Genomic DNA, 60332 nt, shown 5'->3' on the forward strand with positions numbered 1-60332 from the left:
CATTGTATTAAATAGGTTTTAGTTGACTGGTGTGGCATGCATTTATCATTAATATCTTTTGTTTTCCATATCAGTTAGGGATTGGATTCTACCACTAGTAACATTGACTGCAGTAGCTTAAGAAAATTAGAGGTTTATTTTCCCATGTAAAAGAAGTACAGGCTGAGTGCGGTGCCTCACGCCTGTAATCCCAGCACTTTGGGAGGCCGAGGCAGGTGGATCACGAGGTCAGGAGTTTGGGACCAGCCTGGCCAATATGGTGAAACCCCGTCTCTACTAAAAATATAAAAAATTAGCCAGGTGGAGTGGCATGCACCTGTAGTCCTAGCTACTCAGGAGGGTGAGGCAGGAGAACCACTTGAACCTGGGAGGCAGAGGTTGCAGTGAGCCAATATCAGGCTACTGCACTCCAGCCTGGGCAACAGAATGAGACTCCATCTCAAAAAAAAAAAAAAAAAAAGAAGTTCAAAGTTCAGAGGTAGGTTGCTCAGGGTTAGTATGGAAACTACAGAAGGCATCAGGGATCCAGGCTACATCTACCTCTCCACTCCGTCTTCCTAAGCACCTGGATTTCATTTTAAATTGCCACTGTGATGGCAGAGAACTGTTGGAGCTTCAGCTATCAGGTCTTAGTATAAGCAAGGAAGAAGGGGAAGGGCAATGACAAAAGGCAAAAGAGGCCTTGTGGGAGTTGTCTCTCCCCTCATTATTAATGAGACAGAATCTCTGTCTACCAGGCTAGAGTGCAGTGGCCCAGTCATGGCTCACTGGCAGCCTTGCCCTCCCTGGCTCAAGCAATCCTTCCACCTTGGCCTTCCAAGTAACTGGGACTACAGGCACAAACTACCATGCCCAGCTAATTTTTTACTCTTTTGTAGAAACGGGGTATCCCTATGTTGCCCAGCCTGGTCTTGAACTCCTGGGCCCAAGTGATCCTCCTGTCTTGGCCTCTCAAAGTGCTGGGATTACAGGTGTGGGCCATCACACCCAGCTCTGTCCTCTTCATCCCCTTTTTCTTTTCTTTCTTTCTTTCTTTTTTTTTTTTTTGAGACAGAGTCTCTCGCTCTGTCACTCAGGCTGGAGTGCAGTAGTGCAATCTCAGCTCACTGCAACTTCTGCCTCCCAGGTTCAAGCGATTCTCATGCTCCAGCTTCCCAAGTAGCTTGGATTACAGGTATGTGCCACCACATCCACTAATTTTTGAATTTTTAGTAGAGATGGGGTTTCACCATGTTGGTGGTCTTGAACTCCTGACCTCAAGTGATCCGCCCACCTTGGACTTTCAAAGTGCTGGGATTACAGGAATAAGCCACCGCGCCTGGCCTGTCACCTTTTTAGAAACATTACCAAAAGTTCCATGCAAAAACTTTTGCTTATAACTAATTAGCCAGAACTTAGTCACATGGCCACACCTACTCCTAATGAAGACAGAAAATTGTATTTTGTAAATGCAATTGTTTAATGCCCCCTAAGTGGAAAGGGAGAATGCATACTAGGTGGGCAACCAGCACTTCCGGCCACAGTTCCTCGTGAATTTTCTGCACATGATGTCCCATGAATCCCTAGCCCAGTGCTTGACATTAAGTTGTCCTTGGAATGAATAAACAAATGAATAAAGTATTTTGGATAGTTCACACAATAACCTTTTTAAAAAAAATTAATTGACTTTATTTCTAGAGCAGTTTTAGGTTTACAGAAAATTTGAACAGAATGTGCAGAGAGCTCCCACATACCTCCCCTCACCACATGCAGTTGCAGTTCCATCTATTATTGACATCTTGCATGGGTATTGTACATTTGCTACAAAATTATATTGATACCTTATTAGCCAAAGTTTATAGTTTACATTAGAGTTCACTCATCATGTTGCACAGTTCCACACGTTTTGACAAATGCCCAATGTCATGTATCCACCATTACTGTATCACACAGAATAGTTTCACTGGCCTAAAAATCCCCTTGCTCCAGCTATTCCGCCTTTCCTCCTCCTCTGGAATCCCTGGCAACCATTGATCTTTTTACTATCTCTACAGCTTTGCCTTTTCCAAAATGTCATACTGTTGGAACCATACGGTATGTAGCCATTGCAGACTGACCTCTTTCACTTAGCAATATACATTTAAGGTTTCTCCATATTATTTTTTGCAGCTTGATAACTTCTTTCTTTTTAGTTCTGAATAATATTCCATTGTAAGGATGTACCAGTTTGGTTATTCTTTCACCTACTGAAAGACATCTTGGTTGTTTCCAGCTTATAAATAAACCTGCTGTCAACATTCATGTGCAAGTTTATGTGTGGTCCTAAGTTTTCAACTCATTTTGGTAAATACCCAAGGGTGTGGCTGTTGGATTGCATGCTGAGACTATCTTTACCTTTATAGGAAACTGCCAAACTGTCTTCAGAAGTGGCTATACCATTTTGCATTCCCAACAGCAATGAATGAGAGTTCCTGTTGCTCCACATCCTTAGCAGAATTTGGTGTTGGCAGTGTTTTGGATTTTAGCCATTGTTTAACCTCCACCCCCAAGACTCAAGCGATCTTCCCACATCTGCCTCCCGAGTAGCTGGGACCACAGGTGTGTGCCACCACACCCAGCTAATTTTTGTATTTTGGGTAGAGGTGGAGTTTTGCCATGTTGCCCAGAGTCGTCTCAAACTCCTAGGCTCAAGTGATGCACATGCCTAAGTCTCTCAAAGTGCTGGGATTACAGACGTAATTTCCAAGTACATGGAGTTTTAAAAATAATCCTTTCTTTCCCTTCCTTCCTTCCTTCCTTCCTCTTTCTTTCTTTCTCTCTCTTTCATTCTCTCTCTCTCTTTTTTTTTTTTGATGGAGCCTCACTCTGTTGCCCATGCTGGAATGCAGTGGCACGATCTCGGCTTACTGCAACCTCTGTCTCCCCAGTTCAAGCAGTTCTCCTGCCTCAGTCTCCCAAGTAGCTGGGATTACAGGCATCGGCCACTGTGCCTGGCTAATTTTTGTATTTTTAGTAGAGACAGGGTTTCACCGTGTTGGCCAGGCTGGTCTTGAACTCCTGACCTCAGGTGATCCACCTGCCTCAGCCTCCCAAACTGCTGGGATTACAGGCATGAGCCACCGCACCCAGCCTCATTATTGATTTCTAACTTAATTGCAATGTAGTCAGAGAATGTAATCTATATGATAGCAATTTTTTGCAATTTGTAAAAAGTTGCTCAATAGCCTACATTTTTAAAAATTGATTTTAAAAACAGCAACCTGTTAGATAATCAATGGCCTAAATCAAAATTAGTTTTCGTAAATCTTCCCTGTAAATGTGAAAAGTATATTTGAGGACAATTTGTGTTTTCACATCGTTGAGGACATAGTTCTTTTCTTTGTCTTCCTCAGGAATGGAGGGTTCTATACATAGTTCTATACATGCTCCTTAGAAAAGGTTAATTAATTATGTCAGACATTCCCATAATGACTGGTGATTCTTGGATGTCTTCTCATATTTAAAAGTGAGAAACTGTATTTTAAAAGCTGATTAGAAATTCTGTATGCACAGATGAGTCTTGTTGACCGGGCCTTAATGTAGAGTGATTGCTTGTGAACCCAGACAGTTCTTTATGAAATCCTCCAAATGTCAATATTCTGCTATTCTTTTTGTTTTTAATTTTTAATTTTTGTGGGCACACAGTAGATGTACATATTTATGGGATACATGAGATATTTTGATACAAGCATGCAACGTAACTGCCATTCTAATCTAATTTCTATCTTTTAAAATTGTATCTTTTTTTTTAGTTTGGTACTATGTCCTTTCCTGTTCTTTCTTCTTTGGGTTAACAAACTTTTCATTCCTTTACTATCATTTTTAAAAAACCCTTTTATTGAAGTATATATGAAACCAGAAAAGTGCTCACAAATATAACCTGAACACACATGTAAAGCCGCACTCAGATTAAGAAATAGAACATTATCAGCACTTCGTGAACCTCCTCATGTTCCCTTCCAGTTATTACTACCCTAAGATTAATCATTATATACAGTGACTTCTAATAGCAGGGATATTTGGGTAGTTTCCAGTTTGGGGCTGCTGAAAGTATGGGTATGAGCTTTTTTTTGTACATGTCCTTTTCGTGAATACATGCAGACATTTCAGTTGCATATATATAACTAGGAGTAAAATTGTTTTTTGTTGTTTTTGTTTTCAAGACAGGGTCTAGCTCTGTCACCTATGCTGGACTGCAGTGGTGTGATCACAACTCACTGCAGCCTCAAACTCCAGGGATCAAGAGGTCCTCCTGCCTAAGCTTCTGGAGTAGCTGGGACTACAGGTGCGCACCATGATGCCCAGCACTTTGGGAGGCCGAGGTGGGAGGATCGCTTGAGGCCAGGAGTTCAAGACCAGCCTGGGCAACACAGTGAAAATCCCTAAAGTGCTGGGATGACACATTGAGCCACTGTGCCCCAGCTAGGAGTGAAATTGTTGGAACAAAGTCTTTTCACATATTCAGCTTCAGTTGATACCGCCAAACAGTTAAACAAAGTGATTGCATCAATTTATGTTCCCTTCAGGAGCATATGAGAGTTGTGGTTGCTCCACAATCTTGCCAATACTTGATATTTTCTTTTTCATTTAGCTATATCTCATTGTGGTTTTAATTTGCATTTCCTCTTTATCCTTTGTTTTTTAAGTGTTTCAAGATGGAGCAGATAAAAATTCAGGGAGTTAATCCTCTATAATAGCTGGAAATTTCCCCCATGGGTACTCATTCAATGGAATTTAAAACATTTGCCCTTGTATTGAAGGCAATATAGTATAAAGGATGGGGCCACATGCTCTGCAATCAGAAATATGAGGTTTGATTCCTAACTCGGGTGCTTACTTGCTGAATTACCTTGAGGAAGTTATTTAACCTTTTTCTATTTTATGTAAAACGGCACTAATAATAGTACTGCCTCACAGGGTTGTTATGGGGATTAAAGGAGAAAAAATAAGTAAAATGCTTTGCAAAGTTCCTAGCAACAGGTGAGCACAAAGTCAACAAACGGTAGCTATTATTATACCTTATATTGGTTATTTATGCACATCTCATTTCTCCTTCTGTTTTACACATTCCATGAGAAAGGAAAAGCATGCATGTAGCACAGATTAACTGCCTCACATATAATTGCTAATAAAGACTGATTGGATGAACGATTTAATATATAAACAGAAAGTATTGTGGTTATCGCTATAAAAGATGGCATAGGTTGGGCATTCACGCCTGTAATCCCAGCACTTTGGGAGGCCGAGTTGTGAGGTTCGCTTGAGCCCAGGAGTTCGAGACCAGCCTAGGCAATGTAGGGAGACAGTATCTACAAAAAAAAAAAAAAAAAAAAGGAGGGTACATAAAATTATTATAGTGGCTATAGGATAATATGCACTGCTAATGAAGACTACATTATTTAAATACAGTGTCTTTCCTTCTATTTACTGTTATCGTTTAGCAGAAAAACAGTACGCAGGATACTAAAGAATGAAAATTCGATGTCCCATATTACATTTGTGAGAGTTCTGGAGGTTTCTCCCTTCAAAGCCAAAACCAAAACACAAACATACCATCCCAGTAACAAATGCGTCACTTTTCTGAAGAAGACGTTAAGCCCTTCCAATTTTAACAGATCCTTTGTTCAACAGAGGAGAGAGACTGGGTAGGCATCACCTGCCCCAGTAGCTTCCGTACAAAATGGCGTTGCCCGTTCCCACACGCCAGCTGGGATTACGTCCTCCAGGCCTGTCGCAGGAACGGAAGTGGTTACGGCCCTAGTGAATCCGGGTGGGTGCGCGCAGGCGGCCGCACAGGTTCCAGGTCTTTAACGTGAGCCCGCTGCAGGTGTGCGGCCCAGTCCGAGACAGCAGGTAAGTGAGGCTCAGAAGCCGTCGAAGCCTTGCACCAGGATTGTGCGCGGGGCAGGGGGTGCTTCCAGTGCAGACTAAGAGGGGTCGTGGAGCGGGGGGATATTACCGTGTACGGGGCTGACATTGCGGGGACCCCGCTGTCCCGGAGCGAGTTGGCCCTGCCCCTCTCCCCGCCCCTCGGCGTGACCCCCTCGCCCCCGTCGCACACGGCGGGGCGGTTCAGCACCCAGGTGCGCAAGGAGGGCCTCACCCCTGCCCGCGGCCTCCCACGCCCTCCTTGGGCCTCTCCTTTCGACCCCCTTACCCTCTCCCTGGGAGACTCTACCAGACCTTCGAGGCTGCGTGTCCCAGTCAGCTAAAAAGGAGGCCCCTCCCGCGGCACCTGGTAGCTCCTCGGGCGCTGCGGGTTCGACGCGGCAACAGCTGCTGTTTTCTCCCCTGGATTCGTGTGAGCCGCCACCCTCGCTACCATCCCTGACTCCCAGACCACACCCTGCTCTGGGCCTTGCCGGGAGCCACCTCTTTCGCTTTTCACATCCCTGGGATGGATCAAAACTAAGAACCTTAATCATTATTTATTACAAAATTGACATCTGCTCCTTAAAATACAAACAAACCAATCCCCCGATAAGCTTTTGATATGATTCCAACATTCAAACTCCTTTATATACCCTCTCCTCAAAAACACAAAATTGAAATTATACTTTATTTTCTTAGTTCTGTTCCAAGGATAGAAGGAATTGAAAGGTTTTGTTAATCATAGGAATTAGGAAGTGCGGGTTGGGGCGCAGCGGGGAAGATGGATTAAATTTGGTCAAGTTGAGCTTGTTTTAAAAATGTATTTTTAAAATATTCTAGTTATAGTCCGTGCATAAAGCCTTGTAACAAAATTATGTAAAAATTTTAAACAAGACAGATCTTTCTTAGCTTGATGTTCTTGGTGGTGAGGATGGGGAGTGTGGAAGACAGATCCTCTTTGATTTTGTTTTTTTTCCATCTCCACCTTCTTTACCAGTCCCTTTCCCACAAAATAAGAACTGTTGTCAGTTTGTGTGTATTTTTCTTTGCATTTATTTGACAAGTATGTGTACGTATAAGATATATGTTTGTAAGATTTCGCTTTAAACTTTTACAAATATGCATGTTTTGTGCATTACACAACTTGACGTTTTATGCTTAAAAACGGGTCTTGGAATTTTTTCTTTGTCAGTACCTAGAGATCTACCTATTTTTTCTACTTGCTCTGTAAATTCCGTGGTTATGTAAGATTCCATAGATTGTTTCCAGTTTTTCATTGTTAGACACAGTATGGCGGAGAACATCCTTCCCACACACCTCTGTGAGAGCCCATGTGAGAGCATTTCTCAAGGATGGGTACCTGCAGGTGGAATTGCTGGGTGGGAGAGTATGGGGATTTAGGAATGCCAAACTGCCACCCACAGTGGATAATAATTTCCTCCATTCTCTCTCTCTCTTTTTTTTATTTTTATTTTGAGACAGAGTCTTGCTCTGTTGCCCAGGTTGGAGTGCGGTGGCTTTATCTCGGCTCACTGCAGCCTCTGCCTCCCAGGTTCAAGCGATTCTCCTGCCTCAGCCTCGCGAGTAGCTGGTATTACAGGCACCCGCTACCACGCCTGGCTAATTTTTGTATTTTTAGTAGAGACGGGGTTTCACCGTATTTGCCAGGCTGGTCTCAAACTCCTAACCTCGAGTGATCCGCCCGCCTTGGCCTCCCGAAGTGATGGGATTACAGGTGTGAGCCACCGTGTCTGGCCCACCATGCTCTTTTGATCATTTAATGGTATCGATCTTTTTTGTTTTTGCCAATCTGATGGATGGAAAAGTGATTTCTCATTGCTGTTTTAATTTGCATTCCCCTGATTACTATTGAGATTGAACATCTTCATGATTGTCAGCCATTTGTATTTCCTCTTTTGAGAAACATCTCTTTCTATTAGATTGTCTTTTCCTTATTGATTTATAATAGTATTTAATATGTTCTGGATTTTGATCTTTTGTTATTCATATGTGTTTATAATATTTACTCCCTGCTTATTGCTTTTTTAAGTTGTTGCTTGTCTTTTAACTATATGGCATCTTTGTTGAAACAGAGTTTAAAATTTTAGGTTTTAATTTATCAGTCTGTTATGTGTGTGTTTGTATTTTGTGGCTATCATTCCCAATCCGAGTGGTTCTTAAATGGCAGAGATTTTTGCTCTCGGGGTTATTTGGCAATGTCTGTAAACATTTTTTGTTTGTTCCACTAGGATGGTGCTGCTATTGGTTATCTAGTGAGTAAAAGCGAGGGGTGCTGCTAAACATCCTACAGCGCACGGGAAAGCTTCCCACAACAAAGAATTTCACCAGCCAAAAATGTCAATTGTGCTGAAGTTGAAAAATCCTTCTCTACTTTTAGAGAGAGGAGGGTTTTCTCCTAAAGCTCTGTTTTCTCCTTGAAGTTCTTCTTGTGGGAATAGTTTTTTTTCTTTAATTCCTCTGGAATTGCGTGTGTGTAATTGTTGTTTTCCAAATACTGTCACCTCGAACAGTCAGTCCATTCTTTTTTTTTTTTTTTTTGAGTCGGAGTCTCGCTGTGTCGCCCAGGCTGGAGTGCAGTGGCGCGATCTCAGCTCACTGCAACCTCTGCCTCCCGAGTTCATGCCATTCTCCTGCCTCAGCCTCCCAAGTAGCTGGGACTACAGGCGCCCACCACCTCGCCTGGCTAATTTTTTGTATTTTTAGTAGAGATGGGGTTTCACCGTGTTCGCTAGGATGGTCTCGATCTCCTGACCTCATGATCCACCTGCCTCGGCCTCCCAAAGTGCTGGGATTACAGGCGTGAGCCACCGCGCCCGGCCTAGTCAGTCCATTCTTGAACCATTAATCCGAAATGCCACACTTACCATGTACTAGTTTCTTTTTTTTCTTTTTAATTTTTATTTGTAGAGATAGAGATGAGTTTTTGCTATGTTGTTCAGGCTGGTCTCAAACTCCTGGCCTCAGGAGATTCTCCCCCCTCAGCCTCCCAAAGTTCTGGAATTATGGACATGAGCCACCTCGCCTGGCCTCATGTGCTCATTTATCATACAGGATCTGTTTCTAGACTGTCTTCTGTTCTATGGCATAGTTTTCTATTTTGCTGGACCAATACCACAACATCCTATATTAAACTATATGTTATATGTTGACATTAATAGGGTAAATACTCCATCATGATTATTATTTTATTGGAAGTCATATACTATATCAGCTCTTGTACTCTCATTTAAAAAACAATATTTTTGGTTATTATTAGTTTCTTTTCCAGATTAATTTTACAGTCAACTTGTCAATTATTTTTTTCTTTTAAGAGATGGGAGCCGGGCGCGGTGGCTCACGCCTGTAATCCCAGCACTTTGGGTGGTTGAGATGGGCGGATCACCAGGTCAAGAGTTTGAGACCAGCCTGACCAACATGGTGAAACCCCGTCTCTACTAAAAATACAAAAATTAGCCGGGCATGATGGTGTGCGCCTGTAATCCCAGCTACTCAGGAGGCTGAGGCAGGAAAATCACTTGAACCCAGGAGGCAGAGGTAGCAGTGAGCTGAAATTGCACCACTGCACCCCAGCCTGGGTAACAGAGCGAGACTCCGTCTCAAAAAAAAAAAAAAAAGAGAGAGATGAGGTCTCACTCTGTCACTCAGCTGGAGTGCAGTGGCAGCCTTGACCTCCTGGGCTCAAGTGATCCTCCTGCCTCAGCCCCCCAAGTAGCTGGGACTACAGGTGTGTACCACCACACTGGCTAATTTTTGTATTGTTTATAGAGATGAAGTTTCACCATGTTGCGCAGGCTGGTCTTGAACTCCTGGGTTCAAGTGACTAACCCGCCTTGGCCTTCCAAAATGCTGGGATTACAGGTGTGAACCACCATGCTCAGCTCCAAATCATTTTTTAATGGCTTTATTGAGATGTAATTCACACACCATACAATTCTTCAAAGTGTACAATTTAATGATTTTAGTATATTCATAGAGTCGTGCAAACATCACCATAGTCTAATTTTAGAACATTTTTATCACCCCAAAAAGAAACCCATACCAATTAGAAGTCACTCCCTATCCCTGACTCCCCTGAGACCCCAGCCCTAGGCAACCACTAATATTTCTGTCTTTCTAGATCTGGGTGTTTTGTGTAAAAGGAATCATACAATGTGTAGTCTTTTGTGACTGGCTGCTTTAACTTAGGATAGTGTACTGAAGATTCTTCCATGCTATAGCATGTTTCAGTACTTCATTCTTTTTATTACTGAATGAAATTTCATCCTATGGTATATTTGTTTTGTAGGGTTGTGGTCAAAGTAACACAAACTGCTGACTTAAAACAACAGAGGTTTATTCTCTCGCAGTTAAGGAAGCTAGAAGTTCAAAATAAAGGTGTCAGCAGGGTTGTGCTCTTCCTGAAGGCTCTAGGGGAGAATCCTACCTTGCCTCTTCTAGTTTCTGGTGGTTGTTGGCAATCCATGGCATTTCTTGGTTTGCAGTTGCACAACTGCAGTTTCTGCCTCTGTCTTCAAATGGTCACCTTCCCTGTGTGTCTGTCTGCACATTGGATTTGCTCAGCGTAAGCCTGTTTCTTCTCCTCCTCCTGTAAGGACACAAGTCATAGTTGATTAAGGGCGCGCCCTACTTCAGTATGACCTCATGTTAACTTGATTACATCTGCGAAGACCCTATTTTCAAATAAGGTCACATTCACAGGTTCTGGGGGTTAGACCTTCAACATATCTTTTTGGGGAATACGATTCAACTCATAACATAACGGATATGCTACATTTTATTTATCTGTTCATCAACTAATTGACATTTGGGTTGTTTCCACTTTTGGGCTATTATGAATAGCTATGAACTTTAGTATGGGCATGTGTTTTCATTTCCCTTGGGTATATACCTGCCAGTGGCATTGCTAGGTTATATAACTGCCAGACTGTGTTCTGGAGCAGCTGTACCATTTGACATTCCCACCAACAATGCATGAGATTTCTAATTTCTCCACATTATTGCCAGCACTTTTTTTTTTTTTTTTTTTTTTTTTTTTTTTGAGAGACAGGGTCTTACTCTGTTGACCAGGCTGGAGTGCAGTGGAGTGATCAAAGCTTACTGCAGCCTCAAACTCCTGAACTCAAGCAATCCTCCTGCCTCAGCCTCCCAAGTAGCTAAGTCTATAGGCACACTACCACTCCTGGCCAATTAATTTTTTTTTTTTTGAGGCAGGGTCTCACTATGTTGCCCAGGCTAGTCTCAAATTCCTGGCGTCAAGTGATCCTCCTACCTTGGATCAGAGTGCTGGAATTACAGGTGTGCACCACCATACTTGGCCTTATTTGTTTTTTTGAATAGAACCATCCTACTTGGTGTAAAGTGGTATCTGATTGTGGTTTGGATTTGCATTTCCCTAACAGCTCCTGATATTGAACATCTTTTCAAGTGCTTATTGGCCATTTGTATACCCTCTATCAGGAAATGTCTATTCAGTTAGCTGGACTTGTCTGTTCAGTTAGCACACTTGTAGTCAAGAGGCTGAGGCAGAAGGATCACTTGAGCCCAGGAGTTTGAGGCTGTCGTGAGCTGTGATTGCATCACTGCACTGCAGCCTGGGCAACAAAGCCAGATCTCGTCTCTAAAAAAATATATTAAAAAATAAAGAACAGAAATACCTATTCAGATTCTTAGCCAGTTTTAAAATTGGTCTGTCTTTTTATTATTTGGTGGTAAGAGATTTTTGTATATTCTAGATACACACCCTTCCCAAATATATGATTTGTAAATATTTTTTCCCATTCTGTGGGTTGTCTTTTCACTGTCTCGATGGTCGATTCATTCTTTTTTTTTTATAATTTCAACTTTTATTTTAAATTCAGGGGGGTACATGTGCAGGTTTGTTACATGGGTAACATGTTATGCTGGAGTTTGGGGTATGGATGAGTCCTTCACTCAGGTATTGGGTATAGGTAGTTTTTCAGCCTGCGGCCCCCTTCCCTGTCTTCCCCTCCCCTCTGTAGTCTCCAGTGTCTGTTGTTCCCGTCTTTATGTCCATGTGTACTGGGTGTTTAGCTGCACTTACAAGTGAGAACACGCAGTATTTGGTTTTCTGTTCCTGCATTAATTCACTCAGGTCGTGGCCTCCAGCTGATCCATGTTGCTGCATCCATTTTTCTCATCTGCACACAGTCAATTCATTCTTTAAAAAGTTTTTTAAAATGAAGTTTGTATTGAATTTACATATTATTTTGAGTATTTCTATAAAACAATCTTTTCTTCTTATCAAAAATAGGATAATTATAGTACCTCCCACATAGGGTTACTGAAAGGATTAAATGAATACTTTAATATGAGTGTATATGTACATGTAAAGTGCCTGGCACATGATTGGTCCTGTTTGACATCTGCTATCATACATCTCCACTCTTCTGGTCTTCTTCTAGATCTTCACTAAAGTTTTCTGTTCCTCTTTGTATTGATCTGACACATTTCTTGTTGAATTCTTTCCTAGACTTGTGTATGTGATTATGTGGTTTTTTTATGTAGTTTTAAAATAGTATACAGGTATATTGCTATTATGAATGAGATTTCTTTTTTCACATTTTTATAATAGGTTTGGAAAGCTATTGATTTTATACTCATCAGACTTTCTGAATTACCATATAATTTCTAAAAGTTGGTTGATGACTTTGTTGTTTTTCCAGGTGGTTGTGATGCAGTCATTCTGTTTAGGAGCTGTGGTTCTTTTTCATTCTACTTTCCTCTGCCATAATTCGAGTATTCTTTGCCTCTCCGCTCTGCTTTATGAGCTTCTAACAGGTCTCTCTGCCTACAGCCTTGCTCTCCTCCAGGCTAGCACCCACATTAGTACCATGGTGGTCTCATCCTGTCACTCTCCTTATAAGTCTGTTATTTGCTCTCCAGTGTCCTGTAGGATAATGATGGCCCCCTCATGACTTGTCCTGTATCTACTCATTCCAGCATCATCTCTATTTCCTTACTTGCACATTATATTTTAGCACAGTAGTGTCCATTAGAAGTAGAATGTGAGCCCCAATTTAAAATTTTCTAGTAGCCACATTAAAGATAAAAAAAGAAACAAGGTGAACTGTAGTAATGGCATCACTTAATGAGGATCTGTTCTGTGAAATGTGTCATTTTGTGGACACGATAGAGCACAGTTACACGAACCTAGATGGCATAGCTGACTACACACCTAGGCTGTATGGTATAGCTTATTACTCCTAGGCTATAGACCTATATGGCATGTTATTGTACTGAGTCCTGTAGGCAGTTGTAACACAGTGGTATTTGTGTATCTAAACATACCTAAGCATAAAAGTACAGTAAAAATGTGGTATAAAAGATAAACAGTGGGCCGGGCATGGAGGCTCACGCCTATAATCCCAGTACTTTGGGAGGCTGAGGCGGGCAGATCACCTGAGGTCAGGAGTTCAAGACCAGCCTGGCCAACATGGTGAAACCCCGTCTCTACTAAAAATTTAAAAAATAGTCTTGTGTGGTGGCACGCGCCTGTAGCCCCGGCTACTCAGGAGGCTGAGGCAGGAGAATCGCTTGAACTTGGGAGGCAGAGTTTGCAGTGAGCCGAGATCACGCCACTGCACACCAGCCTGGGCAACAGAGTGAGACTCCATCTCAAGAAAAGATAAACAGTGTTACACTTATGTAGGGTATCTACCATGCATGGAGCTTGCAGGACTGGAAGTTGCTCTGGGTGAACCTGTGAGTGAGTGGTGGCTGAATGTGAAGGCCTAGGACGTGACTGTACACTACTTTAGATCTTATAAACACGTGTGTATTTAGGCTACACTCAAATTATTTAAATTTTTTTTGCAATAATAAATTAACCTTAGTTTACTATAACTTTTTTATTTTATAAACTTTTTAATTGTTTTAACTTTTTGACTTGTAATAACACTCAGCTTAAGACACAAATATGTTGTACAGCTGTATAAAAATGTTTATCTCTTTATAAGCTCTTTTCAACTTAAAAAAATTTTTTTTTTTACCTTTTTAAACTTTTTTGTTAAAAACTAAGACACAAACACACACATTCATGTTAGCTTAGACATACACAGAGTCAGGATCATCAATATCACTGTCTTCCACCTCCACATCTTGTCCCACTGGAAAGTCTTCAGGGGCAATAACAGGCATGGAGCTGTATCTATGATAACAATGCCTTCTGGAATAACTTCTGAAGGAGCTGCCTGAGGTTGCTTTACAGTTAATTTTTTTTATGAGTAGAAGGAGTACACCGTAAAATAAAAAATATGGTAAATACATAAACCAGTAACATAGTCGTTTATTGTCGTTATCAGGTATGTACTGTACATAATTGCATGTGCTGTACTTTTATACTACTGGCTGTGCTGTAGGTTCGTTAACTCCAGCATAATTACACACATTTGTGAGTAATGCATTGTGCAGCAACGTTAGGACGGTTAGGATGGCTATGATGTCACTAGGCAATAGGAGTTTTTCTGCACCATTGTAATCTTATAATTTTGTAGAACTATTGTATGTGTGGTCTGTTGTTGACCGAAACATTGTTATACAGCACATGACTATATTTAATCCAGTATATTCCAAGCATTATTTCAACATAAATATTAAAAAATCAATGTGGAATTCATAGTGATAGAAGGTATAATAGGGCTTATCAGGGGTTAGAAGAGAATGGGAATTCTTGTTGAATTACAGTTTCTATTTGCAAGGATGAAGTTGTTCTGGAAATGGGTGATGGTGATGGTTGCACAGCAGTGTGAATGTACTTATTGTCATTGAATTGTACACTTAAAAATGGCTAAAATGGGCCAGGCGTGGTGGCTCAGGCCTGTAATCCCAGCACTTTGGGAGGCTGAGTCTAGGGGATTGCTTGAGCTCACGAGTCTGAGACCAGCCCGGGCAACATTGTGAAACCCCATCTCTATAAAAATAATACAAAAAAAAAATTACCCAGGCATCGTGGGGACTACCTGTAGTCCCAGCTACTTGGGAGGCTAAGATAGGAGGATGGCTTGAGCTCAGGAGGTGGAGGTTGCAGTGAGCCAAGATCGCACCACTGCACTCCAGCCTCTGCGACAGAGCCAGACCTTGTCTCAAAAAAAAAAGGCTAAAATGGTAAATGTTATGTTATATATATTTTACCACAATAAAGAAGTCACCATAAAAATCAGTATGAGGCCAGGCGTGGTGGCTCACGCCTGTAATCTCAGCACTTTGGGAGGCCGAGGTGGGTGGATCACCTGAGGTCAGGAGTTCGAGACCAGCCTGGCCAACATGGTAAAACCCCGCGTCTACTAAAAATACAAAAATTAGCCGGGTGTGGTGGCGGGCACCTGTAGCCCTAGCTACTTGGGAGGCTGAAGCAGGAGAATTGCTTGAACTCGGGAGGCAGAAGTTGCAGTGAGCTGAGATCGTGCCATTGCACTGCAGCCGGAGTGACAAGAGCAAAACTCCATCTCAAAAAAAAAAAATGAGTATGGAAATTATAAAAAGTTTACATCCTTTTTTTGTAGTAAGTATTCAAAAATTTGGTGTATATTTTACATGTATAATACATCTTACGTTGGTTTTTTTGTTTGTTTTTGTTTTTGTGATGGAGTCTTACTCTGTCCCCCAGGCTGGAGTGCAGTGGTATGATCTCAGCTCACTGCAACCTCTGCCTCCTGGGTTCAAGTGATTCTCATGTCTCAGCCTCCTGAGTAACTGGGACTACAAGCACACGCCACAATGCCTGGCTAATTTTTGAATTTTTATTAAAGATGGGGTTTCACCATGCTGACTAGGCCGGTCTCAAACTCCTGATCTCAGGTGATCCTTCCACCTTGGCCTCCCAAAGTACTGGGATTACAGGCGTGAGCCACTGTGCCCACCTACATTTTACAGTTGTTTAAATGTTTCACCTATCCTGTGGTGCTTCCTGCCCTTCCCATTTGTGCACAAGCTGTTCCCTCCACTTGCAGTGCCCTCCTCCTGTCTGGCTCCTGCACCTGGAGAACTCTTGCTCCTGTTTGAATGCCAGTCTCTGACACCGTCTCTCTCAGCAAGTGTTTTCTCTGTTTGTTTGTTTTTTTTTTTTTGAGACAGAGTCTTGCTCTGTTGCCCAGGCTGGAGCACAGTGGTGCAATCTCGGCTTACTGCAAGCTCCGCCTCCCGGGTTCAAGCGATTCTTATGCCTCAGCCTCCTGAGTAGCTGGGAGTGCAGGCGCACACCACCACACCTGGCTAATTTTTGTAATCTTAGTAGAGATGGGGTTTCACCATATTGGTCAGCTGGTGTTGAACTCCTGACCTCAGGTATTCCACCTGCCTCGGCCTCCCAAAGTGCTGGGATTACAGGTGTGAGCCACCGTACTCAGCCATGTTTTCTCTTAATAATACCCCAACTCGGCCAGGTGTGGTGTTCATGCCTGTAATCCTAGCACTTTGGGAGGTTGATGTGGGCAGATCGCTTGAGCTCAGGAGTTCAAGACCAGCCTGGCCAACCTGGCAAAACCCCGTTTCTACCAAAAATATAAAATATTAGCGGGTGTTGGAGCTCAGGAGTTTGAGACCAGCCCAAGCAACCTGGCAAAACCCCGTTTCTACCAAAAATACAAAATATTAGTTGGGGTGCTGTCATGTGCCTGTGGTTGGTCCTAGCTACTTGGGGGGTTGAGGTGGGAGGATCACTTGAACCCAAGAGGTCAAGGGTGCAGTGAGCTGAGATCATGCCACGGCACTCTAGCCTGGGTGACAAAGTGAGGCCCTGTCTCAAAAAAATAAAAATAAAAACAATATCCCCACTCTTTCCTCAAGTCCAAGCCATTCGTGTACTTGTGTGTGCTTCACTTGTTGGTGTTATCTCACTCTTTGCAACTTGTTCATTACGTGTATTTTTCCTTGGCTAAATCATGAATTTTTCTAAGGCAGATTGTGCCTTTCGACTCTTTTTACCCGGGGTCTATCAGTGTCTGACTTATATAATGTGTTGTGTAAAAAGTTTGCTGAATGAATCCCTTGGCTGGAAAAGAAAAAAAAATGCAGTTCACAAAACCTCTTCAAATAAAAATGAATTAATAAAAGCGTATGTTAGGAGATGTTATTTTCTCTGAAAACAAATATTCAGTTTTGTATATAAAATTATGTTTGAGAGGGAAGCATAATCAAGATGCAGATTGGCCTCAATAGATGAAACATTTGGCTGAAACAGACAAGATGAAATTTAGAAGAAGGATTTTTGATTTAAGTACAAAATATAAATTACAAATATATAAAATGGAGAACTTGATTTGGCATCAGTGAATTTTAATTTACTACAAGCTTTATATGACCCAACAATGAGATTCTGTTACTAAAAAATGTATCATTTCATACAGCATTAATATAGGATCCAGCTGCTGGGAAGTAATAGTATCACTGTAGCCTGCATCAGTTAGACCGTGTCTCAAGTTTGTTTGTTTGTTTGTTTGAGACAGGGTCTCACTCCTGTTGCCTAGGCTGGACAGCAGTGATGTGATCACAGCTCACTTCAGTCTTGATTTCCCAGGCTCAGGTGATTCTCCCATCTCAGCCTCCTCAGTAGCTGGGGCTGTAGGTGCATGCCACCATGCCTGGCTAGTTTTTTGTAATTTTTTTTTTTTTTTTTTAAGTAGAGATGGGATTTCACCATGTTGCCCTAGGTAGTCTTGAACTCCTGGGCTCAAGCAGTCCGCCTACCTCAGCCTCCCAAAGTGCTGGGATTACAGGCCTGAGACATCATGCCTGGCTTCAAGTATTGCATATAGACCTGAATGCCACATTTGAAGAGATACATTAACAAACTTGGGACTGTGCAGAAGGCTTTGGCCAGGAGAGTCTATAAACCAGGTCACAGGAAGACTATAAGGGGAGTCTCAGAGCTCTCTTCACCTATTTAACAGGCTTTAAGGAGGGAGTAAACACTTGTCATTGCAGAGGCTGTCAAAAAGGGCAATTTGTAAGTAGGAAGCTTTTATAGATCACAAGGACTTTCAACAAAAACTGCCTCTGAAGGTGATGAACTCGGTTACTGGAAGTATTCAGTCAGAGACTAGGTCATGATCTGTCGGGATTATCACGGAAAGGATTCTTGAATTGGGTGGGAGCTGAACTTGACTCCAAAATTTTAACTCTGATTTTTTGATTTCCTTTAATAGAAGTTCTGTGGTTTTGTAGTAATAGCTAACATTTATAGAATCCTAATGTTCTAGCCAATATACTAGGTGAATTTTATTTATCATTTTACTTAAGCCTCATAGTAATCCTACATCACGGTATTCCTATTTCATAGATGAGGAGACTGTCCTTCCTGTTTCGCAGATGAGGAAACTGAGGCTTAAAGAAGTTTGGCAAATTGGCTAAGTTCCTACAGCTAGTGAGTAACAGAGGCTGGATTTAAGCCTACGCTATTTGATGTTAGGTCTTGTGTTGTCTACCATATACTACATTCCAACACTTTATACATAATCATTTAACTCATTAAAGTGTGATTTATTCCAAGAATATGATTCTGTGTTTTGTCAAGTGGGATTGCCTATCTCTAAAGAGCACCAGTTTAAAAAGAGTGTATTTTTCTAATTACAAATATGTACATATTCGTATAAAATTTGAAAAATAAAAATTGTTCGTAATCCTACTATCATTAGGTAGCCATTGATATTTAGCCAGGCATATGGCTCACACCTATAACCCGAGCACTTTGGGAAGGTGAGGCAGGAGGATCACTTGAGCCTAGGAGTTTGAGACCAGCCTGGGCAATATAGTGAGACCTGCATCTCTACAAGAAATCAAAAAATGTGCTGAGCATGGTGGCATGCACCTGTACCCCCAGCTACTCAGGAGGCTGAAGTGGGAGCCCAGGAGGTTGAGGCTGCAGTGAGCCGTGATTGTGCTACTGCAGTCTAGTCTGGGCAACAGAGTGAGACTCTGTCTTAAAAAAAAAAAGTTTTATGTTCAGTTAATTTATATAAAAAACTTAAGAATGACAGATTGTTTCACTGATGAGATTTAGTGAGGGATCGAAAAGCTTGGATCCCAGAGTAAACTGTTACCACAGTTTGATTTTTTTCTGACTCCCAACCCAGTACTGAACCATACTACCTCTTTATAACATCAAGGCTCGATAAGGTGAAAAACTTTTTTTCATTTCAATAAACAGAATGTTGTAATCTGGTGATTGAATTAGAGACATTTATCATACAAATGTTAACATATAATACCTTGAGCTGAATTTCATTCATTCAGTAAATATTTACTGAGTATCATCAGCTCCGTGCTAGTCACTGGGGAAAATGGTGGTAACAAAGCCAGTTAAGGTTCCTGTTCTCATGGACAGACAATGAATGAACCAACAGTCACACATTAATCATTCAGGCTAACAGGCTGTTTCCAGTTTTTGGCTGTTACAAACAAGTAACTGCTATGAACATTCTTATATGAGTCTTTTTATGAATAGATTTAATTTATCCAGCTTGGGGCTCAGAGAATAGTACCACATCTGACCCCCCTCATACATTCCAAATCTTTATTCCATGAATATTGGAGTTTCTCAGTCCATTCCCCATGTCTCTGCTTTGTTGTGTATTCTTTCTGTTTTAAAATTTTTTTTAGTAAAGATGGGATCTCATTATGTTGCCCAGGTTGGTCTTGAACTCCTGGGCTCAAGTGATCCTCCCACCTCGGCCTCCCAAAGTGTTGAGATTACAGGCGTGAGACACCATGCTTGGCCTCAGTATGTTTTCTCCCTCTTTATCTGTCTGCTACATTCTGGTGACTTCCTCAGATTTTTTTCTTCAATTCATTAACTCTTTCTGTATGTCTGGTCTACATTTTAACCTGTCTATTGAGTATTGAGTTTTTAAAAATTTTTAATAAATATTTTTCATATCTAGAATGTATATATTTTTGTCTTTGTTTTAGTTATTATTTTCATTAATATCTCTGAATATTCTTTAAAGTCCTTTTCAGATCTCAAGTATGGAAATCTTTGTTTGATGGCTCTATGCACTATTTTTATTGGCTTTAGGATTTTGTTTTGTTGTAATTCATTGTGAGACCCCTTCTAGGGACTGATCTTTCATGGTAGTCCTGTATGTGTCCTATGTGGGGTGTGTGTGTGTGTGTGTGTTATGATAGACTCTGCCTGGTTCCAATAGAATTTACCAGTTCTGAACCAGTGTAAATTCAATTTCTTGGCTTAGGGTTCCCTTTTATGAGGATAATGTGAACTTGGGCCTTGTATCTGCTTGAGCCATAGAGAAGTGTAGGCTTGAGGATTTGTCTTTTATTTTTTAATTTATTTTTTATTTTTATCTGAGACATAGTCTCACTCTGTTGCCCAGCTTGGAGTGCAGTGGCGTGATCTTGGCTCACTGCAATCTCCACCTCCCAGGTTCTAGTGATTCTCATGCCTCAGCCTCTCGAGTAGCTGGGATTACAGGCATGCACCATCACACCTGGCTAATTTTTGTGTTTTTAGTAGAGAGACGGGCTTTCACTAAGTTGGCCAGGCTGATTTCAAACTCCTGGGCTCAAGCTGTCTGTCCGCCTTGGCCTCCCAAAGTGCTGGGATTACAGGTGTGAGCCACTGCACCCAGCTGAGGATTTTTCCTCTTTCAAGGGACTCTGTTCATGCCTTTGGCCTGGGGCAGGTGGCTTGCCCAGGCCAAGGTGGGTAAATACTTCTGGTTTGTGGATAGGGTGGCACTCCCCTGGATTCCAGCTGTGTCTTGGGCCTGTGGCCTAGAGTTCTGCCTCTGGGTTGCTGATATACTCCAGTGCTGGGGCTGGCATGAGTTCTGGTCTCTGCCCAGCTTCATCTCCCACCCACTCACTTTTTTTTTTTTTTTTTTTTTGAGACAGGGTCTCACTGTGTCACCCAGGCTAGAGTGCAGTGGGTGCAGTGGCACACCATCACAGCTTCCTGTAGCCTTGACCTCCCCGGCTCAAGCTATCCTCCCACCTCAGGCCCCCCAAGTAGCTGATACTTAAGGCATGTGCCACCACGCCCAGCTAATTTTTTTATATTTTTGGTGTAGATGAGGTTTCACCATGTTGCCCAGGCTGATCTCAAACTCCTAGGCTCAAGCCGTCCACCTGCCTCGGCCTCCCGAAGTGCTGGGATTACAGGCATGAGCCACTGCGCCCAGCCTTCCACCCACTTGGGGTTTCCTCCTTCCTTTCTGGCACCTGATGATTTCTTTCTTTCTTTTGGGGGCTTAACTGTGTTTTACATTTTTATCTTTTCAGTGGTTTCTCCAGCATTTGCATTGTTTAGAGTGGAAAAGGGAAGGACTTTTATGTCTTCTCAGAGTACCTTAATCAGCAGTTTCTCTACACAAGTTATTTAATCTCATTAAGCTTCAGTTTTCTCTTCAATAAAAGCACTGGAGAAAATACATATGAAATTCTTAGCACAGTTTCTGGAATAAAGTAAATGTTTTTAAAACAGCATAACTATTACCACTTTTCATTATTACTCTAATAATTGTTGTGATTCAGTTTTTCTTCTCTAATACATATCTCTATAGGCATGATTATAATCCAGAAGTTATTGTAAATATGAAAATTTTTTTTTTGCCCAGTGCAGTGGCTCACATCTCTAATCACAGCATTTTGGGAGGCTGAGACAGGTGAATCACTTGAGGTCAGGAGTTCAAGACCAGCCTGGCCAACATGGTGAAACCCTGTCTCTACTAAAAATACACAAATTAGCTGGGTATGGTGGCATACCCCTGTAGTCCCAGCTGCTTGGGAGGCTGAGGCAGGAGAATCACTTGAACTCAGGAGGCGGATACTGCAGTGAGCCGAGATCATGCCACTGCATACAGGTCTGGGCGACGGCGAGAGACTCCATCTAATAAAAAAAAAATTTAAAGTTATTGATGAAACTTTTAAAAAGTAATAAAAACCATACACATTCAGTGGGAAACCTTCAGCCATAGAGAAGTGTAGGCAGGGTGCAGCTGATTGCTCTGTCTTTGGGCAATTTAGCTTTTAGGCCAGAGGCCACAGATGGGTAGCCTGGTGTGTGCCTAGGGTGTTTTTGTTTGGCTGGCGCAATATTTTTTAAAACTGTAAGTTTATTGCCAGCATTTTAAAATGGTGACATTTCATGTAAAATTCAGATACCTGACTTATCTTAAACAAGCAAAGTATTTGACCACACTGGGCCTTCTTCCTGCACAGGATCATCAGCTTGTGCTGAATGGTTGCTGCTCCATGTTTTCTCCCTGGCCCTGAGACCAAAGGCCATTTACTTTTTTTTTTTTTTTCTTTTTTGAGACAGAGTCTTACTCTTATCACCCAGGCTGGAGTGCAGTGGCTCAGTTTCGGCTCACTGAAACCTCCACCTCCCAAGTTCCAGCTATTCTCCTGCCTCAGCCTCCCGAGTAGCTGGGATTACAGGTGCCCACCACCACGCCTGGCTAATTTTTGTATTTTTAGTAGAGATGGGGTTTCACCATGTTAGCCAGGCTGGTCCGAACTCCTGACCTCAGGTGATCCACCTGCCTTGGCCTCCCAAAGTCCTGGGATTACAGGCATGAGCCACTGCACCTGGCCAGGCCACTTACTATTTTTTTTTTTTTTTTTTTTTTGAGACGGAGTCTCACTCTGTCACCCAGACTGGAGTGCAGTGGCACGATCTCGGCTCACTGCAAGCTCCGCCTCCCGGGTTCATACCATTCGCCTGCCTCAGCCTCCCAAGTAGCTGGGGCAACAGGCGCCCGCCACCACGCCTGGCTAATTTCTTGTCTTTTTAGTAGAGACGGGGTTTCACTGTGTTAGCTGGGATGGTCTAGATCTCCTGACCTCGTGATCCACCTGCCTCGGCCTCCCAAAGTGCTGGGATTACAGGCATGAGCCACCGCGCCCGGCCCAGGCCACTTACTATTTACTGTTGTACTTTTACTGTTATTTTAATAGTACAGAAATAGTGCTGTATACTCATTTCTTTCTCACATGTAGGAAAACAGAAACTACATGGAGAAAGCCACATGTTACAGAAAAATGAAAAAGGGACCATTTTGTGGCTTGCTTCATTGATTTACATTAACCTGCCTGGCGCTGTGGACACTTCAGTTTGCATCCGCCTTCTATGCATCTTGTATGTCTCTCTAAGTTCTACCTTTTTCTTTTGCTTTTCTGATCCTTTCTCTTTTGTACCCCCGCTGCCTTACCCTACAATAACCGTATCAGTTTCTATGGAGAACTGCTGAGCCTTCTGGAGCAACAGAAAGTGTTGAGTCAAACCTGTTTCCTTCACTCCCTCACTGCCGCACCTTCCAGAGAAGTAAAAAAAGTCTCCCTACAAACTGACTGATGATTACAATTTTTTTTAAACTGAGAAGCAGAAGTTTTCCTTCAACTGTTAGGTGATCAAAGGTTTAAAATACAAAATACTTTGAAGAAGATCCATTAACTAAAAAATTCATTCATTAATCAGCAGTTAGAGGTGAGAGTCTAGCTTATTGTTTTTTTTTTCTTCCTAGATCACACTTCATTGTGTAGATAGCCTGTTGTTTTGGCTGATATGATTTTATATCATTAAGAGAGCCATGGGGAACTGTCAGAGGGCAGGGAGATTTCCTGGGGTGAGGATGGAGATAGAGATGGAATACAGAGATTATAAAGATGAAGAAATTAAACCATTGCTACTATTTCACATGGAAATTTATAGCAGTTGTTTTAGTTTGTGGGCACAGAGATTATAAATGGGGCATTTTTTAGAGGAAAACTTGTTTATGTAAAGGTTTATATTCTGTATATAAATATATTTTTGCCATTTGTTTTGCAGATTGTGGGATTAGTGATATGCTTTTCTAAAGAGTAGAAAAGTCGAAGATGTCTAGACAGAACTTAGTGGCTTTGACAGTGACTACCCTTCTGGGTGTGGCTGTAGGGGGGTTTGTCCTCTGGAAAGGCATCCAGCGCCGCCGAAGGAGTAAAACGAGTCCTGTGACCCAACAGCCACAGCAGAAAGTGCTGGGCAGTAGAGAGCTGCCCCCTCCAGAAGATGATCAGCTGCACTCCAGTGCCCCCAGATCCTCGTGGGAGGAACGGATCCTTAAAGCAAAGGTGGTGACGGTGTCTCAGGAGGCAGAGTGGGATCAAATCGAGCCCTTGCTTAGAAGTGAATTAGAAGATTTTCCAGTACTTGGAATTGACTGTGAGTGGGTAAGTTAAAAAGCAAAAGTTAAAAACAAACAAACAAACAAACAAACCAACTTCTGCTTTTCCAACTGGGACCTTGGACAGTCAAGTAGAAAATAAGGTTAAAGGAAAATGAATTAACTTGTTCTCAACTTGCTTATAAGCAGATTTTAGCAGAAGAAGCTGCTGTTCCTCTCAGGATGGTGGAGTGCTTACAATTATGGATTACAATTATGTCAAACCTATATGAATTCTATTTTCCCCACTTATCATTTTGTGAACTTGGACAAGCTATTTAGCCTCTCTGAGTCTTTGTTTGTTTGGTTGTTTGTAATAGGAACGTCATGGTACTTACCTCCAGTGGCTTTTCTAAGGATTCAAATAGATCACCCCCATAAAGGATTCAGCACAGTGTGAACATATAGTAGTAAGTGTTCATGAAATATTAGCCACTGTTAATATTTGTAGTAGCATTTTCATAAGGATGCCATGGAGAAAATAGCTAAGGAATTCTATTTAAATGGAAATTATTACTTAGGATTTTAAAAGATAACAGTTAACATTTGAAACATCATTTACTCTAAGCCATGTACTATATGTTTTGCTTGCATCATCTAATTTTCACCATATGGGCATAACTTGGAGATATTGCAGGTTCGATGTTAGACCATGGCAATAAAGCAAATCTTGCAATAAAGTGAGTTACATGAGTTTTTTGGTTTCCCAGTGCATATAAAAGTTATGCTTATGCTGAGTGTGGCGGTGGCTCATGACTGTAATCCCAGCACTTTGGTAGGCTAAGGTGGGGAAAATCAGTTGAGGCCAGGAGTTTAATACCAGTCAGCCAGGTCAGCATAGCGAGACTCCATCTCTACAAAAAGAGAAATTAGCCAGGTGTGGTGACAACCATCTGTAGTCCCAGCAACTTGGGAGGCTGAGGCAGGAGGATTGCTTGAGCCCAGGAGGTTGAAGCTGTCGTGAGCTATGAACACACCACTGCACTTCAGCCTGAGTGGCAGAGGGAGATCCTGTCTCGGGGAAAAAAAAAATGTTGTGTTTATAGTATACTATAGTTTATTAAGTATGTAATAACATTATATCTTTAAAAAGTACATTAATTAAATAGTTTATTGCTAAAAATTGCTAATAATTATCTGAGCCTTCAGCAAGTTGTAATCTTTTTGCTGGTGGAGGGTCTTGCCTTGATATTGATGGCTGCTGAGTGATCGGGGTAGTGGTTGCTGAAGATTGGAGTTCCTGTGACAGTTTCTTAAAATAAGACAACAAAGAAGTTTGCCACATTGGTTGACTCTTCCTTTCATGAGAGATTTTTTTCTACTATGTGGTGCTGTTTAATAGCATTTTACCCACAGTAGAACTTCTTTCAAAATTGGAGTCAGTCCTCTGAAACCCTGCCATTGCTTTATCAACTAAGTTTATGCAATATTCTAAATCTTTTGTTGTCATTTCAACAGTGTTCACAGCATCTTTACCAGGAGTAGATTCCATCTCAAGAAACCACTTTCTTTGCTCATCCATAAAAAGCAACTCTTCATCTGTTAAAGTTTTATCATGAGATTGCAGCAGTTTAATAATATCTTCAGGTTCCACCCCTAATGCTATTTCTCTTGCTGTATCCAGGAAATGTAATTAAAAGAGTCCCTAAGCAGAATGGCTCCACAAAATCAGTTCACAGGTTGATAGAAGAGGCTACTAGATGCCAACACTGTGATGACCAAAAAGAGAACACCTGACAGTGTGGGGAAATCTTTGTAGTCACAAAAGCCCTTACACCACAGCTACTGAGGGTGTTTCTTTATATCAGCAATAGTAGTAGTCATTTATACCAATGACCTTGGGCCATCAAGAAAGGATCAGTGATTTTAATCTATTCTGTGTAAAAAGTTACATCATTTTAGAACTATTTACATCAGCAACAATAGAAGAAAATAGGGTTTAAGTGGTAAGCTCTAGCAGATTAGGAAAATTCACCTGTGCCAAGCACCTGGATTATTCCAACTAAACGAAGTATAACTTGAGCAACAACAGGGTAGACTGAAGTGAATAGTAATTGATCTGATAATAATACACTTTAATTACTATAGCAGAGGCATAGAAAAGTTAAAGTGGCAAATAATCTAACCCCACATCATTTTGACTTTTGATGTGTATTAAACTCAGGTTGGATTCCACATTTCCCTTTAGGCATGACTGCATTTTCCTGATTGCTGTCATAAAAAACTCAATGAAAAAGTCATTCATGGCTTCCTTCCTTGTAAAAATAAGATAGAATACATTCAAGAGATGAATAGAAAACAAAAATAGGCTGGGCGCGGTAGCCCACGCCTGTAATCCTAGCACTTTGGGAGGCCGAGGTGGGCAGATCACTTGAGGTCAGGAGTTCGAGACCAGCCTGGCAAGCATGGTGAAATCCCCCCCTCTACTAAAAATACAAAAATTAGCCAGGCGTGGTAGCAGGCGCCTGTAATCCTAGCTACTTGGGAGGCTGAGGCAGGAGAATTGCTTGAGCCCAGGAGGTGGAGGTTGCAGTGAGCCGAGATCACGCCACTGCATTCCAACCTGAGCGACAGAGCAAGTGAGACCCTGTCTCAAAAAAAGAAAAAACGAAGACAAAAATGAAAAATCATCCATTCTTGCTCTATTTATTCCTCCATTCCTGTTTTGCTTTCCTTTTCATTCACTTTTATGTAAATGTTTATTCGATTATTATTTTTGTTCTTCTTTATTGTTTTTTTTTTTAGAGACAGGGTGGTGTCACTCTGTTTCCCAGGCTGGAATGCAGTGGTACTATCATAGTTCACTGAACCTCGAACTCATGGGCTAAAATGATCCTTCTGTCTCAGCCTCCCAAGTAGCTAGGACTACAGGTATGTGCCACCACTGTCACTTGGTTCCAATGGTTCTTGATTTTTTTTTTTGAGACAAGGTCTTACTCTGTCACCCAGGCTGGAGTGCAGTGGTGGGATTTTGGCTCACTTTAGCCTTGACCTCCCTGGGCTCAGATGATTGTCTCACCTCAGCCTCCTGAGTAGCTGGAACTACAGGTGTGCGCCACCACACCTGGCTAATTTTTTTGTATTTTTAGTAGAGACGGGGTTTTGCGGTGTGGTCCAGGCTGGTCTCAAACTCTTGGACTCAAGCAATCCATTCGCCTCAGTCCCACAAAGTGCTGAGATTACAGGCGTGAGCAACCGTGCTGGCCTATGTTATTGTTTTATAGTCAATATTTGTTTAGATTTACCAAAGTGTTTACCTTCCTGTATTCTTCTTCTTCTTTTCTTTTTTTTTTTTTTTTTTTTTGTAGATGGGGTCTTGCTCTTTTGCCCAGGCTGGAATGCAGTTGTGCGATCACAGCTAACTGCAGCCTTAACCTCCCAGGCCCAAGTAATCCTCCCTCCTCCTGAGTAGCTGGGATTACAGGTGTGAGCCACCACATGCCATCTCTTTTTCACAGAGACAGGATTTTGCTGTGTTGCCCAGGCTGGTCCCAAACTCCTAGGCTCAAGTGATCCTCCTGCCTTGGCCTCCCAAAGTGTGCTGGGGTTACAGGTGTGTGAGCTACCATGCTGGGCCCTTTTTTTTTTTTTTTAAGAGATGAGGTCTTGCTTTGTTGTGCAGTTGTGTGAGCATGGCTCACTGCAGCCTCAAACTCCTGGGCTCAAGTGATCCTCCTGCCTCAGCCTCCTGAGTAACTGGGACTACAGGCATGTGCCACTGCACCTGGATAATTTTTTTTTTTTTTTTTTTGTAGAAATGGGGTCTTGTTGTGTTGCCCTGGCTGGTCTTCAACTCCTGGCCTCAAGTGATCCTCTCACTTGGTCCTCCTACAAGCATAAGCCACTGCATCCAGCTGTATTTACCTTTTTTTTTGTTTTTTGTTTTGTTTTGTTTTTTTTTGAGACAGAGTCTCGCTCTGTCACCAAGGCTGGAGTACATTAGCGCAGTCTTGACTCACTGCAACCTTTGCCTCCCGGGTTCAAGTGATTCTCCTGCCTCAGCCTCCTGAGTAGCTGGGAGTACAGGCGTGTGCCACAATGCCCGTCTAATTTTTTCTATTTTTAGTAGAGACAGGGTTTCACTGTGTTAGCCAGGGTGGTCTCGATCTCCTGACCTTGTATTTACCTTTTTCTTTGCTTACTTTTTCTTATATCTCTGACCGTCTTTTGGGGATCATTTTCCTTAAAATCGTTCTTTAACAGTTTAGGGCCCATTGATAATAAACTTCATCATTTTGAAAATGTCTGTATTTTGATTTTAATCTTAAAGAGATTTTCTCTGGGTGTAAAGTTCTGGTTTGGCAGTTTATCATTTTCAGGATAGTATTCCATTGCCTTCTGGCTTCCATTATTGCTGTTGAAGATAACTGTCAGTCTATACCTTGATTCTTTGTAAGTAATGTAATTTTTTCATATCTCTTCTTAAGATCTTCTCTTTGAGTTTATGGTTCTGAAGGTTCACTAGGATGAGTCTAGGTGTTTTATTTCTAGCTTGGGATTCAGAAAAATATCTGGATAATAGGATTGATGTTTTATCAATTTAAAATTTCTCTTTAAAGATTGTCTTTATCCTTTCTTCTTTCTTGCTGGAATTTAATATTTAACATATCTTAGTCTCTCTAGATTCATTATATACGATTTATTCTGGTCTCTTTTACAATTCCCTTTTTCTTTATTTGGCTTTGTCTAATCTGTTTAACCTGCCCCTGAGTCTTTTTTTAGACTTTTTTATTGTGAAATATAACACATCAAGAAAAGTGCCTGGAACAAAAATAAACACTGAATGATTTATGTAAAGAGAACAGCTCAGCTGTGTAACTAGAAACTAGGTCAAGAAACGTAAGATTGCTAGGACTCCAGGAGCTCCTGTTGTGCCCACTTGAAATCATTGTCCCCCTCACTGCCCTCTGAGGGTTACCATTATCCTGTCTCAAGAAAGTCTATTTACTTTCTTGTTTTCTTTATACTTTTACTGCTTAGGCATGCCTCCCTCATCACTGTAGTTTAATTTTACCTGTTTTTTAAATTTAGTATAAATGAATCATCGAGTATGTGCTCTTTTTTGTCTTGCTTCTTTTTCCAAACATTGTGAGATTTACCTGTGTTGGGTGTGACTATGATTTGTTGCCATATAGTGTTCCATGGTATAAATATACCATGACTTATTTTTCCATTCTATTACTGATGGACATTTATATATATATATAAAACACAGTATAGGCCGGGCGTGGTGGCTAACACCTGTAATCCCAGCACTTTGGGAGGCCGAGGTGGGTGGATCACCTGAACCTGAGGTCAGGAGTTCAAGACCAGCCTGGCCAACATGGTGAAACCCCGTCTCTACTAAAAATACAAAAATTAGCCAGGTGTGGTGATGCATACAGTTATAATCCCAGTTACTTGGGAGGCTGAGGCAGAAGAATTGCTGGAACCCAGGAGGCAGAGGTTGCAGTGAGCTGAGAGTGTGCCACTGCACTCCAGCCTGGGTGACACAGCGAGACTCCATCTCAAAAATATATGTGTGTGTGTGTGTGTGTGTGTGTGTGTGTGTGTGTGTAATACAATATATCATTTACATTTGGGGGCTCTTGCAAAGAATGGTGCAATTGAACATTTACACTCATTATTGGGCATATGTGTCTATGAGTGGAGTTCTGGGTCAAGGAGTTTGTGTGTGTGCACATGCACGCACAACTTTAACTTTTATAGATGATGCCAAACTGTTTACCAAGATCTTTTTATGAATTTACCTTCCCATCCGTAGCATATGACTGATTCCATTGTTTCTAGCTGTTTTCAGAAGTGATTACACTAATTTAACCTCCCTATATATGAAAATTGCCTTTGTTTTACATCCTTGTCCACATTTGGTACTGTCATATTTTAAAATTTTATCCATTCTGTTGGGCTTGTAGTAATAGTTCACTATTATTTTAATTTGCATATTCCAGATTACTAATGAAATTGAACATCTTTTTGTATTTTATTGGTCATTTAGATATCCTCTTTTATGCAGTGTCCATTCAAGTCTCTTGCCTCATTTTCTTTTTTTTTTTTTTTGCCTCATTTTCTATCGAGTTGTCTTTATAGAAGTTCTTTACATATTCTGCATATGAACCCTCCGGGAGTTAAATTTGTGTTGTAAATGTTTTCTCCCATTCTGTGAATTGCCTTTACATTCTTTTAATGTTTAATTTTGATAAACAGAAGATCTGTGTAGTACAGTTGATCAAGTCTTTCCCTATACACAGTCATGAACATATTCTCCCAATGTCATTTTCTTGGAGTTTTATGGTTTTAACCTTGGCGATTCAGATTTACAATCCACCTGAAATTGATTTTTTAGGTGTGTTTGTATATGATGTGTGGTAGGGTTAAGTTTAATTTTTTCTCCTAAAGGGATAGTCAATCTGCCTAGAATCACAGATTGAATAGATAAACCTTTCCTGATTGCTCTGCAATGCCACTTTATCACAAAACAAGTGTCTGTATGTGTCTAGATCTGTTTTTGTCTCCTTGATTGTCTATTTTTCTATTGTTGCACCAATTATTATATACTTTCTTATTTACCATTGCTTTAAAATAACTCTGGATATCTGGGGCAGCAAGACCTGCCATCTTGTTCTTTTTCCACAATATCTTGGATAATCTTGATACTCTACATTTTCTTTTTTGTGATGGAGTCTCACTCTGTCACTCAGACTGGGGTGCAGTGGCATGATCTCGGCTCACTGCAGCCTCCACCTCCTGGGTTCAAGCCATTCTCCTGCCTCAGCCACCCGAGTAGCTGGGACAATAGGTGCCTGCTACCACACCTGGCTTACATTTTCTTATATGTTTTAGAATCAATTTTCAGGTCCTATAAAATTTTCTTGAAATTTTGATTGAGATTGTATTGTATAGATCAGTTTGTAGGGAACTGACTTCTTTATATTATTGAAGGGTTTTAAAAAATTGACATGAAATTGTATATATTATGTATAATGTTTTATGCATATATACATTGTGGGATAATTAAATCTAGCTAATTAACAAGTGCATTACTTCACATAGTTATCATTTTTAATGATGAGAACACTTAACATACACTATCTTTGCATTTTAGTAATACAATATATCATCATTAACTATAATCACCATGCTGTACACTAGATGTCTTGAACTCATCCCTCCTATGTAACTGTAATTATATATTCTTTGATCAACATTTTCTCATCCTCCTCTCCTCCCAACCATCCTGGCCTGTGGTAAACACTATTCAACTCTCTACTTCTATGAGATCAACTCTTTTATTTTTTATTTTTATTTTTTAGAGACATGTTCTCGCTCTGTTACCCAGGCTAGAGTGCAGTGGCGTGATCATAACTCACTACAGCCTTGAGGTCCTAGGCTCAATCAGTCCTCCTGCCTTACCCTCCCAAGTAGCTAGGACTATAGGCACACACTACCACAACTGGCTAATTTTTATTTTTATTTTTTAGAGATGAAGTCTCACTGTGATTCTTAGGCTGGTCTTGAATTTCTGGCCTCAAGTGATCCTTCCACCTCAGCCTCCCGAGTAGCTGGGATTATGGGAGGGAGCTACTATGCCCACCAAGGTCAACTTTTTTAGATTCCACATATGAGTGGGCTCATGCAGTATTTATCTTTCTGTGCCTGGCTTATTTCATTTAACATAATGTCTTGCAGGTTTAGCCATGTTGTCACAAATGACAAGATTTCATTATTTTTTATGGACAAATAATATTCCATTTTGGAGGGAGAGATTTATATATCACATTTTCTTTTTTTTATTATACTTTAAGTTATAGGGTACATGTACACAACATGCAGGTTTGTTACATATGTATACTTGTGCCATGTTGGTGTGCTGCACCCATTAACTCGTCAATTACATTAGGTATATCTCCTAATGCTATCCCTTCCCCCTCCCCCCACTCCATGACAGGCCCCAGTGTGTGATGTCCCCCTTCCTGTGACCAAGTGTTCTCATTGTTCAATTCCCACCTATGAGTGAGAACATACGGTGTTTGGTTTTTTGTCCTTGCGATAGTTTGCTGAGAATGATGGTTTCCAACTTCATCTATGTCCCTACAAAGGACATGAACTCATCCTTTTTTATGGCTGCATAGTATTCCATGGTGTATATGTGCCACATTTTCTTAATCCAGTCTATCATTGATGGACATTTGGTTCCAAGTCTTTGCTGTTGTGAATAGTGCCACAATTAACATACGTGTGCATGTGTCTTTATAGCAGCATGATTTATAATCCTTTGGGTATATACCCAGTAATGGGATGGCTGGGTCAAATGGTATTTCTAATTCTGGATCCTTGAGGAATCGCCACACTGTCTTCTACAATGGTTGAACTAGTTTACAGTCCCACCAACAGTGTAAAAGTGTTCCTGTTTCTCCACATCCTCTCCAGCACCTGTTGTTTCCTGACTTTTTAATGATCGCCATTCTAACTGGTGTGAGATGGTATCTCATTGTGGTTTTGATTTGCATTTCTCTGATGGCCAGTGATGATGAGCATTTTTTCATGTGTCTTTTGGCTGCATAAATGTCTTCTTTTGAGTAGTGTCTGTTCATATCCTTTGCCCACTTTTTGATGGGGTTTTTTTCTTGTAAATTTGTTTGAGTTCTTTGTTGATTCTGGATATTAGCCCTTTATCAGATGAGTAGATTGCAAAAATTTTCTCCCATTCTGTAGGTTGCCTGTTCACTCTGATGGTAGTTTCTTTTGCTGTGCAGAAGCTCTTTAGTTTAATTAGATCCCATTTGTCAATTTTGTCTTTGTTGCCATTGCTTTTGGTGTTTTAGACATGAAGTCCTTGCCCACGCCTATGTCCTGAATGGTATTGCCTAGGTTTTCTTCTAGGGTTTTTATGGTTTTAGGTCTAACATTTAAGTCTTTAATCCATCTTGAATTAATTTTTGTATAAGGTGTAAGGAAGGGATCCAGTTTCAGCTTTCTAGATATGCTAGCCAGTTTTCCCAGCACCATTTATTAAATAGGGAATCCTTTCCCCATTTCTTCTTTTTTTCAGGTTTGTCAAAGAGCAGATGGTTGTAGATGTGTGGTATTATTTTTGAGCGCTCTGTTCCGTTCCAGTGGTCTATATCTCTGTTTTGGTACCAGTACCATGCTGCTTTGGTTACTGTAGCCTTGTAGTATAGTTTGAAGTCAGGTAGCATGATATCTCCAGCTTTGTTCTTTTGGCTTAGGATTGTCTTGGCAATGCAGGCTGTTTTTTGGTTCCATATGAACTTTAAAGTAGTTTTTTCCAATTCTGTGAAGAAAGTCATTGGTAGCTTGATAGGGATGGCATTGAATCTATAAATTACCTTGGGCAGTATGGCCATTTTCACGATATTGATTCTTCCTATCCATGAGCATGGAATATTCTTCCATTTGTTTGTGTCCTGTTTTATTTCATTGAGCAGTGGTTTGTAGTTCTCCTTGAAGAGGTCCTTCACATCCCTTGTAAGTTGGATTCCTAGGTATTTTATTCTCTTTGAAGCAATTGTGAATGGGAGTTCACTCATGATTTGGCTCTCTGTTTGTCTGTTATTGGTGTATAAAAATGCTTTGATTTTTGCACATTGATTTTATATCCTGAGTCACATTTTCTTTATCCATTCGTCTGTTGATGAACACTTAGGTTGATTCTATATCTTGGCTATTATGAATGGTGCTGCAGTAAACATGGGTGTGCAGCTATCTCTTTGACATACTAATTTTATTTCACTTGGGTATATATCCAGTAGTGGAATTGTTAGACCACAATATTGAGTTTTTGAATCTAAGTGTTTGTTTAGACCTTTAGTTTCTTTTAATAATGTATTTATAGTTTTCTGTGATTTTTAAATTTAAGTATAAATGGAGATTTTAAACATTTTTCTGTTTCTGGTACATGGAAAAATGCAACTGAGTTTTACATATTTCTCTTGTATTAAGGAATCTTTCTAAACTCACTTGTTCTAATTACTTGTAGATTCTTTTGGATTTCTACATAGACTATTATCTTTGAAAATGACCATTTTATATCTTTCCCGTCCTTGTCATTTTTTCTTTCTTTTCTTGCCTTGGTGTACCTGGCTAGGATCACAGTACAGTGTTCAGTAGATGTGGTGATAGTGGACATCCTTGACTTATGCCCTATCTCAAAATGACAGCTTTTAACATTTCACCTTGAAGTATAATATCTGCAGTAGGTTTGTAGATCCCTTTATCAGATTAAATCTGTTCATTTCTATTCTTGGTTTGCTAAGAGTTTTTTTTTTTAAATCATGAATGGTTGGTGAATTTAATCAAATGTTTTCTGCATTTGTTGAGATAATTATATATCTTCTCTCTTTATTCTGTTATTGTGTTGAAATACATTGATTTTTGAATTCCTGGGATAAATGCCCTCCTCCTGTCTGGCTCCTGCACCTGGGCAACTCTTGCTCCTGTTTGAATGCCAGTCTCAGACACCATCTCTCTCAGCAAGTGTTTTGTCTCTTTTTTTTTTTTTTTTTTTTTTTTTTTTTGAGACAGGGTCTCGCTCTGTCACCCAGGCTGGAGTACAGTGGCATGATCTTGGCTCACTTCAAGCTCCGCCTCCCGGGTTCACGCCATACTCCTGCCTCAGCCTCCCAAGTAGCTGGGACTACAGGCGCCCGCCACCATGCCCGGCTAATTTTTTGTATTTTTAGTAGAGACGGGGTTTCACTGTGGTCTCGATCTCCTGACCTCGTGATCCGCCCACCTCGGCCTCCCAAAGTGCTGGGATTACAAGTGTGAGCCACCGTGCTGGGCCTTTTTTTTTTTTTTTAAAGAGACAGAGTTGGGCCGGGTGCAGTGGCTCACTCCGGTAATCCCAGCACTTTGGGAGGCCGAGGTGGGCGGATCACGAAGTCAGGAGATCGAGACCACAGTGAAACCCCGTCTCTTCTAAAAATACAAAAATTAGCCGGGCTTGGTTGTGGGTGCCTGTAATCCCAGCTACTGGGAAGGCTGAGGCAGGAGAATCGCTTGAAACCGGAAGGCAGAGGTTGCAGTGAGCCAAGATTGTGCCACTGCACTCCAGCCTGGTCAACAAGAGTGAAACTCTTTCTAAGTCAATCAATCAATAAGAGATAGAGTTGTCCTTTTGCCCAGGTTGGAGTGCAGTGTCTCAGTCATAGCTCACTGCAGCCTCAAATTCCTGGGCTCAAGCAATCCTCCCACCTCAGCCTCCCAGGTAGCTGGGACTACAGGTGCATACCACCATGCCTGGCTAATCTTTTAATTTTTTTGTGGAGATGGGAGTCTTGCCATGTTGTCCAGGCTGGTGTCAAACTCCTGAGCTCAAGCAGTCCTTCTGCCTCAGCCTCCCAAAGTGCTGGGATTACAGGTGTGAGCCACTGTGCTTGGCCGTTGTCAGGCTTTGATTTAAAAAAGTTATGCTAGCTTCATACAACAGGTTAGGGGTGTTTCCTATTTTTATGTTCTCTGGAAGAGTTTGTATAAGATTGTCATTCTTTTTTACTTAAAATGTTTAGTTAGAATCTACTGGTGAAGCCATCTGGAGTTCTCTTTTAAGGGAAGTTTTTGAATTATGGATACAATTTCTTGAATAGTTACAGAGCTATTAATATTTTCTATTTCTTAATGTCTCAGTTTTGATAAGTTATATATTTCATTTATCATCTAAATATGTTATCTTTAAAATTTTTTAATTATTGGCATAAACCAAGCATAGTGGCTCATGCCTGTAATCCCACCACTGTGGGAGGCTGAGGCGGGAGGAACACACTTCAGGCAAGGAGTATGAGACCAGCCTGGTCAACACAATGAGAATCTGTCTTTACAAAAAAATTAAAAAATTAGCCTGGCATGGTGGTGTGAGTCTTTAGTCCCAGATACTCAGGAGGCTAAGGTGGTAGGATGGCTTGGGCCCAGGAGTTAAAGGCTGCAGTGAGCTATGATCATGCCACTGCACTACAGCCTGGGCAGCAAAGCGAGACCCTGTCTCCCCCTCCAAAAAAAATTATTGGCTGGCTGGGTGAGGTGGCTCATGCCTATAATCCCAGCACTTTGGGAGGCCAAGGCAGGTGGATCACAAGGTCAGGAGTTCGAGACCAGCCTGGCCAACATGGTGAAACCCTGTCTCTACTAAAAAAAAAAAAAAAAAAAAAATTAGCCAGGCGTGATGGTGCGCACCTGTAATCCCAGCTACTCGGGAGGCTGAGGCAGGAGAATCGCTTGAACCTGGGAGGTGGAGGTTGCAGTGAGCCAAGATCGTGCCACTGCACTCCACCTAGGCGATAGGGTGAGATTCTATCTCAAAAAAAAAAAATTATTGGCATATATTTGTTTATGATATCCTCTGAAAATTTTTACCCCATTTGGTAGATAACTAGGAATGTCTCCTTTTTCATTCCTGACTTTGCTTCCTTGTGCTTCTTTTTTCGTCATAATTCCTTCCATGGGTTTATTAATTTTATTAGTCTTTTCAAATAACCAACTTTTTGCTTTGTTGATCTTCTTTTTATTTGTGTTTGATTTCTACTCTTATTTCTATTGTTTCTTTCCTTCTGTTCTCTTGGGTATAATTTCTTATTCTTCATTATTCTTCAACCAACTTTAATCTGACATCTTTCCATATTACTCCACTGAAACTGGTCAAGTTGATGGCTTTCTTGTTTTCTAGTCCAGTGGACACTTATTTGGACTCGTTATTCTTGCTCTCAAAAGCATCACACTCACATTCTTCTATCTCCTATCTTATTATCCTTTCTACTTTTTCCTTTTCTGATTCCTGTTTTACCTGATATCTAAATATTGAAATGGGTCAGGCTTGGTCTCTTCTGTATCCACCCCAGATATTGCAAACTGAGATGCCTACAAGAGTCAAGCACGTTCTGTAAATGAATGATATAGAGTGATTGTTTGCTTTTTTTAATACATAGGAATGTTCTTAAATTCATAAGGAAATGTATTACCTTTCATTTTTTCTTTAAACATAAGGCCTCTAGGGTCTATCTTTCATTTTTGTAGTTTTACTAGCAACATGGATCCTGAGAAATATTTCTTTGTATTAGAAAAATAGTGGTGTACAAATATGATGGTAAGTGAAGACAACATTTGGCTTCAGTTGAAAAGACATATGGTGAATTAGAGAATTCATGCCTCATATAAATGAAAAAGCTGCCATATAGTTCAAACCAACTGTTACTGGATTGCCCAGTTCTTTAAAAAGGAACTTGGAGTATGGATTCTTTAAAATGTGAACTCTACTAATTTAAAAATTCTGGCGTAAGTTTTTAAATACGTGGAGACCAAAAATAATATTATAATAAAAGCATGTCTGTGAGTCAACAGATGGATCCGTGGGCCACTAATTTATGTCTTCTAATTTCCATTCTTTTCCTGTATTCCCATCTAATTGTATGGCTTTAAATACCATTGATATGGTGATTACTCTCAAATTCAGAATGCCAGCCTTTCATATTCACCTGCCTACTTGACATCTCTCCTTGAATGTCTAATAGTCATCTCAAACTTAACATGTTCCTAACAGAATTCATTCTTGATTTTTCTTCCCAAACTTGTTATCCCTAGTCTTCCCCACCTTTAAGATTAAAATCAGTGAGACATTCTTCTCTCAGAGGGTTGTCCAACAGGATGGTGATATGATTGAAAGGCAGAAATAAACAGACAGTATATGTTAAATTTCTTTAATGGCAAAATATATGCAAATCCGAAGAAGTGGTTATACAAAGCAGGAAATAACAGCATGCTATCACAAAGAGGTATAGGTTTCTTTGAGTTACCTATAATGAGGTATAACTGTGGATAAATCACCTGTACAAAATGAATATTCTGCCATGTTTTAGGAGCTATTATTGCCCTTCTCCTGAGGCAGGTGGAGACATTAAATACCTTTTTGATCCCCTGACTCCTGCCTGGTCCTTTCTGGAGACTCTGGCTACATATTTCCTTGCATAACAGGTACAAATAATTGGTGCAATAAAGGCTGAGCAAGGTGATTTTCCCAAAACCATCATCCTGTAGACCCAGTGTATTAGTCCATTCTTGCCCTGCTATAAAGAAATAGCTGAGACTGGGTAATTTATAAAGAAAAGGAGTTTAATTGGCTATGCAGGAAGCATGGCCACATCTGCTTCTGGTGAGGCCTCCAGGAGCTTTTACTCATGGTGGAAGGCAAAGCGGGAACAGGCATCTTACATGGCAGGAGCAGCACCAAGACGGCGGGGAGGTGCCACACACTTTTTTTTTTTTTGAGACGGGGTTTTACTCTGTCACCTAGGTTGGAGTGCAGTGGCGCAGTCTTGGCTCACTGCACTCTCCACCTCCCAGGCTCAAGTGATCCTCCCACCTCGGCCTCTGGAGTAGCTGGGACTACAGGTGCACACCACCATACCCATCCCCATGTTGCCCAGGCTGGTATCAAACTCCTGGACTTAAGCGATCCTCCCACCTTGGCCTCCCAAAGTGCTGGGATTACAGGTATGAGCCACCATACTCAGCCACCACACATTTTTAAACAACCATATCTTGTGAGAACTCACTCAGTATACAGTAACAAGGGGGAAGGGTGCTAAACCATGTATAAGAACTCCATCTCATGATCCAGTCATCTCCCACCAGGCTCTACCTCCAACATTGGGGATTAGAATTCAACATGAGATTTGGGTGGGGACACAGATCCAAACTATATCACACCCCTACTACCTCCTGAGTCCAAGCTTCAAGTATCTCTCACCTGGACTATTGCAAATCTTCCCTTGACTGGCCTCCCTGCTTTGACTCTTGCGCATGTACAATCCTTTCTCCATACAGTCACCAAAATATTTTTTTTAAATGCAAATTAGATTGTGTCAGTCCTCTGCCCAAAACCCTTCCATTGCTTAGAGTAAAATGCAGATGGCCAGGTGCAGTGGCTCATGCCTGTAATCCAAGCATGTTGGGAGGCCGAGGCAGGTGGATCATGATGTCAAGAGATCGAGACCATCCTGGCCAACATGGTGAAACCCTGTCTCTACTAAAAATACAAAAATTAGCTGGGTGTGGTAGCGGGCACCTGAAGTCCCAGCTACTCAGGAGGCTGAGGCAGGAGAATCACTTGAACCCGGGAGGCGGAGGTTGCAGTGAGCCGAGATCACACCACTGCACTCCAGCCTGGCAACAGAGACTCTGTCTCAAAAAAAAAGAATAAAACGCAGATGTCTCAATTACCTACATGCTCTTAAGGTCTTACTTGCTGTAGCTTCTTTCAGCATCTCTGATTTTGTCTCCTCCTACTCTCTTTTCATCCTACTCTTATCGGCGTCTAGCCACATTGGGCCTTAGTTCTGTTGCCTGAACAGGGTAAACTCATTCCTATCTCAAAACCCTGGTCTAAATTTAACTGATACATAAACTCCACAGACTAGGGGTGCTCATTAGTTAACCTGTTCCAGCCCAGAAGATGGTCCCATGTCATTCTTTACTCTCTGTAGCCTTCATGAAGTCATTTAAAGAATCACAGGCCATTCCAGAAACTATTTTTTATGAATACTGTTTTGTTGGTTTTTTTCTTTTAAGAATACTGAAGCCAAAATGGATTATCCCCTGGCTCATGGAAGGAGGACTCTAACCCATTGTTCTCTAAATGAATCACTGAAACAGCAGAGTGTTAGAAATTGTATCTGTAATGATTGTTGTTATTGTTCAGTTAAACTTTGTACTTTTGTGTATATATAACACATTAATACAGTATTTGCGTAATTTATAAATATATATAGTATATGTCTCAAACATTTTCATATATGTTGACTAATTTTAAAAACCCTAGATTAAATAATGCTAATAAGACCACTGGTTTAAATAATGCTAATGAAATTAAAACGTGTCACTTTTTAATAATGTTGATAAGCCAAGGGTTTCTTGTTTCCCATGAGTAGTGATGTCAGGGCAAAAAGACATTAGAAAGCAAAAAGGGGGAAATATGAGAAATAGAGACTAGATATCTTATTCTTTAAGCTAAATTGACTCTCCTAGAAACATTATTCTTCCAATTATATATTCAATATAAGTTATGTACCTAGTGGAATCATAAACATTTGGATTCCTAGTGAGAAAACTTTGATTATAGTATATTGGATCTTAAGCACAATCCAGAAACATTAAAGACAACTCAATTTACCTATCTGTCTATTTATCTAGTTATTTATTTAATGTATTTTATCTTTTCTTTTTACTCACCACTGTATTAACAAGGAAATTAATGTATGGTAGACAATGAGACCTGACTGTAAAGAGGTACAAATATTGAACCTTAGGAATTTGTAGTGAGTTTTATGTCAAATTAGCAGTACTAGCTATTAGAAGTAGAGATTTATAGCTTTTTCTTGGAGAAAGCTGATATCACAGAGGGAAAGAACTACTCATTAATTTTTTAAAAAGTGATTTGGTCACATCCGGATGAATTATTAGAGAACTGGAACCCCAGTAGTCGTGTTTCTCACAGGTCTTTGTAACCTTGGCTGAGCCTCAAGAAATAGACAATGAGATCAAACTGGCACGCTTTCGTGTGAGGATACGAAAATAGCTCTCATTGATAAAGCAGTGCCTAAGAAGGAAGCGTAAGTCTTTTGTGAGTTAGATCATGGTTTTACTCCGCCTTAGAAAAGAAGTTGAGGGCTAGAGGGCCGGGCATGGTATCTCACGCCTGTAATCACAGCACTTTGGGAGGCTGAGGTGGGCGGATCATTTGAGGTCAGGAGTTTGAGACCAGCCTGGCCAACATGGTGAAACCCTGTCTCTACTAAAAATACAAAAATTAGCTGGGTGTGGTGGCAGGCACCTATAATCCCAGCTACTCGGGAGGCTGAGGCAGGAGAATCGCTTGAACCCGGGAGGGAGAGGTTGCAGTGAGCTGAGATTGCGCTACTGTACTCCAGCCTAGGCAACAGAGCGAGACTTGGAAAAAAAGTTGAGGGCCAGAACCCTCCCAGTTTTTTGTTTTTTTTTTTTAACAGCAGTTCTTTTGTGATCTTGACTATTTCCTCTGTGTGATTTTGGTCACTTCAATTATGCAGTGTACCTCCTCTGATTAATTGTGACACTTTGCTTGAAACATTCCTTTGGCATTTACCATGTCATTTTCTGTGTGTGTGAGCTTGTGTTTATGTGTATCCCTCCTACTCCTCCTGTAAGATTATAAATTCCTTAAATCAGCACGCTCTCTTCCATTACTTTGTATGCAACTGTGGCACTGCAGGCCCAGCAGGCAGCTAGTACAGTAGCGAGAGGACCACATTGCCCTAGAGCAGAGTTTCTCAGCCTCCTCGCTATTGACATTTTGGGCAGCTGATTCTTTTTTGTACATTGTAGGATGTTTAGCAGCCTTCTGGCCTTTACTTACTAGATGCCTATGTACTTCCTCCCCACTTGTGACAACCAAAAATTTTTCCAGATATTGCCAAATGTCTCTTGGGGTACAAAATTACCCTCAGTTGAGAACTACTATTCTAGGGACTGGGAAATTTAGGTGATGGTGTGATAGCCCTAGCTTTGCCATGATCTCACCATACTTGGTCAAACTGATTCACCTATATTCCTCTCCTGACAAGTGAGAAGGATTAGAATTTATTGGGTGCTTAATCTGGGTTCTATGGATAGCTTTAGGGAAATTTTAATCCCTTGAAAATGTATGTGAGTTTTGTATGTACATTTTTCTAGGAATAACATCCTTAGCTTTCAGCATTTTTTCAAACTTATCTATGACCCCAAAAAGATTAAGCCTCAGCCAGGCACAGTGGCTCATGCCTGTAATCCCAGCACTCTGGAAGGCCGAGGCAGAAGGATCACTTGAGGTCAGGAGTTCGAGACCAGGGCGACATGGTGAAACTTCATCTCTACAAAAAATACAAAAATTAGCTGGGCGTGCCTGTAACCCCAGCTACTCGGGAGGCTGAGGCAGGAGAATAGCTTGAACTCGGGAGGCGGAGGTTGCAGTGAGCCAAGATTGAGCCACTGCACTCAAGCCTGAGCGACAGACCCAGACTTCGTCTAAAAAAAAGAAAAAAGGTTAAACCTCGATCACTTATTGTATAAAGTTTTTTGTATCTTTTAAGATTTAAAGGCCCTAACTTATGCTCAATATACATTTTTTTTTTCTTTTTATGAATGCCATTTGTGACTAGAAAATGCTGAGAAAGCACTTGGTGCTACCTGGATTTATTATATTATCAGGTACCACTTATTTACAGTACTCTATCTTCTACCTCTTTTTAAAAATTGGATCTTGAGTCAGTGATGATAAGGTAAATGACTAGAGTTACCTGCGTGTACATTAGAGAGGCTGGATAATGAAAAGAGGATGTTTATCATTTCTCACTCTACTCCTTGGCCTTTTTTCCTTAGCCTTTTTTTTTTTTTTTTTTTTTTTTTTGAGACAGAGTTTCACTCTTGTCGCCCACGCTGGAGTGCAGTGGCGCAATCTCGGCTCACTGCAACCTCTGCCTCCCGGGTTCAAGCGATTCTCCTGCCTCAGGCTCCCATGTAGCTGGGATTACAGGCACATGCCACCATGCCCAGCTAATTTTTATAATTTTGGTAGAGACGGGGTTTCACCATGTTGGCCAAGCTTGTCTTGAACTCCTGACCTCAGGTGATCCGCCCGCCTTGGCCTCCCAAAGTGCTGGGATTACAGGCGTGAGCCACCGTGCCCGGCCTCCTTAGCCTTTTAAAACCAGCATGTTCCATATGACTGCCAGTGTATGTCCCAGAGCTCCCCTGTGTCGGCTGGTCGCTGTTTATGGACTTATATTTCAGACCTTGGCGTTTGGGGTTCTCGGTAACCTTTGTTTAGGCCACTGCTTCACAAAGGCCATTGCATTTGTTACTGTAGGCTTATCTGTAGATGCAAACCAAAACCTGGTCAGATGCTACCTTTGGGAAGTTAAGGATGTACCTCTTAGACTTTTTTGTCACAGTTATATGTTATGCTCGCTGCTGTGCTCAGGTGTGAACCACAACCTTGTCTTCCTCTGTTGCAGGTAAATTTGGAAGGCAAAGCCAGCCCTCTGTCACTTCTACAAATGGCCTCCCCAAGTGGCCTGTGTGTCTTGGTTCGCCTGCCCAAGCTAATCTGTGGAGGAAAAACACTACCAAGAACGTTATTGGATATTTTGGCAGATGGCACCATTTTGAAAGTGGGAGTGGGATGCTCAGAAGATGCCAGCAAGCTTCTGCAGGATTATGGCCTCATTGTTAGGGGGTGCCTGGACCTCCGATACCTAGCCATGCGGCAGAGGTGTGGTTTGTATGAATGCTGGGATTCCTGTAGCTGCGGGACAAATATTTTAGCCAGATTTGTAGATGCCTGGGACTCAATAGTGAGACATGTGAAATTGTATAGGAGCCTAGAGGCTTCTAAGATGCATATTGAATTTGTAAGGAGACATTCCAACTTCTGTGAAACTTTGGTTACCTAGAATTAGCCTTTTTAGATCAAACATTACTGAGGGATCTCTGTAAGCTACAGGCTAAAAGCTGGTGGTCCCACTGGCTAAATTATGGCTGCAAAGGGTTTTTGGTTTTCTTTTTTCCCATATGATATTTTTGGGAATTTTTGTTTAAATCAAGAATATTTAATGTAAAAATCTGTATTTCTGGCTTCTCTTGAAATTAGGTAATCTGACTACACTGAGTCTACAGTTCTAGATGGCAGCATTTGGCTGGGTAGCATATGTGCCCTTTAGATGAGCGTGCTCTGTTCAGTTTGCCAGAGTCCCCACCACTCCCATTGTAACCCTGGCTCCTCCTAATAAGCCTTTGAGTTTGCAGAGCCTGCTTTAGGCCAAAAATGATGGTAGACCAGCCCTTATCTGGGAGGAAGAGAGATTTCCTTTAGAATTTTATTCCTGTGGAAATTTGATTTCAGCTTGTCTTTTTGGGGCGGGGAGTCATAATTACCTCCTCATGTTTATGTATGGGTCCTCATTTATAACAACGTGGACTGAAACAGCCTCTTGCCCTGCCTGAAGTGACACAGTCACTAAAAGGTTGGAGATTTGGTAAACTAAAAGAAGGCCTGATTAAAATCTGTACTTATCACAATTTTTTAGTATAAAATGAAATTTTATTTTAGTTTGTTAGTTTGGCTTATATAAAGATCTTATAAGTGAAGTATAATTTTTTAAAGTAATACATTAAGATATTGCTGTGAAAATTAAAACTCTGCGAAAGTCTATGGAGTATAACAGTAAAAGCCTCCCTTCATCAGGCCTTCCTTTCTTTGGCACCAGCTCCCCAGAATGCCACTGTCACTGTGTGCTGTTAGAGGCAGTGTGGATAGAGGCTAAAAGCTGACTCGGGAGCAGACTGCATGGGTAAGAGTCTCAGTGCTGCCACTTGCCAGCTGTATGACCTTTGGCACAGTACTAAGCCTCTCTGTTCCTCAGTTTCCTCATCTGTAAAGTAGAGTTGATAATGTAGCCACCTCACAGGGTTGGTGTGAGTATTAAATGAGTTAAACTACAGAAAGGATTTATAAAGTGTTTCACAAATAGATAACAAATTATCATTTTCTTTGATGTCTAGTGAGATTCAGTATGTTATCTCTGTTTATTGGCCATTTATATGTCTTTTTTGATTTTCTTGTTCATGTCCTTTGCCCGTTTTTGATGCATGGTTTTGTTTGTTTGTTTCTTTTAGAAACAATTTGCTCTGTAATGGGCTTAGCCTGAAATCCCTCGCTGAGACTGTTTTGAACTTTCCCCTTGACAAGTCCCTTCTACTTCGTTGCAGCAACTGGGATGCTGAGACTCTCACAGAGGACCAGGTACTTCTTATCAGAGTAGTTGAAGAATGGAAAGTCATTGTTTCTGAAGTATAACTGTTTATAAAATTCGAATTCTCAAATATAGTATAAGTATTGGATGGAGATGCCTTAAAATAGATTCATTCTCTGGTGATACTCCAGCTAACTGGTCTACAATAATCACTTAAATAAAGGATAAGAGTCCTGCTTTTGTTTTATTTTTGAGATGGAGTCTCACTCTGTTGCCCAAGCTGGAGTGCAGTGGTACGATCTTGGCTCACTGCAACCTCTGCCTCCTGGGTTCAAGCAATTCTCCTGCCTCAGCCTCCTGAGTAGCTGAGATTACAGATGTGCACCACCATGCCTGGCTAATATTTTTAGATTTTCAGTAGAGATGGGGTTTCACCACGTTGGTCAGGCTGGTCTCGAACTTCTGACCTCAAATGATCCACCCACCTCAACCTCCAGGTGTGAGCTACCGAGCCCGGCCAAGAGTCCTGATTTTTTTTGAGCATTTACTATATGTTGGGCATTTCAGAAAAAGGGATTTTTTTATGAATACAAATATATAATTTAAAAAATATATAGTGTTATAAGTGTGTAGGAGTTATAACTTATTTTAAGAAGCAGTAAGTAGTTCCCTGCATTACCTTTCCCCATTCCTAATCCTTCTTCCTTCTTCTCCTCAGAGGCAACCACTTTCATTTCTTTCTGGTAATTATCATTATACTTCTAAATTACATGCATGCGTTATTCTTTCTTATTTATTTATATTATCTTTTGACATCATACTATGGGAGATACGGTTTAGTACTCTTGCAGCTCCCCTGTCCCCAGACAAATACTTCTCTTCCCCATCCTCCCAATTTAGGTAAATCATCATTTTTATCAGGTTAATATCCAGTATTTATATTATTTATAGCTGAGTCACATAGTAAACTGCAGTTACTTTTATTTCCCAGGATTAATAATTAGTATTTTGTTTGCATAGTGTTCCATGTACCTATTATTTCCACCCCAGACTCCTTATCAGAACTATGGATCTCCTCTGGGCTGGTTCAGACACACGTCAGGTCACTTACTTGTTTCATTTTCCCTTGGAGCCTTCTCTCCTAGAGCCCTCTATCATCTGGCTCCTCCCAGGATGGAGTGCACTCTAGGCCTGCTGCCCAACTCTCATCCTGGAATTTGCATTTACCATCAGCCTGGAATTCCCTTCACCTTTCTCTTTCATAGTAGATCCTCTGTTTTTTAAATTCCATGTCTTCTTCCTTTCTTGCCTTGGCGGAGTACATTCATAACAGTTTCTTGAGAAAGGGAGCATGAGCAGTAAAAAAAAAAAAAAAAAAAAAGTCAGTAACTGTCTTTTCTCTCAGGTGACTTAGTTTCTCCACAGATGAATCTTCTAGTATTCTATTCAAGAAGTGTAAGTCCCACTGCCTATATTCCAGTCACTGAGTGGGGGAAAGGTGCCAGTGGTTTTAACATTCAATGTGTAATCTCTCCCTTAATCCCCCTTTCTTCAGGTGACATTTTGTCCCTCCCTTCAGTTTTGCCTGGTATTACCAGGTCCAGATCCTCTGTGGTTTAACCATTATATGATTTAAACTTTTACTGTCTTTTGGGCTAGGGGAGGGATAGTTGTCTGGCCCTGTGCTGTAAAGGAGGAGATCAGGGTGTAAGTGTTCTCTATAGAGATTTCACCTTATCCTTCTGTTTTCACCCTTGTCTTCACAGATACCTGGTGTCTCCATTCCTTATGCTTTCCTGGTCTCTGTGGCTCAAACTCATTTGAACTTAGGCTTTTTGCCATACCACTTGCATAGGCCTAGTTTCAACCTTGCTTGCCGAGTCAGTTACCACTTGTTCATCCTTGAGAAATGTTAACTGGTTTCCAAAGTAGCTACACCATTTTGTATTCCCACCAGCAGTGTATGAGGGTGTCAGGGTTCTGCATCCTTGCTGACATTTGTTATTGTCAGTCTTTTCCATTAGAGCCATCCTAGTAGGTGTGAAGCGGTATTTCATTGTGGTTTTGATTTACATTTCCCTTGTGACTAATGATGCGGGCATCTGTTCATGTGGGTATTGGCCATTTGTATATCTTCCGTGGAGAAATGTCTATTCATTTCTTTGCCCATGTTTTAATTGGGTCATTTGTTATTTTATTTTTGAGTTTTAGGAATTCTTTATATATTCTAGATCCTTTTCAGATAGATGATCTATAAAGTATTTTCTACCATTGGTTGTTTGAAGCACAATAGTTTTTAATTTTGATGAGCTCCAGTTATCAGTTTCTTTTTAAAAATCTCTTCCTTTAATTGCTTATGCTTTTGGTGTCATAGTCAAGAAATCATTGCCTCACCCAAGGTCATGATGATTAGCTCCTATATTTCCTTCTAAAAGTCATATAGTTTTAGCTCTTGCATTTAAGTCTGTGATCCATTTTGAGTTAATTTTTGTGTGTCTTGCGAGGTAGGGGTCCACATTCACTCTTTTGCATGTGGACCTCCAGTCATCCTAGTACCATTTGTTTCTTTATCATTAGAAAATAATGTGTTAAAGGGAACTCTGAAGTCTTCTCATTCAAGCACACATTCTTCTGTGGGAAACAGTCTGCTAATAGATATGTAGATTAGATTGTTGGATCTAGGTGGAAAATTTTATCCAAACTTGTTTTACTCTAAAAGTATAAATGATCCTTACTAATAGAATTATTCACTGGCTTGGTTATTAAAGGTGAAATAATAGAATTTTAAAGTCCTTACACTTTTTGTTGGGAAAAGCTATTAATTTTAGTTTTTTAAAAATTTAATTTAGTTTTTTTTTAAAATTTAATTAAATTAATTAATTTATTTATTTTGAGATGGAGTCCCACTCTGTCGCTCAGGCTGGAGTGCAGTGGTGCGATCTCAGCTCACTGCAACTTCTGCCTCCTGGGTTCAAGCCCCAGGTTCAAGCGATTCTCCTGCCTCAGCCTTCCGAGTAGATGGGATTACAGGCGCATGCCACCGCGCCCAGCTGATTTTTTTTTATTTTTAGTAGAGATGGGGTTTCCCCATGTTGGCTGCTCTGGTCTCAAATTCCTGACCTCAAGTGATCTACCCGCCTCAGCCTCCCAAAGTGTTGGGATTACAAGCGTGAGCCACCACACCCAGCCGAATTTTAGTTTTGACCACACTACTTTTTTTTTTTTTTTTTTGAGATGGAGTCCTGTTCTGTCTCCTAGGCTGGAGTGCAGTGGCACGGTCTCAGCTCACTGCAATCTTCGTCTCCTGGGTTCAAGCAATTCTCCTGCCTTAGGCCTCCTGAGTAGCTGGGATTACAGGCGTCCACCACCACACCCAGCTAATTTTTGTATTTTTAGTAGAGACAGGGTTTCACCATGTTGGCCAGGCTGGTTTTGAACTCCTGACCTCAGGTGATCTGTTCGCCTTGGCCTCCTAAAGTGCTGGGATTACAGGTGTGAGCCACCATACCTGGCCCACAGTACTTTTCTTTATGACCAGCTTGCCTATCACCAGTTGCTTAGGAGAATGACTTACCACTATTAAATAAGTAAATTCCAGGAATGGGCCCTGTGACTTTGATTTGAGGCCCATGTTTGAAACCTATTTGTTTTCTTTGTTTTCAATATCTTATTAATAGATATGGCAGTTCATTTCTGATTGACAGTCACACAGGCCTCTTAATGAATCATGATTTCAGCCATTCCAGAGGATGACTGCCTCCAAAGTGAATTTCATGTACTAGTTATCAGGCCTTTGTTAACTACCCTTCCCCCAAACTTGAGAGAAATCTGTCCAGCAATTTGATAGCAGATAGAAACTTCACTGATTTATATAGGTGAGGATTTTCCAGCATTTAGAGTAAGTCATTATTTTAGCTATTTTAGTTAAAAACATAGGGAACATGAGAGTTAATCATACTATTCAATTTACTTTTGTGTAGTTTGAAAATTTTTATAATAAAAAGTTTTAAGGAAGTGTATGGTGCCCAGGTTGTCGTACATTTTGAATTAGGATCCTAAGAGTTATCTATTTCTTTGTGATTGACTTTGAAGTTGTTCTCTCTGGTTTGCCTTCCAGATTCCACTGATCTCTGACTTTTCTCTTCAGGTAATTTATGCTGCCAGGGATGCCCAGATTTCAGTGGCTCTCTTTCTTCATCTTCTTGGATACCCTTTCTCTAGGAATTCACCTGGAGAAAAAAACGATGACCACAGTAGCTGGAGAAAAGTCTTGGAAAAATGCCAGGGTGTGGTCGACATCCCATTTCGAAGCAAAGGAATGAGCAGATTGGGAGAAGAGGTTAATGGGGAAGCAACAGAATCTCAGCAGAAGCCAAGAAATAAGAAGTCTAAGATGGATGGGATGGTGCCAGGCAACCACCAAGGGAGAGACCCCAGAAAACATAAAAGAAAGCCCCTGGGGGTGGGCTATTCTGCCAGGTAACTGAATCACTCCCTGTCTAGTAAAGAGTCAGTGGCCCAGCCTTAGCAAAGGGTGTGATGCTTCCCTGGGGTCTGGGGAGAAGGCTTGTAGTAGGGGAGCAGCAGCTCTCCAGGGGTTAATCTTGCTTTTTCTTTCCATCAGAGACATTTGGTCTCTCCTTTGCTTTATTTGTGTATTTTTCTCCTTTTCCCTTATTTCACCTTTTTATTTATTGACAGTTGGGGTGGAAATGAGGAAAGCTTAGCTTAGTTCTGTCATTGACCCTGATGTGACCTTAGGCCTTAACTTCTCCAACTGTAAATGGGGATATAATTATCATTCCTTCCTTGTTTCAGGCTATCTGTGGAAAATAAATAACATGTAGTGCCTCATACTTTTCAGGAGAAATGCATCATCTGATTTCTTGTTCATATGTTATTTGATTATTTAGAATGACATCCAGCTCCAAGAAAATGTTACTCTCTAGCCAATGAAAAATGTCCCGTATAACTTATTCCTCTATTGTAGGAAGATGACTAATAAGTACTTTGGAGCATAAATTTGGTCCCTGTAGCAAAGTGCCTTTAGGAATTAATTGGATGATTAAATTGAAGGAAGTGTTATTGCCTGTGAGTTAGAAGTAAATCCACATGGCCCTCATTACTTTGGCTTGAACTTTTAAATTTTTAATGTACTTTGTTTAATCCAGTGATTTGGCAGTTTTCTTGTTGCTTGGTTCTTTTTTGCATTCACAGCAGAGCTGTGTGTAAACCACTTGACACACTCCCTAATGTCCTAGTCCATAAGTGTAAAAACTAGAGGCATAAACTCATTCATTTTTAGTTCTGTTTCCTAGCCCAATGCAGGTGAGGATTAAACATGGTTTCTCACTCTGTTTTTTCCATAGTGGTGTGTTTGACCTTAGTGTTGAGAATAGTTTTGAGTCACTCAGAGGAGAGCATGGGAAGGCAACAGACATTTTGACCCACAGTTAGCTTCCGGTTTGAGATTTCTCTTTCCTTTCCCTGCAGAAAATCACCTCTTTATGATAACTGCTTTCTCCATGCTCCTGATGGACAGCCCCTCTGCACTTGTGATAGAAGAAAAGCTCAGTGGTACCTGGACAAAGGCATTGGTGGTATGAGATTCAGCTGTCCTTGTTTATCTCTAATTAGGTGCATTGGATGCTGGCAGGAGTGGGGAGTGAGATAAGGAAGAGGGAGGGATAGAAGAAGGCAGAGAGACCGTGAGATGCATGGGACTGGGTAGGCACAACCCAGAAATCATGTTCTCTGCCAGGCCATAGCAGAGAACAGTGAAGGTAGTGCTGCTTCTTGGGTGTGGTGGTGGGGGCAGGGGGAACAGTCAAACACTGATGTCTCTTCTCTTAAGAGCTGGTGAGCGAAGAGCCCTTTGTGGTGAAGCTACGGTTTGAACCTGCAGGAAGGCCCGAATCTCCTGGAGACTATTACTTGATGGTTAAAGAGAACCTGTGTGTAGTGTGTGGCAAGAGAGACTCCTACATTCGGTGAGTGTGGCATTGGGCCACCCTGGTTGTCTGTGGCAGATGGAAATTGCTTTTGTAGCCATATGCAGAGCCTTTGGGGGCTGTGGCTGAGTCTGTCCACTTTGGCTGAGAGGCTTGTTCCTAGTATCCAGCTTCCCCAAGAGCTTTGGTATTCTGCCGCCCTTGCTATAGTGGCCCTTACCCCTCCTGAGCCGTTTCTGTTTCTGGAGTGCAACACCATACTCAGTAATGGTCTGTCATGGGGACAGTGGTTCCCTTTTGCTCATGAAAGACTGAAGACCAGTTCCTTCAGAAGCCGTGTCCTTCTCATCCTCTCTTGACTGGCTCACCAGCTTTTTGAGCCATGGTTTTATTCATGGAGTATCCAGATGTCCTGAAGCCTGCTCTGTATTGTAATACTGTTTCACATCAGGGCCCCTGCACCGTGAGGGTGAGGCTGCCGACTACGTCTGAGTGCCCAGACACTTGGGCTTTCTCCCTGGCTTCTGTGGAGTCACTCACTTTCCTCCTTTCTCCCCTGCAAGGTGAGACAAAGTCATTGCTGCCAAGAGTTTTTCCTGAGAGCTTAGTTCTCCTTAGAAAATAATGATGAACCTGGTGAACCAGGGAAATAGATTAAGGTATTCCTCAGATGAAGGAAATTGACTTTTTCAGGTTCCTAGGCCTTCTTGAGAGAGTTGTTTTCCAGTTGTCAAAGGCCATTAGAGTATCTTTTCAGTTCTCTGAGACTTTCCCTTCTGGGAGCACATCCTTCTCAGAGGTTGTTATTAACCTGTCACTATGCTGGCCCGCCACTGAAGCCCACAGCAGGTGGTCTGTACTTACTTGCAGGAGAGAGGAAGCTAAGACACAGATGGGCTGAGAGTGGAATAGGTGATACTGCCTTTCTGTGATCTGTGTTGGGCGGTGGTGCCCAAGGCTTCTCAGTCATGGTTAGGCCCCAGTTAGAACCCCAGTAGCCTGTCTGCTGTCTTCCCATGTGCTCTGTCATACACTTATGAGCACTGCTTTCCGGCTGGGCTTGTTCCAGGAAGAACGTGATTCCACATGAGTACCGGAAGCACTTCCCCATCGAGATGAAGGACCACAACTCCCACGATGTGCTGCTGCTCTGCACCTCCTGCCATGCCATTTCCAACTACTATGACAACCATCTGAAGCAGCAGCTGGCCAAGGAGTTCCAGGCCCCCATCGGCTCTGAGGAGGGCTTGCGCCTGCTGGAAGATCCTGAGCGCCGGCAGGTGCGTTCTGGGGCCAGGGCCCTGCTCAACGCGGAGAGCCTGCCTGCTCATCGAAAGGAGGAGCTGCTGCAAGCACTCAGAGAGTTTTATAACACAGACGTGGTCACAGAGGAGATGCTTCAAGAGGCTGCCAGCCTGGAGACCAGGTACAAAGCACAGGAATTGTGGAATGTACCAGGGACATTAACCCTCATTACTTAGTGAGAATGCTTGCCAGGGAGGGGGCATTGGCTGCTTAGGCACAGTGCCTAGCCTCATGCTTCACCTAGTAGGTGTCTAGTAGTTTAAGATACCTTGGAAGTGGAATAGAACAATCTACTTGAGGATTTCCTTTCCATAGGAAACTTGCTTTTGTGAGGTGCCTATCTTTGACCTTTTTAAAGATCATACACTTAAGTTCGGTCATTTTTGTGATTAGCGTGCGAGTGCAATTGTGGTGGAGCTGCATCTTACACATTCTATGCAGACGTAAATCCTCATGCCAGCACATGAGATGAAATAATAGTCCAATAACACCCTCGAAGTTCTGAAGTTCCCCATGAGATACAGTACATTCACCCCTCAGTATCCATGGGGGATTGGTTCCAGGACCTCCCTTGGATACTAAAATCCACCAATGCTTAAGTGCCTGATATACAATGGCATAGTATTTGCATATATCCTGCACACATCCTCCTGTGTACTTTAAATAACCTGTAAATTACTTATAATACCTAATACAATGCAAATGCTATGTAAGTAGCTTTTATATTTTATTGTTTATGAAGTAATGAGAAAAAAGTTTGTACATGTTTGGTACAGATAGTACAGATAGTTTTTTTTTTTTTTTTCCAAATAGTTTTGTGGTTTTTTTGTTTTGTTTTTTTGAGATAGTATATGGCTCTGTCACTCAGGCTGGAGTGCAGTGGCACTATCTTGGCTCACTGTAACTTCCACCTCCCAGGCTCAAGTGATCCTCTCACCTCAGCCTCCCAAGTAGCTGGGACTACAAGCATGCACCACCACACCCAGCTAATCTTTGTATTTTTTGTAGAGATGGGGTTTCACCAGGCTGCCCAGGCTGGTCTCAGATTCCTGACCTCAAGCAATCCACCTGCCTGGGAAGAACTGGGATTACAGGCATGAGCCACTGTGCCTGGCCCCGAATCATTTTGATCTGAGGTTTGAATCCACAGATGCAGAACACACAAAGATGGAGGGCCAATTCTATGTGTGGTTTTGTGTCTCCAACTTTATACAGGTCTGTGAGAACTGTGACTAATGAATTCATGGCTCCTATCTCACCTGCACTCCAGGGTATATCGGCTCACTGAATGGAATGTTGAGCAGAATTGCTGTTACTATGTAAATTACTTTTCTCTTTTTTCCTTCCTTGCTTTCTCCCTCCTTTTCCATGAGTACATAGTTGAATTCTTGTGACACAATGCAGTATTCTGAAATGAGAAATGAATGGGCACGTGGCTCAGATGGTAAGAGCTCTGGGCTACCATGTGCAGTTCTGCCTCCCAACTGTCACTTTTTCCAACAGGACCAGGAGTTGAAATAAGGGAACTGATAAGTTCACAAAACCTTGAGCGTGATGCTGGTTTTTGTTAACTGAAAAATAAAAAAGTAACTCCAATTATAAGCAAATATTTAATTTTTTTAGAAAACAAAAATTTTTTTACTCTTATCCATTACTACTGATCCATTACAGATACTGCAAATATTTATTGAACAGTTATTTATAGATATACTATATCTTGCAGCAAACCAGCTAATAAACTTCACGTAAATTGCCTTGTTTCTCATGACAACCCGACAAAGTAGGATTTAGATTTCTTACTGGTTAACTGCTACTGTATCTTAAATTTAAAAAATCTTTCAGGGTTTTAAAAGAATTATAGAATTTTATCCCCATAACTATTTTGTGAGGTTGTAGAATAGATGTTGTTTTGTAAGTAGCTGGGATTACAGGTGTGTGCCACCACACACGGCTAATTTTTGTATTTTTAGTAGAGGCAGGGTTTCACCTCGTTGGTCAGGCTGGTCTCGAACTCCTGACCTCAAGTGATCCTCCTGCTTTGGCCTCCCAAAGTGCTGGGATTACAGGCATGAGCCACCATGCCCAGCTGCCAATATGTTTTCTAAAGCAGCTAAACCTCCCCTTTCGGCCACAGACTTTTCTAACAAATTCATCTTGCTGAATTGGGTAGATGAATGCTGGACTTGTGACTGAGAAGAACAGTTGTTTGGAGACAGGCAAGTTAGTGGGAAGCGCATGAGCTAAATATTAATAATAAAGTGTCTGCAGATACCCAGAGACGCCAACACTGCTGGGGTGGCGGGCGTCTTGGGAGGGAGGATTGAACATGGGGTATGGATGTAGGGAGAGGAGAGTGTGTGTGGGCAGGGTGCTTCCTTGAGGAAGGTCATCTTTATTCACAGGAGGTGAAAGCACCATTCACACAGCATCGGAGCAGTTTTTTAAGGACTCTGCTTAGGAAGGAGGGAGGCATTCATCTTCTCATTTAATGGCACCATTTGCACAACTGAGCAACCATGGAAGCATTTCACTGTGACTGAAACACTTCTCACCACTGTGGCTTGGCATCTTTTTGTGAGAAAAAAGGCTCTAAAGAAATATGCTACCTTGCATTTGACATTCAGTTATTAAATTGTGTTGTGAAAAAGTGTAACATGCGGGCCGATTTAACAGCCTCATATAAATACTGTGTCCCAGAATGAACAACTTAAAAGAGGGGTGAACTGGTCACTGGGTAATCCTGGAAGAAATGGAAGACCAGCATTCTTCATCCATTATCAGCTGGATGGTAGTGCCCCTCTCGTGGGAGCTGAACATTATGAAGTGGCCTTCCTGTCAGTAGAGCTCAGAACCCTCAAATACCTTCTGTTGGGATTGTGAGTCGTATGTTCAGACTATAAAAAGGGCAGAGATAAGAAAGAGGATGTTTCGAAAACACCAAAGTAACTAACCCTTTAGGAGTCCTTCAACCTCCCCAGTTACCCTTGGCACACAGCATTTGAAGCTGTCTGTGAGGCCATCCTGCGCTTGTTTCCCTCAGACACTTTGTTTTTCATGTTTTGGCAGAATCTCCAATGAAAACTATGTTCCTCACGGGCTGAAGGTGGTGCAGTGTCACAGCCAGGGTGGCCTGCGCTCCCTCATGCAGCTGGAGAGCCGCTGGCGTCAGCACTTCCTGGACTCCATGCAGCCCAAGCACCTGCCCCAGCAGTGGTCAGTGGACCACAACCATCAGAAGCTGCTCCGGAAATTCGGGGAAGATCTTCCCATCCAGCTGTCGTGATAGCTGCTTTCCTCCCAGTTAGGACAGGTGGGAAGCTGGAGCCAAGGTTGAAGAGTCACCTCTTCCCATTTTAGTACATCATTAATTGTCAAAGCCTGTGTGACACAACTCAGAATACTAACCTAGACTAATCCCAGGATGCTTCTGCTGGAGCAAAGATATTGTTTGAAGGAGAGTTTATGGTTTTGGATTTTAAACGGGCAGGGTCTTTTTTCCTCTCATTTTTGTGGACAAGAGAGGCCTTCGCCTTTATTTTTACTCTCCCTCTTCTGCTGTCCCTGTGCAGAGGAAAAATGAAGAATTCTCCCAGAAGTGACTTGTCAAGACTTAAAAAAAATGTTTTTAATGCATTTCTTCCTTGTCTAGTGCCTCAGTTTATCTCTAACAGGGGCTGTCCAGTATATCAGTCCTGTTAGGAGGGGAGAAAAAGTTCTTCCAAAGGCTGGAGAAGTGAACAAGGAGTCAAATTTATTTTCCCAATTCAACTTCATAATTATCATTTCTTTGGCTTCATGCTCTCCCATAACTCATGTGGTTGGGATCCATCCCATCTGGGTCACTTCAGTCTACTTCACGTACTTGAAAAGGCTTTCCTTTACACTTCCAGGACCAAACAGCAACTTCCTGCCACACACTTCCACCCTATCACTGGGAGAAATCCTTTTCTGGACATGAGCCTTTGACCTGGGTGGGGCAGAAAGAACCACAAACTCCATCTCCCAATAGAACTTTGAAATTCACTCAGCTTTTCCTTTCATGCTGTTTGTTGCCTGCTTGTTGCACTCCTCCTGCCCCAGAACTGCAAGATTTTTAGCTTCACCCCTTTCTGAGAGTAATGTTATCTTTTATCAGAACCAGTATCAGTTCCCCTGTATTCTGTGCTTCATCAAATTTGCAAGACTGACCTCTTTTAAGCATTTAATTCACTCCCAGAGTCATCTGGTCAGGTTGCAATATGAGGACTTCTCTGTCTCCTCTGAAGCCTGGGACACCGAGCTTACTTAATACATTAGATGTTCAAAAGAGGAGTGTTGTTTCATCTTTCAAAATGTTAGGCCATCACTTTGAGTATAAAATCGACTTATTAATGATTAGTAATTTTTCTAAAGTATTGGGAAAACTTTCTTATTTTATAAGATCTTAACAAGCTTAAAAAAGAATTTTATGACCAGAATCCAACAAGAGCTCTATTTTGGAATTGTGCCAAAGTTGGTGATGTTTACTCTAAAATTAATAATAAAACTACTTGTAAGCACAAGGCTCACTGGATGTAAATGTAAAACTTCACGACTTTATAAAACTGGCGTTCCTAGGGGAGGGGCTATTTATCCTACAGGTCCCTGCCTCCTGGCAGTGCCATGGTATGTGTGCATGGATATACCAGACACAGTCACCATCGGCCATCAGTAGCAGCCCATGAACCCACGTGCACATCCTGCATCTTGCTTCTCTGACCCTTCATTCCCACTTGTCTTCAAGCAGGCATTTCTGGGATCTAAACTAGAAATCCTAGAAAACAAATAGTACCAGCCACTTTGAGGAATGTGCATTCACTATAGTGGGTTATTATGGGGTCTCTGCCTCCTGGCTGTGTTATGCAGAGCCCAGGAGTGGAGGAGAGCCGTGGAAATAGACGGGGAGAGGCTGGTACTTGGGTTGTGGTAATAGTCAGGCTTGCCACAAGAGGGCACTCATAGATTTGTTTTTATATTCATTCTTGAGAAAAAAGCAACTGGTTACTGAACGTAACTCATGACTTATGTTTCCAATTTTGCATAGCTGATTTTAAGTCATTTTGATAGCTTTGCAAGAAAAATTTTTCCTTTGAAACAAGGGAGTAGGGCTCTTTCATTTTCTTTCCTTCTAATTCTCATGCCAAGAGGTGAGAAACACTTAAGGTCATTTAAGGTGCTAGGGAAAGGGTTTTCCCATGGAGCTTTCTGTGAGGCGCAGTAAAATAGAGCCAGCAGCAAAGTAGAGGAAAAAGCCAGACTGCGTCACACAAGATTTCTCATCCTTTTCAGGAGAGAGTCACTGTGTAGATGTGAATCTTTTTTCTTTGAGTCTGCTTTGAACTTTAGCAGGCTTTTCCTAAGACTGACAATTGTCATCTTAAATCAGAGATTTGAGGGTAGACTTATTTTATGGTAAATGTCTATTTTTCTGATATAAAAGTAACAATGCTCATTACAGAAGAGTCTAAACAAAGAATAAAAATTAGCCATCTTCTCTCCATCTGAAACAGAGCTAAACTTTGCTGATATGTTTATGAATTTCCTTTCAGTATTAAAAAGTGCATATAAGGTGTATATTTACACAAAATTGAAGGTCATACATAGATACAGGTTGGTATCCTAACTTTACCCTCTCACTGATTAACATGGTATCACGAGTAACTTCCTATGTTTTTAAATCTTTGAAAATAGATTTCTAGTGGTTCTACCTTATCCATCCCCACACTGTTGAAAATTTTGGTTGTTTCAGATACTTTTATTATCAATGATGATGTGATAAAGTTTCTTGTATATATCTCTTTGGCTCTATCTTTGGTAATTTCTTAAGAATGGAATCTTAGAATTGGATTGTGAAGAGGGGGATTCACATTGCTGGGGCTAAGTACAAATTGACATCACCTTTTAGGAATGAAATGCTTCTCTTTGACCCTTTAGCTCCAGTGTCCCAGCATAGTCACTGGGCTTCATAGGAGTAGCAGTGAGAGTACAGTGTCACAGCAAGGGCCTCTCTGCATGCTCCCTGATCATTGTGTTTGCAGGTTCAGCATCTCTTCTTGAGTCCTTCCCTTCTTCCAACCTTATTGCCTCATTTCCCCCTTGTAGTCAATGTTTTTTGGAAACACTGTTTATTTTAAAATAAAAATGTAAAAAAAAGCTAAAAAAATAAAATTTTAAATTTTAAAATATAGGCTGTAGGCAGATGTTTTTTCCCTGCTACACAAACAATTTGTGATTTGCCATCCCAAAGTGAATGAGGCACAATATTCAGGGATTTGTTACCGCTTACGCTTAAGAGCACAGCCATAAGTTACTTATTCTTATCCATGTCACGGATAGAGATCAGATGACAAAATGTGTTCTGTTGAAATAAAGCCATTTTAATCCTGCATTTTAGACTCTTAAGAATCCAGCAGGCAGAAAGAGGTTTTGTTCACCTTCCTATTCTGCCTATTAGTTTGGGGCCCTAACATTTGACTGTAAGTTAAGTTCTTAGTTTACCCTGCCTCTCAATTTTTCATTCATTTATTTATCCTTTCTTCCTTTTTTTCCCCTTCCTTATGTCTCAGCCTTATAAGAAGTATCATTTTTTCTTTTAAAGGAGATATTTTCTCAGTTTGCTAGTTTACTAATTATTATGTATTTTAAATGAATCTTTCTTTCTGGTCTTTTATGTTTCCTATTATAAGATGGTCATTTTTTGAGAGTACCTAATCCCCTTAGGGGTACACTGAGAATCAGTTTCTGTTGGAAGAGATAAACTAAAAGAGGGTATAAGAATGATTCTTGTTTTGATTAACTATTGATTGATATGAATAACATAAAAATAATACATAATCTCCCCAGTACTTTTTTTTTTTTTTTGACATGGTCTCACTCCAGACTGGAGTGCAGTGGTGCAGTCATGGCTCACTGCTGCTTCAACCTCCAGGGCTCAGGCAATCCTCCCATCTCAGCTTCCCAAGTAGCTGGGACTACAGCCTTGTGGCACCATGCCTGGCTAATTTTTTAATTTTTTTGTAGAGATAGAGTCTTGCTTTGTTGCACAAGCTGGTCTGAAACTCCTGGCCTCAAGCCGTCCTCTCACCTTAGCCTCCCAAAGTACTGGGATTACAGGTATGAGCCACTGTGCCCAGTCCCCCAAATACTTTTGTTTTGGAATTCAGGTACAATTTTCAGGCAATCACCAAGATACCCCTTGTGCAAGAGCCCAGCACCTTCTGCCTGTCCCAGTCCTGGAGCAGTTTTGCATCAGGCAATGGAGTAGGGATGACGTGCAGCCACACAGCCCATGTGTTCAAAAGTACCTATTCCACCAGCCTGCTAGGAGATGTATTAGTCACTCCCTTTGCTTGAGGAAGCAAGGCCTTGCTTAAATGCTAACATGTTATTTAGAAAGGTGGGAAGTACATTAGACCATTGTTTTTTTTTAACCAGCTTTATCTGTGGCCAACTCTGGTTGAAGGCCCCTAGAAACTGGGTAACTGGACCAAATGGTTAATCATTTGAGAGATAATCAAGAACTGCCTTTGCAGAGGAATAGAGTTGTCAAAGGACCTAGTTCATGCATCCTGGGTTGTACCCCCTTCTGATGTGGTGCAGGCTGCCTCAAAGGTCATTTTGTGTTGCGACTGAATGGAGATAATGTCATACCCTCCAGACTGAACTCAAAGCATTTGCTTTTTGCTATTTGTTATTCTCGAATTTTTCTCTCTTGCTGGATGGGTAGCCTGTTGCCTTTCTCCCAGCATAAGCTTCAAAAGCTGCCGAGTTTACAGGCAGCATTATTATAAGCATGATGTTTGGGTTCAGAATATTCCTGAGTTGAAATGGCTACTTAGAATCTGCTTCTGCTGCTGCTGCTTTTTTTTTTTTTTTTTTGTTTTGAGACAGAGTTTTGCTCATGTCACCCAGGCTGGAGTGCAGTGGCGCAATCTTGGCTCCCTGCAAACTCTGCCTCCTGGATTTAAGCGAGTTTCCTGCTTCAGCCTCCCAAGTAGCTGGGGTTACAGGCGTGCACCACCGCACCTGGCTAATTTTTGCATTTTTAGTAGAGACATGGTTTCACCATGTTGGTCAGGCTGGTCTCGAACTCCTGACCTTAGGTGATCCGCCTGCCTCAGCCTCCCAAAGTGCTGGGATTACAGGCGTGAGCCATCGCACCCGGCCCCTACTTCTGCTTCCTAAAGATCTCCCTTCTCAGG

The 60332-nt window shown here is 41.4% G+C and overlaps 1 protein-coding gene across 9 annotated transcripts; it reads left to right on the forward strand.

The window, feature by feature from the left end:
- Positions 1 to 5318: 5318 nt before the first annotated feature.
- Positions 5319 to 58314, forward strand: EXD2 (exonuclease 3'-5' domain containing 2). 9 transcript variants are annotated; one of them, XM_008977808.4, is made up of 11 exons: positions 5768 to 5871; positions 18206 to 18289; positions 23113 to 23368; positions 23711 to 24090; positions 43121 to 43377; positions 44781 to 44907; positions 49005 to 49336; positions 50351 to 50457; positions 50712 to 50847; positions 51878 to 52234; positions 55180 to 58314. In XM_008977808.4, the coding sequence occupies exons 4-11, from the start codon at positions 23758 to 23760 to the stop codon at positions 55394 to 55396; spliced, it is 1866 nt and encodes a 621-aa protein (XP_008976056.1). In that variant the 5' UTR covers positions 5768 to 5871; positions 18206 to 18289; positions 23113 to 23368; positions 23711 to 23757; the 3' UTR covers positions 55397 to 58314. The 9 variants fall into 9 exon arrangements, with proteins under 9 accessions (XP_003824138.1, XP_003824139.1, XP_008976056.1 ...); XM_014347634.4 differs by lacking the exon at positions 5768 to 5871 and adding an exon at positions 6070 to 6319; XM_003824090.6 differs by lacking the exon at positions 23113 to 23368 and having other exon boundaries at positions 5319 to 5871.
- The last annotated feature ends 2018 nt before the right edge of the window (positions 58315 to 60332 follow it).

Source organism: Pan paniscus, chromosome 15, assembly GCF_029289425.2.
Source record: "Pan paniscus chromosome 15, NHGRI_mPanPan1-v2.0_pri, whole genome shotgun sequence".
NCBI lineage: Eukaryota > Metazoa > Chordata > Mammalia > Primates > Hominidae > Pan > Pan paniscus.

Coding starts and splice junctions, on each gene's coding strand:
- EXD2 (XM_003824090.6), top strand. CDS start 23,758: ATGTCTAGACAGAACTTAGTGGCTTTGACAGTGACTACCCTTCTGGGT. Junction 43,378..44,780: donor TACCTAGCCATGCGGCAGAG/GTGTGGTTTGTA, acceptor TGTTTCTTTTAG/AAACAATTTGCTCTGTAATG. Junction 44,908..49,004: donor AGACTCTCACAGAGGACCAG/GTACTTCTTATC, acceptor TTTTCTCTTCAG/GTAATTTATGCTGCCAGGGA.